This window comes from Microtus oregoni, unplaced genomic scaffold, assembly GCF_018167655.1.
Source record: "Microtus oregoni isolate MIOR12 unplaced genomic scaffold, Mior012 000070F_ref0000104, whole genome shotgun sequence".
Taxonomy (NCBI): Eukaryota; Metazoa; Chordata; class Mammalia; order Rodentia; family Cricetidae; genus Microtus; species Microtus oregoni.
In genome coordinates this window covers 4,830,169-4,902,257 of record NW_024543977.1, presented here as the reverse complement: position 1 = coordinate 4,902,257, position 72,089 = coordinate 4,830,169, and the positions used below count along the sequence as shown (strand labels likewise).

Sequence of the window (72,089 nt, the reverse complement as noted above, 5' to 3'; positions counted from 1 at the left end):
CTGACTTCACTTCCTTTCTCCCAGCATTCTGTTTAGTTGTCCCCACCTACCAAAGTTCTACCCTATCAACTGGCCAAGGCAGTTTCTTTATTCATTAACCAATAAAAGCAACACATAGACAGAAGGACCTCCCACACCACTATTGTGGGATTTTTCCAGCTTCTTTTTGTAGGCATTTAGTGCTATGAACTTTCCTCGTAACACTGCTTTTGTGTCCCATAAATTTGGATATGTTGTGTGGTCATTTGAATTTTAGGAAGTCTTTAATTTTTCCCCTTGACCCATTGATGATTCAGATGAGCAATGTTTAATTTCCATGTGTTTGTGGGTTTTCTGGAATTAGTATTGCTGTTGACTTCTAGTTTTATACCATGGTGATCTGATAAGGTACATTGGGTTACTCCAATTTTTTTTGTATTTGTTGAGGTTTCCTTTGTTACCGAGTTTGTGGTCAGTTTTTGAGAAGCTTCCATGAAGTGCTGAGAAGAAGATATATTCTTTTCTGTTTGGATGGAATATGCTATAGATATCTGTTAAGTCCATTTGAGTCATAACATCTGTTAGTTCTCTTATTTCTCTGTTCCTTTTTTGACTGGCTGACCTGTCCAGTGGTGAGAGTGGAGTGTTGAAATCTCCCACTATTAGTGTGTGGGTTTAATGTATGATTTAAGCTTTAGAAGTGTTTCTTTTACATATGAAGGTGCCCTTGTATTTGGGTCATAGATGTTCAGTACTGAGATTGTTTTCTTGATGGATTTTTCCTGTGACTAATATGAAATGACCTTCTTTGTCTTTTTTGATTGATTTTAGTTTGAAGCCTATTGTGTTAGATATTAGGATAGCTACACCAGCTTGTTTCTTAGGTCCATTTGATTGGAAAAAATTTTCCCAATCTTTTACTCTGAGACGATGTCTGTCTTTGAGGTTAAGATGTGTTTCTTGTATTCAGAAGAAGGATGGATTCTGTTTTTGTATCTAATCTGTTAGCCTATGCCTTTTTATATGTGAGTTGAGTCCATTTATATTAAAGGATATTAATAACCAGTGATAGTTATCTCCTGTTAATTTAGTTTTTGTTATTTGTGATGTTATTTTGTGTTTTTCTCTTCTTTGGGATTTGCTACTGTGAGATCATCTATTGTCTGTGTTTTTGTGGATGCAGCCAAATTCTTTGGGTTGGAGTTTTCCTTCTAGTACTTTGTGTAGGGCTGGGATTGTGGTTAGGTATTGGATAAATCTTGTTCTGTCATGGAATACCTTGTTTTGTCCTTCTATGGTTTTGTTGGTTATAGTAGTCTGAGCTGGTATCCGTGGTCTCTTAATGTCTGCATAATACTTGACCAGGACCTTCTGGCTTTCATTGCTTCCATTGAGAAGTCAATTATAATTTTGATACGTCTGTCTTTATATGTTACTTGGCCTTTTTCCTTTGCAGCTCTTAATATTCTTTCTTTATTCTGAATATTTAGTGTTTTGATTATTATGTGGCAAAGGGACTTGTTTTGATCCAGTCCATTTGGTGTTCCATAAGTTTCTTGTTCTTCATAGGCATATTCTTCTTTAAGTTGGGAAATTTTTCTTTAATAATATTGTTGGATATATTTTCTATGCTTTTGAGTTGGACTTCTTCTATCTCTATTAGTCTTAGATTTGGTCTTTCCATGGTGTCCCATATTTCCTGGATATTTTGTGTTAAGCTTTTGTTAGATTTAATGTTTTCGTTGATCGATGAGTCTATTTCCTCTATTGTATCTTCAGTGCTTGAAAATTTCTCTCCCATCTCTTGCATTCTGCTATTTGTGCTTGCATTTGTTGTTCCTGGTTCCTGATTGCTTTCTCACGATTTCTGTTTCTACAATTCTTTTGGCTTGTATTTTCTTTATTGTCTCTATTTCAGTTTTCAAGTCTTGAATAGTTTTTTTCATATGTTTGATTGCTTTTTCTTGGTTTTATTTAAGGGATTTATTGATTTCTTTCAATTTTTTGTTTGTCTTTTCCTCCATTTCTTTGAGGGAATTTTTCATTTTCTCTTTTAAGGGCCTGAAACATTCTCCTAAAGTTATTTTTTTAGACCATTTTCTTCCGTTTCATCTATAGTTGGTTGTTCAAGTCTTGCTGTTATAGGGCTACTAGTTTTTACTGGTGTCATGTTGCTCTTTGTGGTGTTGCATGTGTTCTTACCTTGTATACTCATCTTTCCTCTGATTGGTGTAATTGGTGCTGTCTGTCTCTGGTGATCAATCTTCCAGGTACCATTGGATCCAAGGCTCAGATGGTTGCTCCTCATTGTGCAGTCAGGGCCACGGTTTCAATCATCCCATTGATCACTCCATGTTTCTGGTGGTTGCTCAGCGCTCCCGGGTGCTCCCTTGGGCCTGCTCTGGCAGAGGTCGCTGGCTCCAACCTGTTCAGGTAGAGGATGCTGGCTCGGACCTGATACCTCAGAGGTTGCTGATTCACATCAGGTCTGGCAGAGGTCTCTGGTTTGGGCCTGCTCCATCAGTGGTGGTTCCCTCATAACTGCTCCTATGGGGGTCATTGCCTCAGGCCTGCTCTGGCAGAGGTAGCTGGCTCAGGCCTGTTTCTGTAGATGTCCCTGGCCTGGACCCACTCCTGTAGAGGTCCCAGGCTTGGGCCTGGTCCTGCAGAGGTCTCTGGTTCCAACCAATCCCTCAGTGGTCCTTCCCTTGTACTTGCTTCTATGGAGTTAGCTGCCTCAGGCCTGCTCCAGCCAATCCCTCAGGGGTCACTCCCTTGTCAGTATGCTTTTTGTAAAAGTCCTGGAAACTGCTGTGGCTGGTTCTTGCTGGAGAAGGTAGGTGCCTGGAAATGTGGTGGCAGCTCTCCTGGCCTCTTCTCTCTCATGCTTCCTGTATGCCATGAGTTAAAGGCATATCAAGACACACAGCCTGACTGAGGACTGGACCCTCTGGGTCCATGAGCCAACCCCTTTAAGTTGTCTCTATGGGATATTTTGTCATAGAGGTGAGAAAAGTAATTAACAAAGACTGAAACCTACCCCCCCTAAGAACGTAACTCCAATCCAGAGCTAACAGTTGTACTGTTTCCATGGTCAATAATAAACCGTCTTACATCCTGAGATTATGGTGATAGCATTATGATACTCCTCCATGGCAAGCAATGAGCTGTCTGTCTGTTTATTTTTATTTTATTGCCACAGACAAGGTGGACCCAGAGGAAAGCTATGCAGGGCTGCTGGTGTTGTGAGCCCCAGACGGCCAGCTCCAGAAAGCCAGCTCCAGATGGCCAGCTCCAGAAGGCCAGCTCCAGAGGGCCTGGTGACTCCTCAGGAGCATTGCAGTCTTGTCTCCAGTCCTGACTGCTCTGTCTGTCGCAGTGGGCAGAGGAAGGCACAGGCAGATGACTGAATCCGGCATCATGAACTCAGGTTCTCAGCAGATGACTGAATCTGGCATCATGAACTCAGGTTCTCAGCAGATGACTGAATCCGGCATCATGAACTCAGGTTCTCAGCAGATGACTGAATCCGGCATCATGAACTCAGGTTCTCAGCAGATGACTGAATCCGGCATCATGAACTCAGGTTCTCAGCCAACGGTTTTTGGCATCAAAGCAGGAGGCTCCCTTCTCAATGGTCTGCATAGGCCAAAGACTCCATTAGGTGGGGATCACACTCCTAATTTAGAGAGTCTGAGCCTGCTGGAGTTTCCTCTTCTGATTTGGAGTTTGCCCCAGAAACATTGTGCTCAGGTTGAATTAATTCCAATTGAATCTTGCTCTCTCTGTGATTGGAAAGACATTTCCATTTAATCTTTCTTTTTTTTTTCTTTCATTGTTTTTGCTGCTGAATTTTGAGATAGGCTGCTGTGTACCCCAGGTTGATTCCTTACTTCAACCTCCCAAGTATTAGGAGCATAAGTGTGTGCTATAATCACGCCACACCCAACTCATCTCAACCATTTTGGCCAAAGTTTATCCATTATTTGGAATGCAATCAGAGCTGAGGTTTCATAGTTCCAGCATGAGCCAGCAAGTTCCTTCATCTGTGTCTAATGGTTGTACTGAAACTCTTCGTTCTCTCACCAAGAGGGAAGTTCAGCCATTGCACCCATTGTGCACACTGGGGCAGATCCTGCTTGGTGTTTCCACTCCCTCACTAGAGGAGTGCTGTATCCACATCTCTTGGCAAATCAGTCTCCTGGGTTCTCTTGACTTCTTCTGAAGGCCACATGTGTCTTCTACAGAACAATCCAGCTTGTCCAGCTCTTTGGAGCACTGGCAAGGGACAGTTGAGACTGGGGTTTCACAGCCCAAGGCTTAGCCATTCTTGATGCAAGAGTGGAGAGGTTACCTCTGGGGAGGAGCTGACTGTGGCAAGGACTGAATGCCAATTAGATTCTCCATGATTCATCAATGAACAGCAACAATCATTTAAAAATAACATTTTAATTTGCTCTTTGATGTTGGTGGAGGAAGTGTTTCTGCTGTTTGAGAGAGGAGCTATGAATGGGCTCTTCTCAGAAATCCAGGAAATTCCTCTGAAATTAGTACTGCCCATTAGGGTAGAGCTAGGAAACACAGTAACTAAAAAAATAGAACCAAATTTCCATACATCGTTTCTTCCTTCCTTCCTTCCCCTCCCTCCCTCCCTTCCTTCTTTCCTTCCTTCCTTCTTCCCTCCTTCCCCTGATTCCCTGAATTCTACATCTTACCCATGTGTGTACTAAAGCTTTAGTACACCATCCTTTCTGCTAGAGGTGAGACCAGAAATGAAGGAAATGTGTTGAGTAATGTACTGGGCATGAGGTTCTGTGTGGCAGGCACTTTAGTTTATTTACTACTGAAAGTAGCACTGGGGCAGGGCCAAGCATTTTACCTTACACTAGAGAGCAAAGATATGGCCAACGCGCAGCAAGATGTGAGTGACCAGAACTTGATCAAAGTGTCTGCTTCCCAATTCCACAAGCCCCTGGCTAGCTGAGAGGAGAAGGTGTGAGCTCTCCAGGATCCCTAAAAATCTAGTAGGCAGGGGCGTAGCGCCAAATTTGATTGCTAATTGGAAAAATGTGGACAGTATAATGACAGGTAGAAAATGAAAAGGGGGAGGAAGAATGTGGAAATGAGAGAGTCAGAGTCACACGCTCGGGCCACGCAGAGGGAGGCCTGGGACACAGGAAAGACACAGACAGGGAAAGCCTGCCCCTGCAGTCTCTAACAACTGCTTGCTATTTTATTTTTAGTGTAAAAGTGTGAGTATGCACTGAGCCTGGGTGCTATACTAACAATGACAAAAAAAATCTGGACCGCCAATGCATTATCCTCTCTAATCCTAAGGTTTCCCTTACAACTAATGAGCAGTAGACCATCTGTTAGAGAAGTCATCTAACTCTTAGTGATCCTTCCCCTGTAGACTTCCATTCACACACACACACACACACATACGTGCACACGAACACACACATACACACAAGCATACATACACAAACACTCACACATACACACACACAAACACATACAAGCATACATACAGAAACACACATACACGCACACAAACACACATATACACACAAATATACAAACACACACATATACAAACACACACACATACACGCACACAAACACATACATACACACATACACAAACACTCACACATACAAACACACACACATATACACAAATATACAACCCTCCCACACACACACACCAGTGATCACCCAGCATGCTCATGCTCAACACTCAATTCGGTTTTCTGTGAAAGGCATCGGGACCAGAACTCATAATCTTAAGGACCAAATATGTGCTTAGACCTAAAAACAGTCATACTGTCTAGGCAGGGTTATGTAAACTCCTTCTCAGAGTATTCTTAAGAAGCATTGTTTGACTTGGGAAGGATTTATGAAGTAGAGTGCTTTTGACATCTATTTCAAATACATGTGAAAGTGTCGTGTGTAAATTAACTTCCTCTTAGGGGGGTTACAAAGTGAGGCAAGATTGGTTCAGAATAGTGGGAACTGAAGGCTTTGCAAAAACTGGGAGGGCTGGGAGACCAAAGCGTAGGAGCTTCTTGCTGTAGTGGGTAGAGTTGCCAGGGAGCGGACCCTGCGGTGGGCACAACTCATGATGATTCAGGAATGTGGGGAGCCTCTCACCCTAGGCATTCCCTGTGCTCCCGCATTCACTACTCACAGCTGCTAAAGATCCCATGAGGTGCAAGCTACCAAGGTCTTTGTCTTCCCTGCTTGATAACTATGTGTTCAGTCCCCATGCCAAGTCTCCTGTCCATACTGATGGTACAAAACAAAAAAGACTTCTCGTCCCAAGGACAAGCCCCACTGTCTCTGCACCTGCTAAACAACTATTAGGAAACGTCCGGGTGAATATTAACATTTTACCAGATCTGCGAGGTGACTGACACTGAGGGAACTGAGCCCCTCAAGCAAAGGGGCGAAGATAAGCACCTTCCTCCACACCTGCAGTCCAGGTACACAGCAGTCTTAGCTGGAGAACAGCGTGGTTGACAGTGATGTGTACAGGCTTCAAGGGCCAAGGGACCAAAGGGTCCAAGCTCTATTCTATCTGTAAGACTTTCCCATGTTCCTCAGGACCTGCAGCCTATGTTTGGGTGAGTCATCCAAGAGTTACAGATGGGAAGATGACTGAAATGTAAGCTCTGAATGGAAGAGTTGCTACCATTATTTAACAAGTACTTGCTCATGAGCCAGTCAGGTGGCTCAGAGGGTAAAGGACTTCCACTCAGCTTGACTGCCCAAGTTTGCTTCTCAGGGCCCCTATGATAGAAGCAGAGAACGGAATTATGCACATTGTCCTCTGACCTTCACAGGTGTGCTACGGCATAAGCTCCTCCCCCCATGAAAATGTGAAGTAGATAGATAGATAGATAGATAGATAGATAGATAGATAGATAGACAGACAGGCAGATACTAGCTCTTGTAGACCAGCCTGACCTCAAACTCACAGAGATCTACCCGCCTCTGCCTCCCAAGTGCTGGGATGAAAGGTGTGCACCACCATCGCCCGGCTGATGACAGATATTTTAACAGTGATTGGTGACCACTGTGTCATTCTCTCATCGGCTTAGGACTTTCAGACTTTCAGGTAGTTTTGTCCTGATTCCCAGATGCAGATATGCTAGCTTATAACATGCTAAGGGATAAATACTTCATTTTCTTGAGGTGCCTCTCCATAAGGGGAGATTCACAGCCAATAATCTATTACAAATGTGAATAAGAAAACTGTTTATGTGGTTGTGCTGGAATGGAGGTCACAAACTGAAATTCAAGAGAGGGAAAGGAAGTGTCCTATGCCGTCAGATGTAGTGTGGTCTGCGTTGTCTCAGCCCACTCTTTCCCAGACAGCCCTGACAGCTTCCCAGGGGAAAATCTGAAGGGCTTCTCCTCGGAAGGACACATTCAAGCTGACTGGGCTAAATCAACAGACTGAGAAATATTGATGTGTAAATCAGAGGGAAGCTATTGCGCTGTGCGGCCCATGTTTGGTTTAGACTGCTTTTGACTTTGAGATGAGAAAGCCGACACTGTATGTGGTACTCCCTGGAAGCGTGGGAAACCACGCATTTAGACAGCCAGCGACCTGCAAATATTTGGGTTAGTTTTTTCCACACACTGATAAGTTCTAGCTTTAATTTCTTCCCAGACTTACTCCACTACATTTTTATTCTGCATTTTGTTCTGAGAGCCCATTAAATCCAACACACACACACACACACACACACACACACACACACCACACAGTCTCACTGTTGCTTATGTAATTAATAGAAACCAAATGCCCCAGTAGCTAGCCCCTCCACACTGCAGTCTTTCCCTTTCCCACTGATTTGAGTCTCTCCCCATGAGCTCATATTCTTCTCTGTCCCTCCACCCCAGGCTGCAAATGTCTCCAGTCTAAAGGTCTTTTGTCAGCCACACTTAAAGACTCCCGTCTTCTTGAAAGTGAACTTGCCTGCCTTGTTTCATTATTGGCAGGGCATTCCTCACAGACGGGGACCTTGACCTTCTGAAATTCTTGTTTAAGATTAGATACCAAACGCAGCAGTCCACAGGAGAGCTAGCAGACAGCTTCGGTACACACAGCGAGACCTCCGGAGGGGTCAGGTTATTAACTCACGGGAAAATGTGGATCTGATGGCCAGACAGGATGTAACTCACATTCTGATCTGCTATTGGCACTGGGGGGCGCTGAGTCCCAAGGAGGGAGTAGCCCAGGATTTGGTTCACAGGAGGCCTTACTTTGGAGATGTTTTTTCAAACACATGAATATCATTGAGCCCCACCGTGGGATTTGAGAAGCTCTGCTCAGGCCTGCTTCTTTTCTCCCCCCTCTACTGCCTTTTCCCAATGCAGCGTTAGGCTGTTCCAGAAGTCTAAAGTGTTCCATGGCTGACAGCAAGACAGAGCTTAGAAGGTGTTCTGGGACTTTTCCTGATAGGCACCAAGAGGCCGTAGAAATGGTCCATTCACAGCCGGTTTGGAGAATCAATGGGCTTACTGGTGTTACATGGTGAACATGAATGAAGAGTCACTTACAGGGACCTGGGTGACTTGAAGTCAATTTGTGGTGGGAAAAAGAAATCTCACTCCAACATGGATTATCACTCACAAAAGGGGCAGTGAAGGATTCCCACTGCCAGGCAACCTTGTATTTCCTGTATGCTCCAGCATGCCCCAGAACCACAACTAAAGGGACTGGAATCTCAGGGGAGGGTCTAGTGACAGCTCTCAGATTAGCCAAAGACCCCAAGCACTAATGTGTTTCCTAGTTTTTCATTGCGTGACTGCAGGGAAAGAAAGGCCTTTTTCTAGGCACTCAGAGCAATTGTTTCATGGTGGTGGATGGGTCAGTCTGGCCAGCAGGAAAGAGTCCCCTCCAGCAGAAGTCAGTTTGGTTTCTTGTGTCCATAGGAGATACGTTAAATTTGCAAGTCTACAAGTGGGAATCCAGTCTAGGAATGCATGTCGTTTATTTGGCATGAACATTGGCTAATAAATGTGATGTTTTGTATTGGACAGAGACTTTGCTTCAAACTTTGCTAAAAAATCTGAATTTTATTGATTAGGCCTTGAGTAGCAGGTTCTTGAGCAGCTCAGATGCCTCCACTGGCCCCTCTGTCTTGTTGATCAGCGTTCTGTGATTCCTGATACTCATTCTCTGTTTGTGTTCAGAACCCTGTGTTTGGTGTGGTAGGGTGTTTCTGAGGATCCGACTGGTGTCTCTCCTTCCCTCTGTCATTTTCTTGTCCACACAGCTAAGAGGCCACTGGGTGGACCCCTGAATGTGAGCACGCCTCTCTATTCTGTGTGACAGGAAGCTGGCAGGATTTCACAGAGAGGATAAGAGTGCTTTTCCATCATATAGACAAACATCATACAGTTCTGACACATTTACATCTGGTGGGCATCTATGTGACCCCAAACTCCTTATTCACTGAAAGCCAGAAATCTGGGGAGGCCATTCTTTTTTCTTCCCAGAATACACTTAACATTCATAGGAAAGACATAAAAGACAAAAATATGTTAAATATTTGCACTTTCTTTTAAACATTTTTAATTTGTGACTAGAACACAAAGAAATAAGTTTCATTTTCAAACATGTATTATACTTGATTCTTATTTGTTCCTTACTGCCTTCCCCTTCTCCTCCCTTCCTTCCCATCTCCCCTTGCGCTGCCATGACTGCACGCTCCATGGTCTTCTCTGTCTCCTTTCTTTTTTCATGTCCCCCGACAGGCGTGCACACATACACACTTAAATCTAGGTCTACATATGAGACAAAACATGTGTACTTGTCTTGTCTTGCTTATTTTGCTTAATGTGATCGATCTCCCTCCAAATGACAGGATTTCATTCTTTGTTACAATTGAATAAAACCCTCTTGTACGTTTCAAAGCATCTTTTAAAGACAGCCCACTCTGTCTTTAACTTTGGAATTGGTTTACTTTTATGCCAGTACACCAGTGTTTCACGATGGCACCTCCATGTACAGCTCGCTTCTGCCGCTCCCCTCCCTACCGCATCCCCATCCTCTGCCCTTTGATGCTCTTCCATCCCAGGCCATTCCCCTTTTGTTTCATGATACAGGCACCACACCAGTGCATGGGTTTGCGGATGTCTACACTGGGGGCACAAGCTTGACTATTTTGAATGGCGCAGCAGCAAGCATGGTGGGAAGGTGTCTTGTGTTCATTTTCTGAGTTAGACATTCCAGAGCCCGTATCTGGGCAGGAACTTCAGGAGCAGTTTGGGTGACATCATGCTTAGCTGACTACTCAGTCCAGTTATTGTGGCCCTCACACACAGGCCTTTCCCCAGCCCCAGAACTTAGTCTCACACAAGAAAGTACCTGTAATTCATCACACTATCTCCCCAGTGCTGACCCCTGACCTCACTGGGTGGATTCCTAGAATTCTCTCAAATTTTTGGTATTAAAAGGAATTTCTGAAAGTGCAGAAGTGTGGTAAGGATTTTAACTTCTCTTCCCCAAGCTCTGGAAGTAGTTGAACTCCAGTTCTGGCTTCAAGCCACTGTGTCAACAGCCACCACCGTAGCAAGCTGACTTTAGGGCAGTGGAAGGTGGCACGGATCCCCGCCACTGTTGTGACGGTGATTGGGAGGCTCTGGGCTGAGTCAGAACAGCAACAGTAAAACCTTAACGAGTATGAGCAATGTGGAGATGCTAAGTGAGACACCGTATGGCACCGATCAATCCCATGAGATAACATTAATATACTGTCTGAAGATTATCAGAGATCTGAGGGGTTAAATTAATGGCCATGCTAGATAAAGTGTGAACTGAAGGCTCCCTGGCCCAGCAGGCTGAGTAGATCACTGATGGAGGAGATAGGCAGGTCCCTGAGAGTGGGAAGAACAGTCAAAGTCATGGAGATTTCTCATTCTCTGCCTGGTCCTAGTCGACCTATGCTGTGCTCAGTGCCCTCAGTATTTTGGATGATTAAACTTTAAAGAGCCTGTAAAGCCAGCTGCTGAGTCTAGCCTGCAGTTGGAAGAGATTTAGAATGTATCCTATACAGTAGGTCACTAAGGTCCTCAGTGCTTCCCAGCTGCCCAACTTGTCAAGGTGGCACTCAGCCCCGGCTGCCAGGACAGGCAGGGATGACTTTAAAAATGCCCACATCCTTTGCGATTAGGTAAATAAGGACCTCTGAGGGTGGACCCCAGATGGCGCATTTGAGGAACCCTAGGAAGTTGCTGGTCAGCTGTATCCTGAACTTGTACCTGAGCCAGCTTCCTAAGAATGGTCCACAGGAAGTGCTCTTGATGCCCTTAGCTCAGGGCTACATGTGAAGAATCTCAATATCTAGGGGATGCTATATCAAATTAGGTTATTTTAAATTTAGAACCAACCAACAGCTTCTCTAGGATGAGGGAGAGGCCTTAGGATCCCTTAGACCAATGGTTCTCAACCTTCCTAATGATGTGATCCCTTCATACAGTTCTTCGTGTTGTGATGACCCCAACTCTAAAATTATTTTCATTGCTACTTCATAACTGTAATTTTGCTACTGTTATGAATCATAACGTGAACATTTGTGTTTCCCTCTGGTCTTAGGAAACCCCTGTGAAGGGGTCACGATTCACAGGTCGAGAACCACTCTCTAGACTAAGTTACAACTACTGAGCATGGAATTTTGCAGGCCAGGGAGCATGGCTGAAGATGGACATTATGAAGTAATACCACACTGGCTCAGAACTGAGTATAATAAGGGGTTTTTTATTCAGGGATAGACTCACAGACCACAGTTCTCTGCATGAATGGGGAACAAGAACTGGATCCAGCAGCGGAGAGAGAGCTTTAGGCTGCATTTATAGTATAAGAGAACGTGCCCAAGTGGGCTGAAGGAGTTCCCACAGCACAAGGCTTTCTTCAAAGGTCTTCAAAGGTTTCTAAGATACAGATCAGGAGTTTCCAAAAGCCAATGTATTTATTACTCCAAGAGCACCTGGGGAGCAGAGTTTAGGATGCGAGACTTGGACAAGAAGAAGGCAAATGACAGGGAGGGGCTATTAGCAGCCTTGTTGTCAGGCCCACAGGCCCACAAGGTAGACCTAAAAACCTATGAGTCAATCTGAGAACTTAGGGTTTGGGTTTTGTCTCTGGCAGTGCTGGAGACTGAACCCAGAACCTTGGGGATGCTTAGGCAAGTACTGCCCCACTAAACTGCAATCTTAGCCCTGAACTGGTAGTTCTTCAGGAGCTTCCTACATAACCGTCATAAGCAGCTGTGACATGTCACGGTCTGACACGTTCTCTGTGTTCAGGTGAGGCTGTAACCACAGCTGCTCCTTCAGCTTGCTCTGCCCTTCCACAGTGATAGCTGTTAGCTGTGAACCATCCACAGCTTGGGACCCAACCTTCTCTACAGCTCTCAAGTGCCCCACCATAGCTGTCTTCTATTCCTTCACCTCCTCTTTATTCCCTCCCTTTCCCCTTTCCCTTCTTGTCCCTCTCCCATGTCTCTTAACTCATTGCTCAAAAGGATCTCCAACATGCTTGCCTTCTGCCTTATATTACTAGGGCTCACAAGAGGGTCAGGGTTCAGCAAACCACTTAAAGTATATTCTAGAAATTGAGAAATTGAGTAATAACATTTAAATCACTACTTTCACACACACACACACACACACACACACACACACACCCCATTTATGATTTAATTCAAGAAAGTCTGTAATGAACAAAATATCAGAATTTCAAAATAGAGCAAAAATCATCCACAGCACCACACAGACCACTCTAAGGCCTCAGGCGTGAGAAATAAATATGAAGGTCATGACTTCATCTTGACATTTTGTCCTCGTGTAACTATTGCTTTAATTTAGTGCATTAAATACTGCAAGAACTGGCTTATCAAAGTGTGCAGATATTGGTGATGCCCAACTCTCATGCAGCTGGGACATATCGTCCTGTGTGCTGAGTCAGGTCTCACAGCCTGCAGCATTCACTGCAGTGTAAAGTTCATGTGAGCGTCTGCTAGGCTGCAGAGTTTAGGAAACAATAAAAGCCCAATAGTCTGAACATGTTCAGGATCGGTGTATTTCTCCCCTGTTATCTTTTCAACTGGCTGGTTGAATGTAAGGATCCTTTGTGTTTATCATAAAAGTGGATAAGAAACTTGCTTTCTTATTAGCTACTTACAAAAATCTTTAAATCAACTTTACTCATTTTTTGAGAGGTTTTGTAGCCCAGACCTTGAACCCTTGTGTAGCCACCAAGACTGTCTTTGCACCCCCAAGCAGACCACAGCACTAGGAAGGGACAATCTGTCACGGACCGAACCCTGCAAATCTGCGAGCCCTGGCTGCAGAGACAAGCAAGGAGGAAATGGGTGTGCTCTATGCTCTGCGCTCCCTTGGTCATTTGGTCCACTGCTTTGTGGTAGGAAGTGCATCCCAGAAGACCACGTTTGCCTCATGATGAGCAAGGATCAGAAGGTGACAGGAAGGTGCCAGTGCCTCAATATCCCTACAGAAGACACGTCCCCAATAATACAACTTCCTTCCATTAGCTTTCTCTCCTGAAAGTTCCGCCATTTCCCCAAAGTCCCACAGGCTGGTAACCAAGCCTTGAATACACTGGCCTTTGTGTGACACTCTAGGACACTAGATATGAACTTTTCTAATGCTGTGACTCTTTTTTTTCCATTCAAAAATTTACAATTCCTCCCCTCCTCCCATTCCCCTCCTGCTCTCCCACTCACCCTCCTCCCTCCTGTTGTGGTGATCCCAAGGCATAGTTATTTTTTTTTGCTACTTCATAACTGTAATTTTTCTACTGTTATGAATTGTATTGTAAGTATCTGATATGCAGGACATCTGATCTATGGCCCCTGTGAAAGGGTCACTCCCATAGGTTGATAGCCACTGCTCTAGATCTAAACTACAGCATCAAGAAAAACTTGGCTCTTTATAACATGAATATCTCAGCTGCTTTGCTAGAGTAGTAGAAAACTGACTTGCCCAAAAGGCTTTTGAGTATTTGCTGCTGAAAGGCCCGGCTCTGTCTCTATCAGATCCGAAGGGCCCAGCGGTCACTGTCGGTGTGACTGTGACTGTCAGCACAGCACCTCTAATTGTGTGACTTACAAGCCGAGGTGTTCTTGTGCGTATTGCTACCTAAGTATTTCTTCTTTGCATTGTGCTCTCATGACACTTTTCTCACTTTTAAGAAAAACGAGCAAAAGCTTGGAAGACAGACAGACAGGCAGTGCTGTATTCTCGAGACAGTTTTCAGGGACAGACAGACAGACAGGCAGTACCATATTCTCTAGACAGTTTTCTGGGACAGACAGACAGGCAGGCAGTACCGTATTCTCTAAACAGTTTTCAGGAACAAAACACATTTTCTTAGGTTCAGTATTTGGTACTTTCTAAAATGCTTAAGTTTAGAAAAATCATAAGCTGGGGGGTTTTATTTACTAGTGATGCAATTTCTGTTTATAGAAACAACAAACAAACAACTCCAAAGCATGAGGTTCATCTTCCCGTATGCATCAGGTTCTACTGATTCTGGGCATCTTAGCGCCAACTAGTCATAAATACACAGCTTCTCCATCTGTCAGAACTGATTTTAATATTTTTAGATTTATTTATTCTGTGTGCTTTGCCTACATGTATTATGTACCATGTGCAAGACTGGTACCTAAGGGAGTTAGAGGAGGATGTCTTATCCCTTGGAAATCGATGTTCCGGATGATTGTGAACCATCGTGTAGGTGCTGGGAACTGACTCTGGGTCCTCTGTAAAGGAAAATGCTCCTAACCGCCAATCACCTCTTCAGTCCTCAGAACTGGTTTTAGTACCTGCTGACTCCCTCATTAGTAAATGAACTCAATATTTCATATTCAAATGAAAACTCCTAATTACCTTTTTTGGTAACTGTATTTGAGCCCACGGACCTCAGAAGCGTGGACGTGTTTGGTGTCCTGGAGTGTCTCTGTGGATGGTACACACACACCAAATCACAGCTTGTTACATATTTGTTCTCTCTATCCTTCTCTGCTTCCTTGATCAGGTTTCTCTCTAGACTTGGGGTTGACACCTGAAGGAATGGTTCACTCATTGCTTGGAACAGAGGCTGGGCCACAGAGGAGGAGTGCACTTCAAGCATTTGTCTGAGTAACAAGATGCAAAGAAAGTCTGAGAGCATAGAATCCTCGGTAGGGTGGGTGGTCCCGGAGATAGAGATGGGGCGCAATGGCCAGCTAGTCTGGATAGTCGGGGAGGTCAACGTTCAGTGAGGAATGCTGTCTCAAAGAATAGAATCAAGAGTGGTTGAAAATACTTAACACCAACACTGTCCTGCACAAACTTGTGCACATGTACACACGCACACTCGTATAGATGCACACTCTTGCACACGCGTGCACAAACGAACACATACACACACTGAATTGACTTGAGGATTGAGAACAATTCACCCTTCAAAGTCTTAGCTTAAGGAAACCTAATTAAGCCAATTAATTAATCAAGGCCAGGCTTCAGCCTCTTTGAGGGAGTGTCCCAGCGACTGCAGGAGTGAAGCCTGGCCAATAGTTCCAACAGAGTTCCAGTAGCCCAAGAGACTTTGTCTCAACTCTCCCCTCTTCTCCCTCAAATGTGGGTAACTCGAGCTCTGTTGAAAGCAAACCCAGGGTATTTTGCTGTAAACTACCCCTGCCCAGAGAAGCTTCGAGTCGACAGAACAATCCAGGGCCTAACTCTCTCATCTTATCAGCCTCTCTCCAGCTCAGCACAGGACTGCATTGTGTGAGGGTTCTTCCCCTCTTTCTACCGCCCCCACCCCCTCCAGACTTTTAAGTTTTAAGCTCCCAGCAGTCACTGAAATGTCTTTGTGGTTGAAAATGGCAACTGTTAACAGTTCTTCAAATCTCCCTTTTCCCAAGTGTTTCTTGGACACCCACTGGCAGACCTTGTTTCAGGGCACTGAGCACACAGGACCCTGTTCCTTGACCTTACCTCAGGCCCCTCCCCTTTTCTGCCTCCCCTGTCCCCCTCCCCCACCAGCTCCTGCAAATGAATGAGCTGTGGCTGGTGGGTGACAGAGGAATGAGGCTGTGCCTCTTCCCAGCTTCTCCGCCACCCCAGCCAGGCAAGTTCAAAGCAGCAAGTTATCTCGATTCCATATGTGCCTGAGCCCCAGCGGCCTGGCTTCCCTAAGAGGTCAAAAGTGCAGCCTAGGAGCTCAGAAGGGAGCCCAGCCCTGTATTGGCCAGAGTGCGGGCAAAGCGCACTGGGACTCCACTGTTTTCTCTCCACATCCTCCTCGCCTGCAAAGATAAGGCTCTCCTCAAGCTCCTGTCCTTCCCTGCCTTCCTTTCCTTTTATTCCAGACTGAGGCAGTTCTTTGTGAAGGGGGGGGGGGGGAGTGCACAAATATTTAATCTTCTCCAATCTGCCCTCTTGCGCAGTCTGTCAGCTCCAAACTGCTCTGTTTGCTTTAGTCGGTAACAGGATACTGTTTTGAAAGGCAATGCAGAAGTCGGATCACTTCTGAATCTGGCCTTTATTTTTGTATGAATGCTTTTCAAAGTAACTATAGATTTAGATTTTTTCTTCCTCACCAAGAATTGTGCTGCCAGTGTGGATGGGGTAGGGAGCAGCCAGGAAAATCTAGCCACAGAGTTGGGTATTTCTTTGTGGGCTTTTTAAATTTATTTTTTCCCTATAGCTTGGAAATCACAGTTGCAGAGAGGCTTTAGAATTAACCCAACCACAGCTCCACATGGCTCTGTAAGTCAGGATCGACTCCTTCGCCTTGGGAGCAAGTCATTCATTAGCGCATGCAGACTAAGGTCGCTCCTGAGAGGTGTCTGCACAGCCTGCGGAAAGTCACCAGCTAGACATACAGGAGAACCGGAAGAGAAAAGGCTGAGCTGCAGCAGAAGCCACTCTTACAGTCTGCATCGTGACATGCATTTCCGCTATTGTGGCAATCCCTTTTCCATACTGCGCATGGCCCTCATCACTCCCATTGCGCAAGAGAGATGCAGCCCCAGGTACCTTGTCTGTGCACATGGGGCTGGCTCCAGTACTTCTTCAGAGCTCTTTGCTTTGTTTAGTATTGGCTTTGATCTGTGTCCAGGGATGGTGAAACTGTGATTTGCCATTACAGTCCCAACCAACAACAGATAACAGACCTGCCCCTGAGCAGCCCTAGTGCTCTCTAAACTCACGGGATGAATGAGACCGTAAATGCGTTGAGGACTTCGGATGAAGTTGGGAGCAGAATAAACAGTGAGAGGAGAAAAGGCATTTTGTAGCATTTGGCTTAGAGTCCGAGGCTAAGGCTGCTGTTGCTTGGCTTGCAGTCACAACTGCAGTGGAAAGAAGTAAACTACGGGCACTGTGAGGACGTGCATGCTCCTTTACGTGAGCATTTGGAAAACAATTCGAGCAAGATACAAAGTAAAATACTTTATATGGAGTAGATAAAGTAGAAATAAAACAAAAAAAAAGTTGTAGCTACTAAATGCTGAGATTTCACCTCTGTAGTTTTGGAAAATACTTTTTTTTGTTCTTCATGAATAATACAGATTTTTGTTGTAATCAGAAATTAACTAGCACCATGAGGAAAAGAAGAGCCGGGACAATGCTGCAGCCTGGTCTACAGTACAGCGGCAGTAAGGAGCCTCAGTGGACTGTAGTGTCCACTGTGGGGCCCTGTGTGTGTAGAGAGAATCATTCCCTCTCTGCCAACCAAAGGAACAGTATGCTTCTGAGTCAGCCAGAATCCTGTCTGTGTGACAAAACACCAGGGACAAGACAGGATGTCTTTTGGTTCAAGGTTTCAGGGATATGAGTCATGATCTCAATGATGAGGCAGTGCCAGGGAGCAGGAGAGGAAGGGCTAAGAGCCTCAGTGTCCCTGCAAAGGCACACCACCAGGGGCGCACTTCTCCATGAAGTCTCTACCTTCTAAAATATTCTTAATTTCTTTTTGCACAGTTGGAATGTATGTGCAGGCAGATGTGACTATGTGCATGTACAGAGATCAGAGGAAGACATTTATTTTCCTTTATTTCCTTGAGACAGAATCTCTCGTTGTACCTGAAGCTAAGCTGTTGGGCAGTAAGTCCCGGAGATCCTTCTGTCTCCTCTCCCATAGGGCTGAATTACAAGCTCAGGCAGCCGAATCTAGCTTTTTGAAAGATGTGTGCTCTAGGGATTTGAACTCAGGTCCTTAAACTTGCATGCAAAGTGCCCTTACCTGATAAGCTAAGCCCCAACTTCTGATGTTTCTAATAGTTTCCAGTAGCACTATGAGCTGGAGACCAAACTTTCAACACAAGAACCTTAAAGGAACATTCCAAATATAAAGCTTCCATAATGCGTTCTCTCCTTCTCTCCACTGATCTTCTAGAAGGATACGCTTGGATGTTACACTGAGGGTGTGGAGACGCTTCCCCAGTTTGCACCCAAGTGACCAGTAGAAAATGAAGCTTGCTTTCCTCAACCCCAAGGCTACTGAGAGCAACATTCTGAAAATAAAAGCATTATAAATGCACCACACCGCTTGCACTCCGTCAGTCATTCCAGGCCTTCAGCAGAACCAAGTGGCACCAGAGTTTGGACAAGGAACTATTACGAGGTCATTATTGCAAAGGGATTTGTGAGAAACCAAGGAAGTGAAAGAGAAAACCCAGGCCTCAAGGAGTTTACAGACCTCTGAGTGTCAGAGAAGAGGGAAGGGTCATGCGGGCCAGCTCCAGCTGCAGCAAAGGAGCCAAGTTTTCCAACCTAGGCAAGAACTAGTGCCAACCATACCTAGACGGGGAATGGCATGCTAGCCCCAGGAGATGCCAAGGAAAATGGCAGACAGGACCAGAAAGTGCTGAGGAGCACACAGAGCAAGCTGGGACGCAAAACACAGAGATGCTGGGGGAGGGGGTTCTCAAGAACCAGTCCCCAAAGGGGAAAAAATGTGCCCATAACACACCCCTAATATTAACCATCTGCTCAGTGCATCTGGGAGTCCTGCTGATATGGTGGCCGTGAGGAAAATTAAGAAGGACGTTTGCTTCCAGGTGTCATGGAAACCACAGGCAGGAAAAGAATGAGGGCTGCAGCCTCACTACTCTGGACAAATAAAAATAACCTAAGAGTAGAAGCAATCATTTCCTCCTGCATTTCTCAGGCATTAATTACGGAAAATTGTATTTTTTTCCTAAATTAGTATTTATAGAAATACTGAATAAATAAAATATTTGGGGAGGAAAATAGTAAGATTGCACGCTTGGAAATTTTATGAGTTTACAAAAAAAAAAAATCATGTAGTTCCAGCAAGCTTCCCATTATCTTGGACTTTGGGAGTTTTTTTCTTTACTTGGCCAGTGAATGACTGGCGCCACGTCTGTGCCAACCTCACTCATTAACTTGGTGCCACTGGTTTTAATGAAGTCAGAGGCTCTGCTAGGCATGAGGGCTGCAGGACAGATGGATGACAGGGCAGTAGCAGCGAAAATACATATTTATGGACTTCCATAGGCATGGGTTATTGATTTAGTGAACCTTAATGGATTTTCCCTTTCGTTCCCAGTGTGTCTCAAGTCATCTTATAGAACTGTTTTTCAATTCTTAAATGTGTTTCGAACGCTTTTTCTCCCCCGGTTTATGATGCTTGTGAAATTGTGACAATAGTGATGGGTATTCTCTGCCAAGCAGCTGTTGTGTTCTTCAAAGATTAAGGATGCACGATGAGTGAGTGGGTATGAAGAGAGCAACAGTCAAAGCTGGGCAGTGTCAACAAGGGACCATTGAAGGGTTTTGTAGGTGTTGGGACAGCACTCGTCAGTCTGTGGGGACTTTGTTCAGATGGAGGCTTACTGCTTTGTAACCATTTCTCCAACAAACCTCAATTTTGTGCAGTCTAGATCATACTGTACTCAACAAGAGACTAGTATGTTCACCTCAATTTTAGAACAAAGCAGGTTGAATCAAAGCTTCAACCAACTGTGTCCCAGAGGAACAGAAAGATGTGTACAGGAAACGGGACATGAGTCTCCCAGGTAGAGCCATGTTGCTTGCATCGGAAGATGGAGCCATGCCCATCTCCTGCAGAGCCATCCTGGAATCAACATCCTGGACATCGCCCCAGATTGCTGTCCTTAGGACACTGCAGCGTGGTTTAGACTCCTTTCATGTGGTCACCAGGTTCCCGGCCAAGCTAATCCAGTCGGCACGGCTTGAGATGAAAACAATTTTGTCATTGTATAGAATGAGGCTATGGCTTGCTGAAATGACAAGATTATATACGAATGAGAGGCTAGGGGAAGGGACGTCCATGAGCTAAAGTTTAGGGTAAGGAGCTGAGAAGAGCCAGGGATTCTGTAACAAGCATTCGCTATGCTGGAAGAACCTGGAAGTCAGCATGCACTTTGGAATGCTAATAGAAACCACAGATTACCATTTGCCTGGAGTTTCTTTTCATCCTAACAGTTATGTGGATGATCTAATGTTGCTTTGGAATTTGGTAGATTTAATTCAAGTGGATATTGTAGTAACTGGGGTCAGTCTCTAGACCAGTGGTTCTCAATCTTCCTAATATTATGGCCCTTTAACACAGTTCCTCAAGTTGTGCTGACCCCCGACCATAAAATTATTTTGTCGCTACTTCATAAATAATTTTGCTACTGTTGTGAGTCGTAATGTAAATATCTGATGTGCAGAATATCTGATATGTGACACCCAAAGGGGTCGCAACCCACAAGTTGAGAATCACTGCTCTAGATATTGGCGCTAAGAACTATGATTTCATCTTTTATTCCACTAGAGCTGCCATCAGGATTCCACCAGGAGGCAGGAGGTGCCATCAGGATTCCACCAGGAGACAGGAGCTGCCATCAGGATTCCACCAGGAGGCAGGAGTGTCCTCTCCAGAAGTGTTGATCTGAGGAAGTGCTGAGAGGACCCTGACTGAAAAGAATGGATGGCCACATGCTCTAGGGGATGTAGAGGTTGGCAAACTGGCTGGCAGCTTCTTAAGGTTCCTTCCAAGTGCATCTTTTGCCCTTCAAAAGCCTCATGCTTGAATGAGCAGACACATCAGGGATTCACACTTAGGAACCTTTACAGCAGAGAATAAAAGCTCCTTTTCTCCAGCCCTTAAACATTCCGGAGACATTTCTGCAAGTCTTCACACCATCAAGGCATTTATGACATCACTGAACTTTACTCCGGGAAGTGAGATATAAACGGAAATATTTATTCCCTTTAAACACCACTTGGATTCTCTCGTCAACTCTGAGAAGGGATACTGTGAGGGAAAGGGATCCATAGGCATTGCAAATCTGGGAAATAGCAGCCAGGCATCCTTGCGCCTGCTCTAGATCAGGAAACCTCGCACCCTTTCTTCCACTCAGACATGTCCTTGCCCTCGCAGTGTTTCTTCCAGCCCTGCCTGAGAAGGAGATGGAGATGGTAAGAGCAGAAGGAAGCATGCCTCCCCCCATGACCTTGGGTGGAACCTCTAACCTGCTTCAGACATCCCAAGCTTCCTTTCCTCTGTCTCACTTTCATTCCTTTCTGTGTCTCTCCTCCCTCACCCCACCTCACTGCCTGCCTTCCCAACAAACAAACTGCATTTTTAAAGGATGGATCACTGACAGCCACAGCTCCGAGCTACCGAATGGGTAGCCCGATTGGGAAGCTTTATTAGAAATATAGCCACACAATCCTACCAGAAGCGATGTACAGATTCAATGCAATGCACATAAAAATCCTAGCAAAATTCTTCAAAAAATCCACGATAGCCAAAACAATCCTGTACAATAAAGGAACTTCTAGAGGCATCACAATCCCTGGCTTCAAATTCTACTACAGAGCTACAGTACTAAAAAACAGCCTGGTATTGGCATAAAAACAGACAAGGGGACCAGTGGAACCATATCAAAGACCCAGATATCAATCCACACACCTACAAACACCTGATTTTTGACAGAGAAGCAAAAAATATAAAATGGGAAAAAAAAGAAAATTCAACAAATGGTGCTGGCATAACTGGATATCAACATGTAGAAAAATGAAAATAGATCCATATCTATGGCCATGCACAAAAAAGTCCAAATGGATCAAAGACCTCAACATAAAGCCAACCACATTGAACCTTATAGAAGTGAAAGTGGGAAATATACTTGAACGCATTGACACAGGGAACCACTTCCTAAATATAACTCCAGCAGCATAGACACTTAGAGTTTCTGTAAAGCAAAGCATACAGTCAACAAGACAAAATGGCAGCCTACAGAATGGGAAAAGATCTTCACCAGCCCCATATTGGACAGAGGGCTGATCTCCAAAATATACAAAGGCTTCAATAAATTGATCATCAAAAATACAAATAATCCAGTTAAAAATGAGGTACAGACGTAAACAGAACTCTCAAGAGAGGAATCTAAAATGGCTGAAAGACACTTAAGGAAATGCTCAACATCCTTAGCCATCAGAGAAATGCAAATCAAAACAACTCTGAGATTTCATCTTATACCTGTCAGAATGGCCAAGATCAAAAATACTGACGACAGTTTATGCTGGAGAGAATGTGGGATAAAGGGAACACTCCTCCATTGCTGGTGGGAGTGCAAGCTTGTATAATTGTTTTGGATATCAGGATTGCGATTTCTCAGAAAATTAGGAAACAACCTACCTCAAGGCCGAGCAATACCACTTTTGGGTATATACCCAAAGGATGCTCAGTCGTACCACAAGGACATGTGCTCAGCTATGTTCATAGCAGCTTTGTTTGTCATAGCCAGAACCTGGAAACAATCTTAATGCCCCACTACTGAAGAATGCATAGGGAAAATGTGGTACATTTACACAATGGAATTTTACACAGCAGAAAAAAAAATAATGACATCTTGGAATTTGCAGGCAAATGGATAGATCTAGAAAACATTATATTAAGTGAAGTAACCCAGACCCAAAAAGACAAATATCATATGCTTTCACTCATAAGTGGCTTTTAGACATAAAGCAAAGAAAACCAACCTACAGTTCACAATCTCCGGGAACCTAGACAACAACCTAGACCCTAAGAGAAACATACATGGATATAATCTACATGGGAAGTAGAAAAAGACAAAATCTCCTGAGTAAATTAGGAACATCGTGACCATGAGAGAGATTTGAAGGGGAGGGGGGAGGCAAGGAGGGGAGCAAGGAAAATGTGGAGCTCAATAAAAAAAAATTTTAAAAAAGAAAATAATCACCCAATTAAAAGAAGAAGAAAGAATGAGAGAGAGAGAGAGAGAGAGAGAGAGAGAGAGAGAAAGCCAGCCACAGAGATGAAAGGGTGCGCTCAGAAGTGGATCCTGCTAGTTGTCATTTACAGACTCGACCATTTCATCCTCGCTGCTGTTTATTGCCTTTGTCCACCAGATATTTTATTGCACTCTCTAAATCTCACACAAATTTAGCGCAAAGTCAGGCTCCCCATCCTCCGCTGTGTTGGTAAACGGACCCTTTTCCTTCACATAACAACAAGACTCTTCCATGCTTGTGCGTTGTTCTGGACCCTCACTCTCATGGGGGTGAGCATAAACCACGCATGTTCCCTTGCTTGGACTATTCTGCAGACACCTGTTTTCCATGTCCACCCCAGCCACTAGGAACAGATACACACTGTAGGTCCCACCCAGGTCGTCCTGAGTCTCCCAGGGAGGCACTCACCAATAGTTCATCCCTTGCGTCTCCTTCACAATTTTCTTAGCACAGAGAATGGCGTCTGTGAGGTCATCAGTAATCAAGGCTGCAAAGAAAGGAGTACGGGTTAGCTGGGCCTTTGCTGTCTGAGGGGTCCCTACGCCTACGCCACAGCTTCTGTGCTCGAGTTGTGACTTTCCCTACAGAGAAATATGAATTTCTTTACCAATAATGGTCTTTGTCTTCAAGACTCTGCTCACCTTGGGCTACCTGGGAGTGATACAGTGCTGAAAATTTGGGGAGCTTCTTTTAGAGGATAGTGAGAAGCATTAAAAAAAAGTTTAGAATTTATATATATATACATATATATATATATACATATATATATATATATTGTGTGTGTGTATGTGTGTGTGTGTGTGTGTGTGTGTGTGTGTGTGTGTGTGTGAGAGAGAGAGAGAGAGAGAGAGAGAGAGAGAGAGAGAGAGATGTCTGTGCTGGTGCCTGCAGAGTCCAGAATGTCGGACCCTCTGGAGCTGGAGTTTTAGATACTTGTGAGCTGCCTGATTTGGATGCCGGGACCTCAGGGTCCTCTGGAAGAGCATCAAGAGCCCTTAACTGTGAAGCCATTTTTTTGTTGTTGTCCTGGAGAATACATGTAAGGCAGGGCAGTGCAATGCTGTCTGCACGCAGATCCCTTTGACATCTATGCCATGTCTATCAGTAATGACCAAACCTTCATCTATTGTAATTTTCCAGTTTGTACATTAAAAGAATTATCCAAGTGAGCACACTTCTTTCATGTGAAGAAAATGTAGAATTTGAAGCCAACTGCTCCATTCTTTATTAATTTGTCAAACAAAATCTTTCAGTTGAAATGTAATCCTTGATTGTTATTTTTTTCCCCTCTTTTCTGGAAGTGATCTCCAAATTTCCTTGACATAAACATTACAGAAATTGTCATACAGAAATGAGAAGTCTAGCATTGCTTCTTGCAAAGTTGGTTCTCTAGGCGCAGATCTGAGGACAGAGTGGTAGTTCCTAGAGTCTAGAAGCTGGGGAGGAGACAAGATATTGGTCACAGCACAAACTTGCAGAAGTAAGACGAAAGGGTGCTGGAGATCCAGGGCACGGCATAATTGAGGTATTTTGTTTGTGCTGTAACGAATAAAGCTTGTCTGAAGCTCAGAGTGAGGAGCTAGCCACACTAGTTAGCCATGGAGGCCAGGTAGCGGTGGCGCACACCTTTAATCCCAGCACTCAGGAGACAGAAGCAAACGGATCTCCGGATCTCCGTGAGTTCAAGGCCACCCTAGGCTATACTGGATTGATCCAGTCTCAAAGAGAAACAGAGCCAAGTTGGGGGGGGGGGGCTCATCACTGGGAAGTGGAGATAGGAAGTGATATGGCTGGGATGAGAGAGGAATAGAAGGTGAGAGAAGGCAGGAGCTCAGCATTCAGTCTAGGACTTGTTGAGATAGGATACCCCATTCGGTTTGAGGATTTTATAGACATAAGAACCAGTGGCTGCTCTGCTTCTCTGATCTTTCAGCTTTCACCCCCAATATTATGTAGTAAATACTGTATTATACACACCATATACCATGGATCACACACACACACACACACACACACACACACCACCTCTCCAAACCCCTACCTCGCACATACACACATGTATCCAACACATACACCACACACATACATACCATACACACCCTATGCACACACATATAACACAGATGCCACACAAGTACCAGATCACATACACCACATACACAGTACACACCTCATACACACACCACACACACAATACATACTCTCTCCACACCATATACCATCCCCATGCCACACCCCCACCGCATACATACCCCCCACACCATATACATACACACCATACCCACACACATATACACACCACACACAAATATCATAAATTTACCACACCCCTTTGTATACATATCACACACATATAAAACACTTACAAATACCTGGTAACTATGGCTGTTTCACTATCTGAGTGTAGACATCACTTCATAATATATATGGATCTGAAACCATCACATTGTATACATACTTTACATAGGGTTTCATGAATTATACTTAAATAAAGTTGGAAAAGATAATACACAGTAATCTTAATTAACATTAAGTCCACCTGAAACAAGCCTTAGCCTCTCAATTGTCTTAGCTAGATCTCAGGTGCGTTGCCACCTGGTGGCTTTCCCATTATGTAGTACAGAAGTCCCATACTCTATTGGACAGCTCTAGAAAGAGACAGAAAGAACTCACTGGTGTCTTACGAGAACTGGCTCTAAGATGTAAATATCAACGCTTTGAAATCAAGGTGCTCATCCTCCAACATTTACAACAGAAATGCATTTACTGTCAGAAGGAAATGGCCAGAAAGAAGAAGCATGACTTGAAATGTCACGTTTCAATAAAACATCAAATAGGGAATTGTTTGTAAATTTGCTAGCAGTGAATTGTTCCTCCACTCTGCTGATTTCCTTCCAGTTGTATTACTTTTCTCAGAGGATCAAGGTAGTCACATTTCCCCTAGGCAAATTTATTCAAAATGTGGCTTATTTTGATTCTGATTTAAAACAAACTACCATTTAGCAAGGAAAAACAGGAACCACAACAAAAAGAAAGCCAGAGACAGGATTGTGCTGAGGCAGGAGCTGCTAAAGCAGTGTGTACAAACCCCAAACAGAAGCTAAAGAATAGAAATTTAGTTTAGACTCTCCAGGAGCAGCAAAACTCCAGCCGCTTGGAGGTCTTGTCTCTCAAGACATGCATCTACAGCAGCTGTCCGTTACCAAGGGTTAACACAGCAGGTATCTTTAGGAAAATCCCCATTCACTTTCAGAACAGTCATTGCAATGGGCACCATCATTGTCCCTGGCAACTGAGGACCCATTCCCAGTGAATGAGCCCGCCTTTGCAAGTGGCTGGGGATAGATTTTACAACAAGTGACATTGGTGATGTCTCAAGAAGTGGGAAGGGAACATCACACACTGTGAAGAGGAACCTGCCATGTTCCATTATTAGAGGACGGGAGTATATCCCATACATATGGGAAAACAGTTTGAACCGTGCCTAGGACTTGCTTCTAGCCACAGCAGGACCAGAAGGTGGGGTTAAGGAAGAGAGCGCTGTGGGGGAAGTCGTTTGTTGGCCTCCTTAGTGTGTTCCTAAGTGCTACTTAGAGCTGAGTGGTGGCAGCGCATGACTGTAATTCTAGCTCTCCGGAGGTAGAAGCCAGGAGGTTATGAATTTAAGATCAGCTTCAGCTATATAGTAAGGTGGAGCCCAGCCTGGATGACAGGAGACCAATAGAATAATAAAGAAAAAGTCTCCTGAAAATGACTGGATTAGCTTAGTGTTAAGGAAGTCTGGAATTGAGAAACAAGGAAAAGATGCAGAGTTGAGACATTGAAACAGTGAAATCACCACAGAGGGGCAGCAGAGGGGCAGAAACTGGGGAGGCAGAAGACTTTTTGGAAGGATTCATGCCTATAATTATTTCTGCCCAATTTACCTTAAATAGACAGAATTGTCTAGTCAAACAAGAATAGGAACACTTCCTCAGGAGCAGTGTATAACGGAATAGTTCACTTTACAACAGAAAATAGCAGGACCTGGTACCCAAAGCAGTTTCTCATTTCCAGTTAACACGTGTCAAAGTCCGCTTGCCTTCTCCTTCCTCCCCTGCCTCCCCCTTCCTCCTTCTGCTTCCCCCTCATTCACCTGCCTCCTCTTCCTCGCCCTTCCTCCCTTGCCTCCCTCTTCCTCCCCTGTCTCCCCCTTCCTCCTTCTGCTTCTCTCTTCATCCTCCTGCCTCCTCTTCCTCCCCCTTCTTCCCTCTGCCTCCTCCTGCCTCCCCCTGCTTCCCCCTGAATAATGACAACCTCCATGGTTTTGGTTTACATATCTTTTTCTTCTCTGAAGTACCAAAGGCCAACTCAGATGTCCCGTTGTTGAATAAGATTAACCTACATGGACTATAATATATGGCGACACCAGCAATAGCCTTTCCTGCAATCATCTCTCATTAGCAAAACCCATGTTTTAGAAGAAAATAAAGACTGCCATTTTATCAGGAAATTCATTAATGGTGTGTGTGTTTATGTATGCATGCATATACATGTGTGTTTAATTTATATATGTGAATATTTACTTTGTCCATCTTCTGGTGCCCTAGCAAAATATCTGGGACTAAAAATTTATAAGTAAGACAATTTTATTTGGTCCATGATGTTGGGACCTACTGGTGAAGGCACGTGACAGAGGACATTATTGGAAGACAACATGCATGCTCACTGCAGCCTCCCTCCCCATTCTATAAAGTCACTAATGTCCAGACAGGGTCCCTATTCTTCTATCCTCATCTAACCTGAACAGCTTTTCCAACACCCCTCTTCAAAATACCAGTCCCATGAATTTGGTATTGTTTCTAACATATAAACTTTTGGGGAACACATTTAAACCACAGCAAATACATCAAAATAAACTCTGAGGAGTTTGAGAAAGGGAAGAATGGGTTTTGGGAAGACAGTTTTTAAATGAAAGAGATTGTATAATTTTTGAAGTAGTATGAAGTCTGCATTCTTCATAGATGTAAGGTCATGTACCTTGTGAAGATATCTAGTGCTAACTCATTTCTAGGGTTTCATAACAAATGTTATAACACATGGGACAAAAGAACATTGTTCCCAATTACAGCCTTTCTGGCCCAAGGCTGAGGTTCAGCAGTCACTGAAGGCTGCTTAGGGTAGAAAGTCAACATCCTGCTTTCTATTTTAAAGCTGTGTCTAAAAATTCCATCCTGGGGATGGAGCACAGGATTCTGTGCATGCCAAGCAAGTACTCCATCACTGGGCCACAGCCTGGCCCTCCATCTCCAGAAGATGCAGAAACAGTTATGACCATTCTTTAGTGCTAACCATCAACCGCCAGTACTTTTGCTCCCTACACAAGGATGAGCTTGCATTTCCCAAGACTTCCTTAACTGGAATTAAATTGGGATAGTATTAACTGAAGGAATTCGGTTCATATCAAGTCAAATATATCTGTGATAGTGAGAAGAATTTTTCTTCCTGCTTTCAACAGCCAGAAAAATAGGACAACATATACAATAAGCTTATTTTCAGATATTGGACACCCAGTGGTACTGTGTTGACCTTCCAGAGAGAAAACAGAGGCATGGAGCCCTGTGGTTGTCATGGGTTTTGCTCAGAGAAGAATAGGTAGTTCAAAACAGAGATAGAACAGAAGCCCCAGGGCAGGGATTTGTGGAGAATATCTGAACAGCAGGCAGAGCACACTTCAAACAATCAGCATGAGCCAAGGACCTAACTCCCTGGGCCAGGCAGGAACAAGTGCTCTGGGACTGCACAATAGCAGGGCTCAGCAGGCTGGGAGACTTACCCTGTTTCTAGCCACTTAGGAGGAAGAGACCTACCTGAACCTATAGGGCAGTGATTCTCAACCGGTGGGTGGGTCATGAGCCCAAGGAGGTGTGTGGGTCCAAACAACCCTTTCGTAGGGGTTGCATATCAGATTTTTTTGTATGTTGGATATTTATATTACAATTTGTAACAGTAGCAAAATTGCAGTTTTAAATAGCAATGATAATGATTTTATGGTTGGGGGGTCACCACAACATGAGGAAGTGTATTAACGGTTGAGAACCACTGCTGTGGGGCATTCCAAACATGCCAGGAGAATCATGCTTTGATAGAGAATGAACTCTTAACTAGTCTAGAACTCTGTCATGGTATTTAAAGATGAATTCAGGGGCTTGTCAAAATCCAACAAGGACTCCCTCCTTACAGGAACAAGTCAGACACACACTAAGTCTACTTAAATACACTAGCTAGTAGCCAAAAAAAAAGCTATTATGTAGAAAAAGAGCTATCAATACATAACACATAATAAGGATAAAACATTCAATGCAAACAAACAAATATGCTATCAGATGGAGTATGAAATAATTTCTTATCACTAGGCAAAAGAAAGATATTGGATTCAAGTTTGATAGATTCGACACTTCAGGGGAAAAGATCAGAGATTTTGGAGACAGAATCAGTGGAAAATACTAAAACCAGAACACCTTAGAGGAACTCAAAGAGGCTGAGAGAACATTGAGCAAAAGGCGTGTCCAAGTTCGAATCTAGGAGAAGCAGGCTGAAGAAGGATGGAAATTTTTCCTTTCCATCTAGAATCTCATGTATATATAGGGATGTATATATGTAAATATATATTAATTATGCAAACATTTTCGCATTTAAGGCATTTTATTACTGTATGTGTACTATGCAGAAATTGTTTCATACATTTATTTTTGCATAAACTCTCTCCAGAGTGAAACCAAAATGAAATCACTTTGAGACAGAGAAAGCTGGGCATGCTTGTTAGGAGATTTCCACCACAAACCGGAAACAGTTGAAGGAATGATTTAGGCTAAATGAGATGAATACTCCTTAGCTGCCTGCCCAAAGGACTCTGTCCCAGGAATGAGGAGTGAACGCTGAAAGCGGAGCATACGTCACATGCAGCGAAAGCTGTCTCTGTTATAAAGTGTTATAAAGCCAGGTAATTACATAAAGTGAAAACAATAGAATTCCTTGAGGTGCGCAACATGCAGAAATAAAATACATGGGTCCAGCCTGAGATAAAATCCCATAAAGCAAGGATCGTATTCAAACCTCAGACAACATACATATATATGTATGCTGCCCAATGGTTGACACCAGGGGGTCTTCTGTCACTTCCTACTTTTTGAGACATAGTTTCTCACTGAAACTGGAGCTCACTGATTGGCTAGAGTAGTGGCCATGCAAGGCCCAGGATCCTCTTCTTTTCCTACTTCTCATTGGGATTATGCCAGTGTTTTTATGTTGGTTATGGGGGGATCCAAACTTCAGTGTTCATATTTGTATAGCAAGCACTTTGCCGACAAATTCTACCTCCCCAGCCCTTGTTTTTAAATATAGCCCTATTGGAAAACATTCAAGTCTGACCATTTACATATTTTTATAGCTGTTTTCACACTACATTATGGTTTAGTAACTGCAACAGAAACCATATGGCATGCAAAACCTAAATAAAATATTTACTGTGTAGCCCTTCAGGAAAGCAATTGCTGACCTAGGTTCAACCACTTAATACAAATATGTAGTTGCCAGATGGACACAAAAGGTAGCTATATTCTGCCTATAAAAACTTACCTATGGTACCCAGGCATAGATGAGGTAAAGCAAAGAATGGAAGGAAATTGACCATGTAGAGCCTTCCCAGAAGAAGCTGCAGTTACAGTCACGCTATTCTACAGTGTTTGTGTAAGAGATGGTGCCCTGGTTAAGGGGAGGAAGGACTCCAGGGAGAGCAGGGCTAACCCACTGAGAAGACCACCATCATTAATATGCACATACCTAAAGACAGAGCTTCAGAAATCCATATGTAGGGATAAGTCCCGCCCCTTAGGGGGCGTGGTCGCCTCGGGCTAATGTCTGCCTATAAATTTGGCTAGCTTGCTCCTAGCTGTCTCTTCTGCTTTCCTGGTGGTTCTGTAAGTCTATTTCTACATTAAAACTATATATATTTTTTTACAATCTGTCTACATTCGTTTACGCCGCTACATTTTGGCATCCAACGTCGGGCTATTTTGCCCCCGACTCAAGCGGGTAGCCCGCTAGCTAACACAGCACCCTCCCGGGTGCTGTTTTTCAGTTCGTGACTCCGGCCCCAATGCCAAGTCCGAGACATACTCGGCGACACAGGCCCATTCTGCCTGCCTTGGCTAAGTTTTGCAGCGGAACCCCACTGCCTGAATTAGCAGAAGCTCAAGTACCTGCGGTTTTGCAACAAAAGCTGCCACAGCGTCAGATTTGGTCTGATACAAAGTGACTTGGCCGGCAGTGGTGGCGCATGCTTTTGATACCAGCACTTGGGAGGCAGAGACAGGCGGATTTCTGTGAGTTCAAGGCCAGCCTGGTCTACAAGAGCTAGTTCTAGGACAGGCTCCAAAAACACAGAAACCACCACTGGCAGGAACCGATCATTGCAGGTAAAAAAATTTTCTTTTATAAATAAAATGTCTGAACACATTACTGTTCAAGAATTTAACAGTTTTTTTAATTGTACCATGTGGGAGATTTTACAAGAGGTGTCTATCACCCCACATCTATGGATCCTTCTGGGATTCGTAGTTTTCATTGGCACCAAATGGTTTGATAATAGAAATATGATAAAGTCTTTACAAGACAAATCCAGGATTCTTAAGGCAGAGATTGAACGCTTAAAAACAATCGAGAATGATAACAATCTTCTCAAGAATCAATTTGAAGTTCTCCAGGCTGATAACAATCTTCTCAAGAATCAGTTTTAAGTTCTCCAGACTGATAACAATCTTCTCGAGAATCAGTTTGAAGTTCTCCAGGCTGATAACAATCGTCTCAAGAATCAGTTTGAAGTTCTCCAGGCTGATGTTAAGGAGAAATTCATTACTATGGAAGAGGGAACAGCTGATCTGGATCGTAAGGTTCAGTCCCTTTCTGTAGGAACTGAAACATTAGTGGCTGATATTAAGGAGAAATTCATTACTATGGAAGAGGGAACAGCTGATCTGGACCATAAGATTCAGTCCCTTTCTGTAGGAAATGAAACATTAACTGAGAGAATCAAAACTGCTGAATGTGACAATCGGATTTTGTCTAAAGCTTATGGCAGATTGATGGAAAGATTGTCAATACAAGAAGGCACGGTTTATGCCATAAAAATTATGTCCAAAAATGAGATGTTATCTCTAACGGACAAACTTCATACTTTAGAATCCTCAATGAAGGCTTTGGAACATAATTCTGGACAGGAGATTCAGACATTGCAGAAGGCAATGGTGAATAGAATTGAAAAGATTGAGGAATTTCTAAATTCTGATGAAGAATAGCAAAGGGTAGAAAGGCAAATTTTAACTACATCTGTGGGTAAATCTCTCCGGGACAATTTCCACAAAGCTCTACCTACAGCTCTACCTGCCTTTCCAGTAATAACAACAGAGAAGGTGATTGGTTCAGGAAACCCTAGGGTCATCAAGGAGGATACATGGGAGCCTGTCTGTATGAATGACCTCAAGGAAATTAAACAGGCTGTCATGACTTTTGGGATGCAAGCCTCTTTTGTTAAAGAGATGCTAAGATCTTGGGCCACGACAAGCAGAGCAACCCCCTCGGACTGGCTCCAGCTGAGCTCTGCAGTACTTGAGAGTGGACCGCAATTGAAATGGAAATGCTTATTCAGGCAAGAGGCTAGACTCTTAGAACAGCAGGAAAAAGCAAAGAGAATTGACATTTCCCTAGATAAAATTCTAGGTGAAGGGCTCTTTTCCGACCCTCAGGAACAAGCTAATTTGGATGAAAACACACTCTCCATGTGTACTACAGCAGCCTTAAGGGCTTGGGACAGGGTACAAGACCCAGGACAGAGAATGGAATCATTTGTCAGAGTTAAACAGGGTCAGAGAGAACCCTTTAGTGACTTTTTACAAAGATTAACTAAGGCTGTACAAATAGGGATATCTGACCCAGAAGCAAGACATATAATGATTGAGTCTTTGGCTTATGAAAATGCAAATGTGGAATGCAAAAGGATTTTGGGGCCTTTAAAGCTCAGATCAGCGCCTTTGGAAGAATGGGTCTTGCATACACTCAATGTTGATACATTTGATTATGGCACTGAAGCATGGGTAGAAGAAGCAATTTCCAATGGTAAAAGGAGACACCAGAATACCAAATGTTTTAATTGTGGCAAAATGGTGACCCATTTATGAAAAGGAATTGTAGACAACGGATTTTCAGAAATAATAATAATAATGCATCTTTCAGAAATAATAATAATAATGCATCTTCTAGAAATAACAGAAATAGGAGGACTCAGCCTTCAGGTTTATGTAGAAGATGTGGAAAAGGCAGACATTGGACGAATGAATACAGGTCTACAAGAGATAGACAAGGCAACCTGATACAGCCGGGAAACGTGAGAGGGGGGGGCCTCACAGGCCCCCATGGCAAACATGGCGCAGTCATATCCAGTTTCTGCAGAGAACGTGCCTCATCAGGACAATTAGGAAGCCCCGTGCCTACTGTTACAAGCAATAATGATCAGAAAGATAAGTTACGTGTGTTTTGGCAAACTTCTATAAATGATCAAAGACCTAAACTGAGAGTGTGTATAAATGGCATTTTTATTACTGGCCTGCTGGACACGGGTGCTGATGTAAGTATCATTACCCCAGAATCTTGGCATCCGTATTGGCCTCTTCAGAATGTAAATGTTCAGCTCCTGGGAATTGGAACCCTATCTCGAGTAAGGCAGAACACGAGATGGGTTGAATGTATAGGGCGAGAGGGACAAATAGGAAAATTAAAGCTATATGTAGCCAATATTGCAATGAATTTATGGGGTCGTGACCTATTACAACAATGGAATACCGAAATTAACATTCCTGCTACTTTTAGAGCCTATATTTCTGAGAATAATATTAAAAGATATTACAAACGGAGAAAACCGGCCATTCGGGCTGTACAAGAACAAGCAATTGATGTCCCTTCAGAGATACCAACAGCCTTGCCTCTAAAATGGTTGACTGAGAAACCAATATGGACAAAGCAATGGCCTTTAGCTGAGGAAAAGTTACAGGCTTTAGAACAGCTGGTACAAGAACAATTAGATGCTGGACATATAGAAGAATCTACCAGCCCTTGGAATTCTCCTGTATTTGTGGTTAAGAAAAAATCAGGTAAATGGAGAATGGTGACAGATCTCAGGGCCATCAACAAGGTTATTCAACCTATGGGCCCTCTGCAATCTGGAATTCTTTTGCCCTCTTTATTACCAAAAGGATGGCCTCTCATAGTTATTGATTTAAAGGATTGTTTTTTCACTATACCTTTGCAAAAGGAAGATAGAGAAAAATTTGCCTTCACAGTGCCTACTTATAACAATTCTCGACCTTCGAGGAGGTACCACTGGACCGTTCTCCCCCAGGGTATGTTAAATAGCCCCTCCCTGTGCCAATATTTTGTGAACCAACCATTGCAAATAATACGCAAGAAATTCCCCAAATCTATAGTATACCATTACATGGACGACATTTTGTTATCTGATTCAAACATGGATAACTTGAACAGACTGTTTGAAGAAATAAAGATACTTTTAGCTAAATGGGGATTGCAAATCGCTCCTGAAAAGATTCAGAAGAGAAATTCTGTTAATTATTTAGGTTATAAAATAGGTTTGTAAAAAATTAAGACACAAAAAGCACAAATTCGGAGAGATCGCCTACGGACTCTTAATGACTTCCAAAGACTGTTAGGAGACATTTCCTGTCTATGACCAGCTATTGGAATAACACCTGATCTAATAATTCATTTGAACAAAACCTTGGATGGTGATAAAGATTTAAACAGTCCCAGAGAATTAACAGCTGAAGCAGAAAAGGAACTGACAATGATTGAGGAAAAATTACAACAGGCACATGTGGACAGGGTGAATCCAGAGCTCGATTGTATTCTCGTCATACTACCATCAAAAATTTCTCCTACAGGAATTTTAATGCAGAGAGATGATATTATTTTGGAATGGATCTTTTTACCACATAAACCAAGTAAGAAACTGAAAACTTATGTGGAGAAAGTCTCTGAGTTAATTATAAAAGGCAAGCTGAGACTTCGTCAACTAGCAGGCATAGACCCAGCAGAAATTATAGTGCCTTTCACTGCTGATGAACTAAAGAAATTATGGGAAGATAATGAACCATGGCAAAGAGCTTGTACTAATTTTTTGGGAGACATTAATAACAACTATCCAAAAAGCAAGCGGCTTAACTTCATAAAGAGAACTTCTTGGATTCTTCCTCGAATCGTCCGTGATGCTCCAATCACTGGAGCCCATACATTCTATACTGATGCCAATAAATCAGGGAAGGCAGGTTACAAATCAGAAGACTTGGATAAAGTGGAACAAAGTCTGTATAATTCTGTCCAGAAGGCGGAATTATATGCCATTCTTATGGTGCTAAGGGATTTTAAAGAACCTATTAATATAGTTACAGATTCACAATACGCAGAAAGAGTTATTTTACATATTGAAACTGCTGAATTTATACCTGATGATACTGAACTAACCTCATTGTTCCTCCAGGTTCAAGATTTGATCAGGAACAGGCTTTGCCCTATGTACATAACACACATCCGATCCCATACGGGTCTGCCAGGTCCTCTAGCACAAGGTAATGCAGAAATTGATCAATTATTGATTGGTAGTGTGCTACAAGCCTCTGAATTTCATAAAAGACATCATGTTAATAGCAAAGGTTTGAAGAAAGATTTTTCAATTACATGGCAACAAGCTAAGGAGATTGTAAAGAAATGCCCTACTTGCTCTTTCTATAACCAAACGCCACTGCCTGCAGGGGCTAATCCAAAGGGCACCCAAAGGAATGAAATCTGGCAGATGGATATGTTCCACTTTGCAGAATTTGGCAAATTAAAGTATGTTCATCACACCATTGACACTTATTCAGGCTTTCAGTGGGCAACTGCTTTAAGTTCAGAAAAATCTGATTCAATAATCACTCGTTTATTAGAAGTTATGGCTATCATGGGTATACCTACACAAATAAAAACGGACAATGGTCCTGCTTATGTTTCTAGGAAAATGAAACGGTTTTTTGATTATTACAATATCAAGCATGTTACAGGTATACCATACAATCCTACAAGTCAAGCAGTCATAGAAAGATCAAATCGAACTATAAAAGATATGTTGAACAAACAGAAAGGGGTGGAAAACACCCCCAGAAATAGGCTACATAATGCTTTGTTAACCTTGAATTTTCTCAAAGCTAATGAGAAGGGAACAACGGCTGCAGAAAGACATTGGATAATGGAAAAGTCTACTGAACTAAATCAACCAGTTTATTTCAAGGATGTGCTGACCTCACAATGGAAGCCAGGATATGTGCTACGTTGGGGAAGGGGTTTTGCTCTTAACTCCACAGGTGAGGAAAAATTGTGGATACCATCAAAATTAATAAAGGTTCGGTTTGAAGAAGAGAAGCCACTTGGAAAAGATAAATAACAATTCTTTCATAAGGATGGCGAACATACTGATGGTAAGAAATACAGATAGGTTGGAGGCAGGGTTCTTTTCTTATCTCCACAGGAAAATACTCATCTTCAAAGAAATTGAGGGACCCTGAATATTTAATTACTGATTGATGGACACATTTTGTAAGTATTAATTTTTATTTATATGTCTTATTAAACATTTCTTTATAAATATATAGAGCCGGTTTTGAAGTTGGACTCTGGCTCAGTCCCTCTCCAATTCCAAGCCTGTTAGTAAGAGAAAAACCCAGAGTTTCTGGAGTTTCTGTCTCATGTCAAGAGCCATGATATGGGACAGAAAGAAATATGAGTTTAGAAAACATCTTTGCTTTTCTTCATATCTATCATACTTTTCATTGAATATATCTATCATGCCTTTCATTGAATATATATATGTATGTCTATATATGTCTATATGATTAATGTTTAAGTTTTTTACAATGAACAATGAGTTTTTCCTGAAGTGACATTTGAAGTTTCCAGGAAGAAGATGGGGCCCCACAACAACAACTCTACCTGGTTGATATGACGTCATGATACTGATAGTGCTACTAAAAGACCTGCTTTTGGTACCAGCTGCACAAGACGATCCCAACTTGGTTAGCTGAAATGGTGCACATCTTGTACAACATTCTGGCCAGACCTCCACAAAATACTCAGAGACTATTTGCAATTTTAAAAGACATTGATCTTGAAATTTAACCATCATTTTACTTTCACAGGATCCCCCAGAAAGAACGTCGCCCCCATGATAGCTGGAAGTAATTCTAGAGGACGACGTCCCCTCTCCCAGTAAAGTTTACCCCTGGGTTTAGGGACATCATTTAGGGGTTGGGAGGTTGGGGAGGAATTTTATAAGCTCAGGGATCATTTTGAAAAAAAAAAGAGGGAATGATGGGATAATAGATTTATAATTGTGAGTTACTGCTTTTAGACAAATATATTGGTATCAATTCTTGTATATTGATACAAAGTTAAATTATATTGACTATTGTATGCATGCATGTTTCTATGTCTGTTTAAAACATTTTTATGTATTGACATATATTGTATTGATATATATTGTATATATTTACCATATTGCAATGTACATTTCTACCTCTGATTAAGATACTTATATAATGTTTGTGTATTGATATATATTTGCCATATTGCAATGTATATTTGTACAGTGTTTATATTTGGAGGTCATTATCCTCATTTGTTACACAGTTGTTTATTGTCTTAGTCTTTAAGTTAGATAGATATTGAGAATTATATAGATAAATAGTCATCTAAGTTTGTCATTTATAATCAGACTAATCAGGTTCTTTAGATATATAGAGATTATACTCAGTATAGATAGATAATCTTCAACCTCTTCAAAGAGCTGTAGAAAATGGCCTTTATTCTAACTCAGAGTTTCGTGATAGTGAGACACAATTGCTCCTGGCAACACCGCTCTATTCCCCGAGAGAATGTTGAGCACCAAAGACACTCCACCTGGAGCCTTTCTATTTGGCAGAACTGGCCTTTGGGCAAAGAAATGCCCATACCTCAACCACTGACACAGATACAGAGCTTGCATCAATGGATAAAACAGGACTGTCATATCCTGCCAAGAGAGGGTAAGATAGTTTTGAAAAGTTCCTTGCCTTTAATAATGGTATGTCAGTTATGTTAGGCCTTAGCCAAAATTGGTTGACTCAACATTGCAAACGAGACTTTGGGTGATTGCCCAGGTAGTCAGTTGTCTCTGTCAATTGTTGCACATTTTGGATATATCTCGTTTGTTGAGTAGTGTTTATTTCCTTCTCAGATCTTTGATTGAGTTGAAGATTATATAATTGTAGTTACTCTTTACATTATTTGGACTCCTTGAGATAGAATGTTTAGCAAAGCTTTTGTTCTCAATATTGTTTGTTATATTTATTATTTGTTGTTATTGTATGTAGTTGTATTTGGTTTAGTTCTGTCTTATTTAGACAAAAAGGGGAGATGTAGGGATAAGTCCCGCCGCTTAGGGGGCGTGTTCGCCTCGGGCTAATGTCTGCCTATAAATTTGGCGAGCATGCTCCGAGCTGTCTCTTCTGCTTTCCTGGTCTCCGCGGGAACGGTGGTTCTGTAAGTCTATTTCTACATTAAAACTATATATATTTTTTTACAATCTGTCTGCATTCGTTTACGCCGCTACATCCACACATTAGAAAGAAATCAAATCTATGCATGGACAGAGACTCCGCTTTCATTCCCAGCTGCCCAGACCCAAATAATCACACAGAAACTGTATTAATTACAACAATGTAGCATGATTAATAAAAACCCAGAGACAGACTTTGAGGTTCAACTTGAAGGTCAGAAAAGAAAAACGGTGAGCCACTGGCTCTTACCTCATTTCTAAATGATGCTCCTGTCTCCAGAAATCCTCAGAATGAGACTGAGCTGACCAGTCTCCTCCATCTTATATTCCTCTCTAGTGTTGGGATTAAAGGTGTGCACAACTATGGCCCAGTTTCTATGGCAAACTAGTGTGGGATTAAAGGTGTTTGTCACCACTGCCTGGTCTGTAAGGCTGATCAGTGCGGCTGTTTTACTCTCTGAACTTCAGGCAAGCTTTATTTATTAAAATACAAATGAAATATCACTACAACTATGCTATGCACTAATTTAAGGATGTCTTTCTCACTCTTAACAGAACTAAGACAAGAGAAGACGTAAGAGGCACTGTTTGAACATTCAGCTGATAACTACAAAGCACCCAAGCTTCCTTCACATGGAGACAAACTAAGTGCTGGAGAGCAAAGATCCATTTTTTTTTCAGTCTGGAAACCACATAGATTAGCCTCCCTGGTCCATGCTAAGCATTCCCTCGGCCATTCTTCTTTGTTGGGTCCTGGTTGCTGGCTCTAAGCCTTGTTATCCTGATTTACATCTTTTTCTTGCCTTGAGTCATCCTCTTGTGAAAAACCTTCTCTGATAGTGTTATGAGAAAATTACATGGCAGCTGTGCTAGAACCTTCCTCCACATCTGTCTTCTCTGTACTATGAGCACTGGCAGGCAAATCCACAGAGAAGTCAGCAATGGACTTCCATGTCCCTTGGCTTCCAGAGGCTTAAGTCGGAGTGAACACCAGTGGAGAAGTGGGGAGAGAGAACAGTGAGTCTGGGATTATTTCCCTCTATATTTTTTTTTTTAGGTCACTTGATAGAATTCTGTTGACCAAAGGGAGGCCGCGTCTCCTCCACAGATTCTTCAGGGAGAAACTGGTCACAGCCCTGTTTTTATTTTGCTTTAGGTTAGGGGATGGCAATGCCTGCTCTTCCCAGTCCCCCACATCACCACCCTCTTTGTTTTCCAAAGAAAGATCATTCACTCTTTAACAGTTGGGTTTAAGTCTTTTCTGGATTGCTGGAAGGTGTTATGGGTGCTGCTGGAGGAGAAGGGCGACCTAAAGATCATCCTTCAAGCTACACTAAAAACCAACCTGGCAAGAGAGGCCAAGAGTGTTGTGGAGAAGCCAAACACTTTTTGATGGGATCTAAGGCCTGCTTCAAAGATGAAACCCATACCTGGCACTCTTGACATGGCTGAGAGACTATGGCCATAGGGCGAACCCAATTCTATCATTGTGCTAAATGGACATAGTATGAAAATATTTCCTAATGACTTGTTACTATGCTCATAGACAGAACATTATTAGGTTCTCACCAGAGAAGCTTCCTTTTTTTTTTCTTCAGCAGATGACATTACTATTGAGACTCTCAACAGGCAAAAATGAAGAGAGGAGGTAGGACAGTGCTCAGCCCTCAGCGGGACATCCATGTCATGCCCTCCTGAAAGTCTTAGGGTCTTTACAGAAGAGGAGTCAGAAAGGTCTGCAAAGTCAGAGGTGACGAATGACTTAAGGGGACAGTTTTCCAGACCCCGCAGGTCGTACACATGTGAACTCCTTGTAGCAGGTGTGACAACATGCATAAGGCAGTGCAAGCTTGAGTTAGAAATAAATCCCAGCGTGGAAAGGGGGGGGGTGAGAACGAACTATCAGCAAGGAAACACTGGCATTCGCTGTCTGCTGGGAGAGTCCGTTTTCCTCGGTGATGTGAGTCCTGGCAGGTCAACCACACTTTACACCCGACTTCTAAGACTGCTTGAGCAACACAGACTAGACTCAGTGGAGGAAAGAAAGAAAGAAAGAGGGGAGTGGGGGGAAGAAAGAAAGGTCAAAGTTGAGTGTGTTTGTAGGGGAGGGGTGGATCTGGGAGGAGTTAGGCTAGAGGAATAGTTTTTAGTTTTTAGCAACTTGCCTACAAATGTGTTCACGATATACTCAAAATGTATCAACAGTTTGACTGATAGAGGAACTTCTATGGGAAGCTATTCTTCTTCGAAGGTTTGGGCACATTGTTCCTCTTCTACTACCAGAGTTGCAGTTGAGAAATTTTAGGTTGCTCATTCTATGCTTAATCTTTGGTATGGACCACAAGCCCTCATTTTCCTAGTGAAAACGCACAGTGGATTTTGTTTCTCTTTACTGTTCTGGAGTTTGGGGAGTACGCCTGAGTGTGAGCCTCCCTTACATAGTAGGTCTCACGTGCTGTGAGTGGACATGGGAACTTCATGAAAGATTCTGCACTCCTCATCTCTCCTGTCAAGGGTCATATCCTTGTATTTTGCAGTATTGTTCATTTTCTTGTCAGTATTTCTCCTGTTTTCTCTCTCTCTCTTTCTCCCATGTTTCTATTAGAGATTTCCTCATGGTGTTTTTCTTCTCTACTTCTGCAAGCGTTCCTTTCTGCCACCGCTTGCTAAATCACAAGAGCTCTTTCTTCATTTTGTTCTCAAGACACTCCTTTTCCCTAGACTGTGCCTTGCCCTAGCTTTCTCAGTGACTCCCAATGAACACAGTGACTGTAAGTAGGGATGAAGTGTACTAGGTTTTTCTTTCTGCCCAAGCAAATGGCCCCCAAGCATCATGGCATCCACAGCACAAGCTCTCCTTGTAGTTTCCTGATGGGGCAACATGGGATCAGCTGTGTTAAAAATCACGCATTGGCTCATGCTTTCCTTTTGGAATGGTCTAGGTGACAGCCCGCTTCCTTGCTTGTTTGTGTTTTGATAATATTTAGTCCCCCTCTGGTTGTAGGACTGAGGTGTCTGCTTTCTTGCTTGATATAATATAGGAGACACCCCTAGCTTCTGCAGGCCACCCACATTGCTTGGTTCATGTCTCACTCAACTATTTTCCAGGACAGCAATGTTGGTTGAGTCTCTAATCTTCGTCTCTGTTACTGCCCCCCTGTGACCTCAAAAGGCAGACGCTCTGCTTCCAAGGGCTCACGTGCTTACATTGGTTCTAATCACTTCATTGGATATTTCTCTCTTGCACAAACTCAGTACACACAGTCACAATTTTGAAGCCTTTTTTGCCAAGTAAGGTCATACACTCATTGGTTTAAGGGATGAAATGGTGTATTAGATGTTTTCTTGTTGTTATGACAAAAAAAATAAAGGGAAAGGAATGAAAGATTTTTGAGGAGAATCAGTCCATCATGGTGGGAAAGGCATGGGTGGCAATAGGAACATGAGGCTGACGGTCACCATTGTGTCCCAGTACAGAAGCAGAGAGATGAATGTGCTCAGCTCCTGTCTCCTTTCACTCAACTTTCCCGGTTTTTTTTTCTTTTCTTCCTTTCTTCCTTTCTTTCTTCCTTCCTTCCTTCCTTCCTTCCGTCTTCCTTTCCTTCTTTCTGTCTTTCTTATTTGTCTGTTTTTGAGACAAACTCACTATATTGCTCTGGCTGTCTTGGAACTCATTTTGTACACTAGGCTGGCCTCAAACTCACCTATCTCCTGGGTGCTGGGGTTAAAGTGTGTATCGGTGAGCCTGGCTCCATTCACTCTTCTTATCCCATCCTTGGATGGGTGCTGCCCACATTTTGGGCATGTCTTCCTTTCTCAGCTAAACTTCTCAGCAAACCCCCTCACAGACACGCTCGGAGGTGTGTCTCATTAGTGCTCTAGCTGCTTCCTAAAGCAATCAAAGAAATCATTGAAATCAACCTAAGCAGAGAACAAGCATTCTGAAGTGCCCTGTTCAGCTCTGGGTGCAGGGAATGCGCTGCTCTGATTACCACACTTAGCAGGTGATGGAGGAAGGTCATTGGTTAATTAATAAAGAAACTGCTTGGCCCTGATAGGTTAGAACATAGGTGGGTGGAGTAAAGAGAACAGAATGCTGGGAGGAAGAGGAAGTGAGCTCAGAGGCCATGCTCCCCTCTCCCGGGCAGATGCGATGAAGCTCTGACCCAGGATGGATGTAGGCTAGAATCTTCCCGGTAAGCGCACCTCCGTGCTACACACATTAATAGAAATTGGCCAGGCAGTGTTTAAATAAATGCAGTTTGTGTGTTGTTATTTCGGGGTATAAGCTAGCCAGGCAGCCAGGAGCCGGACTGTGGGAAGAGGCCCGCAGCTCCTTCAACAAGCAGGAAGCCCCTACTACAAGCTCCTAGAGAATGCAATGGAACTGATCTGCCCCTCAGCAAGCTGAAAAGTCTTATCAAAGATAGAGATAGTTTTAGCACAGAAGATAAAAAATCAAAAAGGCATCTTCTGTGGACCAATAGCTCTCACCTGTAAGATAGTACGAATTTGTTTGAAATGGATCCAGAAGAAAAAGAAATTAGAATCAAGGGGAAAAATCAGATCTTGGGCCTGCCAAAATAATGTTTTCTATGAAGGGCTAGTAAATAGCTGGGTGATTTGCCCCGGAATGTGGTAACCATTCTATATTAATGTTGGGTATGGACACTCGATAAATCGATGCCTGATTCAGCTATCTGCTTACCTTGATGAAACAAAAATTATTTAAAACATAGTTTGTTTTCTGCTCCCAAAGAAGTTGGCCCAGAGTATTTTCTGACTGATTTCAGTCCTGTCCTTCATTCTTTGCATTCATATCTTTAATAAGTGAACATTTATTGAGCCCCAACTATGGCCAGATAATGTTCTAGGTACTGGGGACACATCAGTGAATTAACTAGGAAGAAGAACACAGCAATCTTCCCGGATTCCCCACCTGTGTCATAGCTCTGCTTCCTCGCCTGCAGCCCCTCCCTCTATGAGCACCATTGCTACTGAGCTCTGCTGGGCAACTGTGTGAAACAGCAACATGGGATCGGTTGAGTTAAATTCATGCATAGACTCCTATGTTTTTCTTCTTGAACATCTAAGGAAATGTTTTACCTAGAAAAGAAAAAGTTCAGTGCACAAAGATCCTCGCTTCTGCTATGCACTTGGCAGGAACACTTTCTCATGATGGTTACCACAGCACCGCTGAGGTGGTGTCCTCTTTGGCCTCCTTCATGCTATTCTTGCAAACCAGTCCTCTGCAATCAGTGCTAAATGGGCTGACCACGGCCGTCTGCCCACTGCAGGCAGAAATCAAGGCAAACTTCTTAGACGGGCAGTTCCCAGCTTTTCCTACCATGTTTGCTGTGATTCTTCAGGATTCTCTCCTTCCCTTTAGGAAGAATGTGTCAACCCCCTCCATGCAGGTCTTTGTTTGGCCATTAGCTTTGCCTAGAATGACTTTTCTCTGTCTCTAGATTCTCAAGTCCTGTTTGTCTTCCATGTCCCCATTCAGAGTTTTCCATGAAACTTTGTTTTTTTCTTTTCTTCTCTCTCTCTCTCTCTCTCTCTCTCTCTCTCTCTCTCTCTCTCTCTCTCTTTTTTTTAGTGGAACCAGGCATTGACCTTAGGGTCTCCAGCAAACTCTAAATGCCACTGGGCTAGATTCCCAGCCCTGAAAATTTCTTAAAATATCATTTACCTCTGGAGCCCACATCAATCCATCCATCCCCTCCTGGCCAGCCATCGAGTTAGCTTTTCTGTCAGCACACACTCTCTTGGGTGAGGCTTGGTAAAGCAGAGCTCAGGCACGTTGTGTTTTACTGTTTTCTTCTCTCAGTCCTGGTCACACTTGTCTCCCGTGAGTAACAGGGGCAAAGAGCAGCAAGCAAATCCTAGTTTAATTTCTACTCTTTAAGCAGTGGAAGCTGAGCCCCGTTGTTGTAATCCACACAAAGAAACACAGAGTTCAGTGCACAAAGACCATTGGTTCTGGGGTGAACTTGGCAAGGAATGTTTCCATTCATAGGGAAAACTGAAATGTTTCAATGCAGGGGAAAACCTAGGTCATTTGCTCGGCCCTGTTTTCGTGGAGGGCTTACTAAAAACTGCTCTAGGACGAATAAGACGTTAGCATACATATGCCATCGGAGAAGCTACTGAGTCCTCTGCTGGCCCAGGAACAGACTTACATGTGAATATGAACTTGGAGTTTTAAAGCAGATGCAGACATACCTCTTGTGATCTATGTTCTTATCTTTGCCCCTGAAGATGAAGAATTTGAATAAACAGAAACAGTACCTGAGCAGGCAACATGGCAGTGATTTTTCTGTTGCAGTCTTACATTTCTGCACCACGTGAAGCTGTTTATCTGGAATATGCCATAGTCAGTGCTCCCGTCCTCCAACACTTTCTGAACTGTGGTGTTGTAGCGGCTCTCATAGTAGGCCATGCAGATCCCTGTGTGGAGAGAGAAGGATCTAAGGGGAGCACAGTCCCTTAGTTCAGCCTGCCTTATGGGGTGAATTTTTTTATACATGCTATGCACTGGCCCCCTTCCAGGAGACACGTGGACGGGGTGCACAAGGGAGAAATATCAGCAGGACACGGGAGTGTGTACAGGAGCAGGGGCACCAACCGCAATTTTCACAGCAGCCAGTAGCGGAGGCTTCTCCAGGGAAGCTAGCGGGATGGGTGGAGTGGTTGTTCTTTTCCCTCCCTGTGATCATAACCCCAGGACTCCAACAATAAGAAACCAAGGACGGTGGGGAAACAGAGAGAGGGTGAGCGTGTGCAGCTTAGGAGAACGTGTGAAGAGCTAGCAGCCTCTCCGGTGGGAGTGGAACCTGGCCAGGCTGGGGACATGGTGGAGATCAGCACCTCCAGGCTGACGCTCATAAGCTAAAGTGGAAGGAGCCGGGAGGCGGGGAGGAATCTCACAGTTTCCAAGGCTAAATCCTCCGTAGTTGTCCAGGCCAGCCTTCACAAATATTTTTGCCAGTTTACATCGAGTGTAGACTTTGGATTCTGCAACGACGCTGAGGCTGATAATCAGGGCCAAGACGCCGGCAGCCTTCATCCCCAAGTCCCCTAGGAAGCCAAGTCTGCCAAAAGAACCGGAGAGCAGTCAGACAGCCTCGATTCGTCCTTGGAGCACCGGTCACCAGAATTTCAGAGCATAGCCATCCTGGTTGGCTGTGGGCAACCCCACTTTAGTACTTCTTGCTGTGGGCACCCTCACCTGATTTAGACCTCCATGTATTAAGCCATTCTGAACCTCTACGGGGGTGGGGAGAAAACAACTCAAATATAAAACACAGGGCAGGGGTAAGACTGGAGGCTCTTACTCCTGTGTCCTTAGAATCAGACTAAGAGAAATGTACCGTTCCTCACTGACATCCAAGTAGAAATCCAGATGTTCACCTTAACTCTCCGTATAGGCGAGGAAAGAAGAACACACCGAGGGACCGAGGCATTCTCTACATACGCACTCATAATTTTGGCAGCCAGAGATGGGACAGACGAGTGCCTGTGGGGACATTGGGCTTCTGGTCTGCTGAAGGGTCTATATCCCTGCCATGCTCCTATTTAGATGCTTTTCCAGATGGGGAGGTGCTAAGAGAAAGCCTGTTTCTCGTTCGACATTACAAAAGGATGTGGTGAATTTTTTTGAGAGGTCTTCCTCATTGCCACCCCAGTGGAGGTCCCAACATGTTTGACTTCTAGTGATTTAGAGGGGAGAGAAGACAATGGGTCACATGGGTGGGAAATGTTGGGGCATACAAAGGTACCTGGTAATGAGTTATTTAAATGGGGTGCAAAAGCAAGAGTTGCCTTTCTTGCTGGTGAGTGGCTGCCAACAAGATCTTTCCCATCTAAATAATGCCTTCTTCAAGTGGCACCAAAAACTCTGCTGGAGTGAGGCTGGTCGGGTATTTCTGATAATGACTCAGGACACTAGCTCAAGATTTGGACAGTTTTTGTCTATTAATATTTTCTGCAATTGCCTAGAATCTTCCCAAAGTGCTAGTCATTCCCATGGAGATAGATTCCCCAGTTGAGAAGTTTGAAAGCAGGGCTCGGTGTGCAAGTATGGACTAGCAGAAACCACAGTGCATCTTCCAGTTTCTAAGCAATGGGGTGCCTGGATGCTGGTGAATGACAAGGCTCAGAAAACTAGGCGTATTTTTCCAAGTAAGGTTTTATTAGAACCGGGGTCTGCCTGGATGGTGGTATATTGTGCTTGACTATTTCCACAGTGCAGTTCCAGGCCCCAGAAACCATGTCAGACTGTAGAGATCACTAGAATACCTATAGTACTCTCTGTCTCTTCGTGGGAAAATGTGCTGCCCTGTGACTTTACACTAGGTGCAAGAAGACAGACAGATGATATATGAGATGCAGAGCCTACATATCAAGTCAGTTTTCATCAATTGCATCAGAATCTGCTCTGAAAAAGATCAAGACAATAATCACAGCAGGAGCAGCCCTCAGCATACTGTTCAGCCACTTTGAAGCCAGGGCTTACCCTTGTGGGGCAGGTAAGATGGTTGCGATTCCACTCTTGCTGAGAAGGCAAATTTCCAGTGCCATCTGTAAAGCAGTTTCCTGGGTGATGGGGAGAAGGAACTGATTCTACTTACTCAGTCAGTGAGCCTTAGTTTCCAGGATCTTCCTGAATCCCCTGAAGCCATTTCTGATTCTCACAAGGCACAAGTGATCCTTCTCTAACTCAAGGGCCTTTCTGTAGAGCCTTGGCAAAGGAAGGATTCTTGTCACCTTTGTTTGCAGCTGCCTGGAGGTTCTAGAATTCCGAAGTTCTCAACAGTCTTGTTCGATGTCTCCCTGCCTCTCTTTTTATTCTTCCCAGTCAACAGCCTGATCCACGAGACAGCTCAGCCAGGACCTCCCATGCAACTGAGGTTACCTTTCTAAAATGGTAGTCTTCAAACTTCATTCCAAGTAAGCAAGAACCCAGAATTCCAATTGCAGGTTCCTACATGTCCATGTTTTATCAAGCATCAACATTATATAAGTTAAAAATTTAAAGATAGAGGTAAAATTAACATTAAAAACTTTAAGAGCATAAATTTATTTGCTTTAAGTCAACTGCTGTTAATAAAATAATTTTAGAAAAACAGGAGGCTTCAAGAATTCAAGTAGACCTTAACAGCACCCAGAGGACAGGAATACAATGTTAAAGTGCAAAAAGTCCCCCAGTAAGATGATTAGCATTCTTTCATTATTATTGAAAATGCTGACATGACACAAAAGGTCTGGCCACAAGCCCATTTGTCCTCAGGCTTCAATGAGACAATACATCAAAATTTTAATTGAGATATGCAGGTCTAGTTAGAAGGCTATTGCTGATAGTGCTTAACTAATCACTATATTTTCTTAAATTTCTTCTGCCAATAATACAAATGTTTGGCCAAATTTTTATTTAAGTCTGCATGGTACAATATCATTAAAAGCTAGACTAACATGCGCAGTTAGTCTCTGTGCACACTGGAGCTGTCTCTTTCTTCTAACATGAACATACTATAACTAACAGCCTCATACATAAGTCATTTTTTACTTTTCTAAGAATGTCTGTAGGACCAGTTCCTGGGAAGGGGATTTCAGGCTTTTTTGACCTTGTAATGTCAGATTGTCTTCTGTATAGATTCACGTTAGAAGGTGGGGTTTCTGCCCCACTTCCTGCCTCACATAGTATATCATCAAATGTGGCCGTGTTGCCAGTATGAGATAAAATATGGTTCTCAGTGGAGTTTCAGCTTCTGTTTCTCTAGTTTCAAATAGTTTGAGCATCTTTCGTTATGTAGACTCTGTGGATGCCGTGAAAAGTGTGGAGACTCATTCTTCAAAGGCCTTTCAGCAGCTTCAGCCCAGATTTTACTATTCAGCAAGACCACAGGAACAGCTGAAGAATCTTTTCTATTTTCTTTCTAAAGTACCTGCTTAACATTTTTGCAAGCTACAGAAAAGATGTACAAAAACCACTCGTCTTCATATTTTGTAACGGTCACTTTCTTATTGCTGTTTTAATATACAGTGAGCATATACATTTATATCTAATAAAATGGGTGGGAGATTTATGTGCTAATGACAAACCAAAGAAAATCTAAATGGAGAAAAAAGACACACCAGGCTCACAGGCTTATATTAAGATTTGACTTTTGAGCCAGGTGGTGGTGGTGCATGCCTTCAATCCCAGTACTTGGGAGGCAAAAGCAGACAGATCTCTATGATTTCAAGGCCAGCCTAGTCTACAACGTGAGTTCCAGGACAGCTAGGGCTGTTATATAGAAAACTATCTCAAAAAAGAAAGAAAGAAAGAAAGAAAGAAAGAGAAAGAAGGAAAAAAGAAAGAAGGAAGGAAGGAAGGAAAGAAAGAAAGAAAGAAAGAAGAAAGAAGAAAGAAAGAAAGTTAGTTTGGCTTCCATATTTAGTAGTCTCTAGTTAAAATCCCAGAAAGTCGCTTTGGAAGTACCAGTCAGGTTATTCTAAAATATTTTTGAAAGTGAAGAAGAGTGGGACAGTTAAAGCATCCTGAAAAGATGGTGAATGGGAGGCCCACAGTGACCAACTTTAAAATAACACAAAACTGCCTCAATCAAGGTGGGGTGACTGATGAGATCAACTTGTGGGTCAATGGGACAGGATGAGAGCCCATCAGAAGACAGCCAGCTGAATGGTGGAGATATAGGTATCATTAGATGAGACAATGTTCCTTTTGACAAATGGCTGGAACAGTGATGAACAACAGAAGAAACAGAAGAAGGCACTGAAGGAGATGTGCCTGACACTCTATACAAGGCATAACTTGTGGCTGGTCAATGACCTACTTGTGACAATCAAAATTGTACAGCTTCTGTATGTTAACACCAAGAACCTCTAAACATTGTGCTAAATTTTTATTTTGTGCTAAAATTTCATTACCAGACTCATTTAATGAAACAATTAAAAATTATAAACTGGACTTGACCAAATCAAAACTGGCTGCCCTTCCAGAGGTCCTGAGTTCAATTCCCAGCAACCACATGGTGGCTCACAACCATCTGTACTGAGGTCTGGCGCCCTTCTCTGGCATGCGGGCATACATCAAGGCGTATGTTGTATACATAATAAATAAATCTTTAAAAAAAAAAAGAAAAATGCTGTTAAGAAAATGAAAAATAACTAGCCTAGTTTGTAAAAATATTTACATATCACATATCAGGTAAAAAGCCCTGTGTCCAGATTATATACTTATCTTAAATTTCAACAATGAGCAAACAGCCCAATAAAATATGATCAACAGTGACCAATGGGGCATCTCTATCACACCTCTGCAAGGCTCAGTGGCCATCATGAAAGAGGAGGCAGAGAGGCCTGGAGTGAAACTGGCTTCTGAACATTAGGGTACCTCCACCCTCCTGAACTCACAGCTTTCTTCCCAGAACCTGGGCAAAATCAAGGCACCAGCATTTCATCATGCAGTGGGAAGGTGATGTAGGTGAGTCTTCTTTCTATGTGTTGCTTTCATTGGTTAATTAATAAAGAAACTGCTTGGCCTGATAGGGCAGAACATAGGTGGGTGGAGTAGACAGAACAGAATGCTGGGAAGAAGGGAAATGAGTTAGATACCTTGAAGCTCTGGCCCAAGATGAACATAGGTTAGAATCTTCCCGGTAAGCCACCACCTCGTGGTGCTACACACATTAATAGAAATGGGTTAAAGTAATATATGAGAGTTAGCCGAGAAGAGGCTAGATATAATGGGCCAGGCAGTGTTTAAATGAATACAGTTTCCGTGTTATTATTTCGAGGCATAAGCTAGCCAGGCAGCTGGGAGCCAAGCAGGACAAAAAGCAGGATTGCTCACCTCATCACTGCAGGGAGGAACTCTTGAGACTCCTCCCCTAACTGAGGAGCCACTGACAGTTGGCAGTTGCTGGGGAAGTCAGTTTTCCATAAGGGTTTGGCCCCTGGTAGGTTGACCAGTAGATGACTCCACACCCTTGAGTTCACAGTCTGCACGAATTAGATTTTGTGGGTTGTTATTACTCTTTAAAAAAAAAAAAAAGGACACAATGTTGGGAGGGGATGGCAAGGCAGGGATGGGCCTAGCAGGAGTTAGGGAGGATGAGAGAGTGATGAATATGATCAAAATGTATTTAATATATATGCATGCATGTAAAATTTCTAAAGAATAATTAAAATGTACTTACATTTTCCTTTGAAAGAACTGAGCAAAACCATCTGTAATAGGTGCATCAAAGAAGGATATGCAGGTAGCAAAGCAGTTGAGTAGATGTCTCCCATCATCCATTGCTAAGTTATTTCTAAGACCATAATAATTTATTGCTTCAATGCAAACTGAAATTGATGACAACAAACTTGTTGCACCCAATAAAGCCAAGAAGAAGAAAGAATATTTATTCCTTTCTTGCAGAATGCAGTGTGGCTTACACATTTGGAAAGTGGCTGGATAAAGTTTCTTGCATCATTAACACAGGCTTATGGTAGAAACCAAACTGCTCCAAGAAACTTACTCAAGTGAATAAAAAAATGTGTTTACACAAAATTAAACAATGCTTGTAGGATAGCTTTATCAATAACCATCAAGAACTGGAGGCAGCACAGATGTCCTTCAGCATGGAAATGTAGACGTGAGCTTTTGTACATCTTACAGTCGTGGACAGCAGTACTGCTAGTAGATTTATCTTCACAACCACACAGATGGTGCAGATGCCTTTTGTTAAGTGAAAGCAGTCTAGTCCAAAGACCACATATCAAATGACGTCAGTTACATGGTGTTATGAAAAGGCAAAAGCATGGGTGTAGTAGCCAGGTAGTTGTGGTGAGTGATCAGGGGAGGGTTTGATGACAGAGGGTCTCGTCAAGAAGGCACTGGCAATATTCTCTGTAGTAGTAGCATGATGGATACCTGACTTCATGAGTGAGTCAAAGCTCATAGAACCACACAGCCCTAAGAGTGAACTTCTGTGTGTGAGTAAAGAAAACTCAGTCAGAATGTGGGGCTTCCTGAGATGGGCTTCAAGTGTAGCAAGAAGAAAGACTTGCTTGCCACAAATGCATGATGGACCTCCCCAAGGGACATGAAGGAAAGGCCACTAATAGAACTGGAAAACAATGTTTCTTCCTGACTACTTAAGCCTAAAGACAAAAGATCTGTACAGAAATACTGCACTTTGGTTGTTACCTTGTTTCTTAGATAGAAGAAGGGTTATCAAGTCTATAAAAACTGTTCTAAGGACCATGAAGGGCTCAGTTAGGGTTATCAATTCTATAAAAGTCTATCAAGGGCTATCAAATCTCTACAACTGCTCTAAGGATTATGGAGGGCTCAGTTAGAAAAGTGCTTCTTACAAAGTACAAGGACCTGAGTGTGGATGCCCGGCACCCATGTGGAAAGCTGGGCACTGTGGCATGTACCTGTAATCCTATCCTTAAGGAGATGGTTTCAGAATAATCTGGAGCTCGTTAGGCAGCTCAGTGGGTTCCAGGTTAAGTGAAAGTCTCAAAACATTGGAAAGCAGCTGAGAAGAAGCCTGCTGACCTCTGTCCTCCTCATGCATGCTTACAAACACACACATTCAGTGACACACACATGCACATGCACACTTGCGAAACTATGTGTATACACTAGAGATAAACAAGTTTATCAATAGATTGTAGCTAATCAGATTTCACTCTGTCAGGGGAACTACAAAGAAACAAAAGAATAAATCCTGTGATGGTGGATGAGGATAAATGATATCATAATTTACCTGGGTACCATCTATCCTCTATGTGCACCTCTCTGTGTACCTGTCATCCGCCTGTGCACCACGGATCCTTTATCCATCATATATCATCTGCCTGTATGCTATCTATCCCTTATCCATCACCTATCCTCATCTACCTGTGCACCATCTATCCTCTATCCCTCATCTGTCCTCTGTCACCTATCCTCTCTTCTCAGGAGCAAACATAGGTATGTTAGTCCACATACACTTATTTCTTATCTCTGTTTCTTAGAGAACCTAGACAGTGGCACTCCAGTGGCAATGCATGCACACATTGCCCAGAACCAGCATCTAGTCTTATTCCCACCCCAAGAAGCCACAACTCTTTGGAAAATTGGCTGGTTTTAGACCAAGGGCAAGAAAAATAAGCAAGATGAGCCTGAATCATCTTGTTAGTGTAAGAAAATAAGGAAATATTTAAAAAGAGAAAAACAGAGGGTGTGGAGTGGTTGAACATATCAAAGGGACAGTAAAGCCAAGCTAAATGAAGTCCTCATGGCCAGAACTGACACAATTGAGCAGCAAAATAAACAGTAATGCCATGACATTATAATAACCAAGAAAAAAATCCGTACTGCGGAGTGCGTATGAGTGAAGGACACAGAACATGTTCTAGGGAGAAGGCATACATGCTACTTTATAGAAAATTCCAAATGATCTTCAAGGATTATTGTTAAGCTCCAGGAAATAGAGTTTAATTCTCCTCCCTTCCGGTAGGGTCTGGGCTTAATCCCTGTTCCCAACAGACCTGGGAAAGCAGCAATGCTAATATCATGGAAGAAGCCCAGCAGACTGCTTCAGCCATGTGACCTCACCAGAAATGGGTCACTGTGGTTTTATTTCTCCAAATCTGTAGCCCCAACGTGATCCAAAGTCATTGGTGAGAATGCCAGATAGAGAACAGCGTGGACCACACCTGGCCAGTACTTCTTGAACTTGTCAAGTCGTGACAAGTGACCCAGGGAAGCGCTCACAGACAGGGAGAGGCAGAATGGTAATGACTAAATGCAGCTAACAGGATCCCGGAAAGCCAGGATCTGAGAACTGGTGCACTGAGGTTGAGGGCTGCGGTTAGGCCTCTGCATGCTGGTTTCTCAGCTCTGACAAACATGCTGTGGGTAACCTGAGATCCTCTGTGAGCTAAGCCTGGGGAAGCCACAGGGGGCCTCTGTGCCTCTGGGCATTTTTCTGTAGATCTAAACTGAATTGAAAACAAGTTAGAGTCTTCTGATTAGTGTGCTGCCATGATTCACCAATCACAGAAAAACTCAGCGAACACAAAATGTTTGACTATTATTAAAATGAGTAAACCATCCTCATATGTGACAATCTTTTTGTTATTTGTCAATGGGAAATCCAACAAACAGATTACCTAAAAATTTAAAGTTCATTCCTCCTGATAAGTTATTGCAAAGATTCTATTATTTAAAGGCCATGTTTATATAAAATTAAGCAAGCTCAAGAGGTGGGATGTGGTGGGATGCTCCAGACAACTGGGGATGTACCTTGAGGACTTTGGGCCTCTGGCCCCTGCTTCTCCCTTTGGTTTCTTGGCCAAGATGAGTACTTTCATTCTTCCATGTCTTCCCAGAATACTGTGTTGCTTCACTACAGGCCCAATGCTAAAAGGACAACTGATTGTGAATTGGCACCTCCAAAACTGAGTTGAAACCAACCTTTTCTCTTCATAAGCTGATTGACTCAAAGATTTTGTTATAGTGACAGAAGCTTCCTAACTTTTACAGTTAATTTTGGCTATATAGTCTGAGTTTGTAATTTTTATATCATGTTGGGGATAGCCTATCCCTTCTATACTGAGATATATTGTCATATATTGTTACAAACTAAAAGAAAGGAATAGATGCGTTATTCTTATCTGGAGCCATAGATAGGAAGACAAGGACGCACAGCCTAGTGCAGGAGAACAAACACCGACACAGCTGAACTGACTTATGTGTTGATCCGCAGGGGCAACTAAGTAAGAGACACTAATCCAACCCAGCACAGACCCAGCCATCACAGCCGTGCGAAGGCAGGGTGGCCTCTAGCGTGTGTAGTGTGTGCAACATGTGCGCATCGATCGTGCAAATCTATGGAGCAGGAAATGCAGTCTTTCGCCGTTTTTCAAGAGTTCCATCCTGAGGCATTTTGCACACTCAGTGCCGTGATCCACCACTCAAACCTAATTCCAGATCTCCTGTGAAGCCAGCACTTCCTGTCCTCTTCTCAGCCCTGGTCACCATCTGTGCTTTCTTTGGAACCTTAGATTTGCCTCTTCTAGACGCTTTCTTTTAAAAAAAAAAATTATTTATTTATTTATTTATTTATTATGTATACAATATTCTGTCTGTGTGTATGCCTGAAGGCCAGAAGAGAGCACCAGACATCATTAAAGATGGTTGTGAGCCACGATGTGGTTGCTGGGAATTGAACTCAGGCAATGCTCTTAACCGCTGAGCCATCTCTCCAGCCCTCCAGACTCTGTCTTAAGTGGGCTCACAATGCCTTTTTTTAGTGGTGTGTTCTCCAAGAATGATCTGGGAAGCACCTATAAAGGGAGTTTGTCTACTGAGTAGAGTCTATGTAAGAATCTGGACTTTGACTAGCTACCTATGCACCCATAGTACCGCCAGGGAAGGAAACAGTATGCCTAAGCCTTCTGCCTTCTAGTAGCATAGATGATGTGTCTGACCACCCCTTTGGGTTCAGTTTGGCAACATGACAAGTGAATTCACAATAGTGTGTTAATCACTGAGGCTGTCTCAGTAAGCAAAGTCTTCCAGTAGACTTGTATTATGTCTGTCTCATATCCACAGAGACTCGATCATGTCTTGGCACTTACATTGTTTATATAAAATAGTATCGTAATTGCATGTAACCTGTGGGTATGCTTCTAACTGCTATAGATTGTCTCTGGGTCACCTGCAGTAACTGGTGGGATAAATGCGTGGCAATAGTTGCCCCACGTCATGGACAAGATGATGACGAGCAAGGAGCAAATGTGGGCTCAGATGTGATTCTTTCATAGTTTAACGTTTCCATTCTGAGGCTGAACTCGTGGGTGTGGAATCTGAATTCAAAATGCTGGGCCCAAGACACCTTCAGTTTTCTAGCCATTTTACTTCAAGACTGTGGTAGTTTGAATGTATTTTGTCCCGATAAGGTCATAGGGAGTGGCACTATAAGGAGGTGTGGCCTTGTTGGAGGGGGCTAGATGACACACACCTCTAGACCTTGAGGCTGGAGGGCACACCTTTAACATGGGCCACATCTTCTGTTGGAAGTGTGTCGCGGTGGGGGACTTTGAGGTCTTGTTCTCCAGCTTCACTCAGTGTGACAGTCAGTCCACCTTCTGTTGCCTGCAAGATGTAGCGCTCTCAGCCCCAGCAGCGCAGCTGCCTGCGTGCCGCCATGCTGAGAACGGACTGAACCCCTGAAACTGTAAGTGAGGCACCTCAATTAAATGTTTTCTTTATAAGAGTTGCCAGGGTTGTAGTGTCTCCTCACAGCAAAGAAACATAAACGAGACAGAGACTAAAAGCCGCAGGGAGGTGCCTCAGTACTGCATACCCTCCACTATAATAGAGATCTGAACCATTATGTGGGGTGAGCAAACCCGTTCCTATCCCCGGGTCCATGTGAGAGCTGGTGGGAGTGCAAACTGTACAGCTCCTTTGGATATCAGTATGGCAATTTCTCAGAAAATTAAGACACAACTTATATAGCCAAAGGATGCTCAATCATACCACAAAGACATGTGTTCAACTATGTTCATAGCAGCATTGTTTGTCGTAGCCAGAACTTGAAAACAACCTAAATGCCCCTCTACCGAAGAATGGATAAGGAAAATATGGTACATATACACAATGGAGTACTACACAGTGGAAAAAAATAATGACATCTTGAAATTTGTGGACAAATGGATGATTCTAGAAAACATCATTTTGAGTGACCTAGACCCAGAAAACAAATATCACATGTACTCACTCATAAGTGGCTTTTAGACATAAAGCAAAGGAAACCAGCCTACAATTCACAATCCCAGAGAACTTATTCAACATAGAGGATTGTATGAGAGACATCCAGGGATCTAATCTATATGGAAAGCAGAAAAAGACAAGATCTTCTGAATAAATTGGGAGCATGGGGACCATGGAAGAGGGTAGAAGGGGAGGGGAGAGGAAAGGAAGGGAAGGGGGAAAATGTAGAGCTTAATAAAGACAATTAAAAAGAAAAGTTGTCACTCTCAGAGTAGTGGTATTGGATTCCCAATACCTACATGGCATCTTACAACCACCTATAACTTCACTTGCAGGGTATCCAGTACTTTATTCTGACCCCTATGGGCATATAAATGCACGTGGCACTCACACACACACTCACACAAGGGCAAAATACAGAAAATAAGTCTAGAAAATAATTCAAGCTCTGGAATCAGATTGAAAAATGTGGTTGTTTGGTTCTGTTACTGTGGCCACAGTACACTGTGGTGGACACACACGGCAGAGGCCTGCTCGCTCCATGGTGACCAGGAAGCGAAGTCAGAAAGGGTCCTGATGTCCCTTTGAAGACTATGGACAATTCCTAACTTCCTCCAGGCTCCAACTTTAAAGGTGCTGCCACCTCCCAGTAGTGCCACAAGCTAGAGACGAAGCCAGCAGTATATGGTTAGTTGACATTCAATGTCCAAATTTGCCTGCATTTCTTTTGTTTGATCTGGAAAATGTAACAATGGCAGAGCCTTCTTTAATGGGAAAACGCATGTGAGAAAATGCCTGGCATGCAAGACATGCTGATCATCATCATTAGTAGAGATCCCCTTCTCTGACTGTCGCTGTTACCACGGTGAAAACCAAAGCCTGCTGCTATTACCAAGGCTTAGGGATGAACAACTTGCAGCCCTTGTCAGTTATTGTGATGAAGAACTATGAAGCCGTTCAAGATGGAGACTCACTCCTCAGTGGTCTCCAGGATATTGCCGTCTTAGGTTGACAGAGTGAACCAAGGCTGTCTGGATGCACTCGGCCAGTGACAGACTAAATTCCACCTAACTCTTGAACAAACCAGGGCTCTCAAAACCTACTGTAAGTTAGCAGGAGTCCAGCCGGCTTAGCTCTGCCTGGAGGTGGCTGGTGTGACTCCAAACCCACCTGTTCTTTGTGTCATGCCCCCGGCTCTGGGCCTTTTCATTATTCTGACATTTGTGGCACTTGGCACATTCAAAATGTGATGTGGGCATGTCATATATCAATCTGTTGATTTCATTGGTTAAGTAATAAACAAACTGCTTGGCTGGCCCTCATAGGTTAAAACATAGGTGGGAGGAGTGAACAGAACGGAATGCTGGGAGGAAGAGGAAGTGAGCTCAGACTCCACACCTCTCCTCTCGGGAGCAGACTCCTCAGAAGAGACGCCATGCCCCGCTCCCGGGCAGACGCACACAATGAAGCAAACCGCCAGGTCAGACATGCTGAATCTTTCCCGGTAAGACCGGAGCTACACAGATTATTAGAGATGGGCTGATCGGGATATCAGAATTAGGGCTAAAGCTAATGGGCCAAGCGGTGTTTAAATGAATACAGTTTGTGTGTTGTTATTTCCGGGCATAAGCTAGCAGGCGGCCGGGGTGCTGGGGACGCAGCCCGGCCGCTCTTATTACTACAAAAATGAGTTTACTTAAAGGTCCCAAACACTTCAGACTATTTTGTTTTCAATGTTTAGGACAATGCGATAACATCCATTACTCCATGAAAGAAATATTAATTTGCTAATATTTATGCTATATCACATACTTCTTCAGTTATGCATGCCCTATCCCTGGAGCCTGTGTGTGTGTGTGTGCGTGTGTGTATGCATGTTTGTGCTCGCGTTGTGTGTACATGTATGTGCATGCATGTGCGTGTATATATGTACGTGTGTACTCATGTATGTACTCATGTGTGCATGTGCATGCACGGGCATGTATAAATGTATGTGTTGCTCACTTGTGTGTACACATGTGTGCATGCATTCATGTGTATGTGTGTGTTCAGAGCCATTGCACTACATTCCTCCCTGCCCCCAAATGCCTGGCCATTGGTAAGCCTCTTTTCTTTGCCAATGTCTCTGTAATCCTTCCCCATTTTTATTCTCCTATGTCAGCATGTCACATTACAACCATTCCCATTTTTTCCTTACTCCAAGATAAATGCAAAAAGAGCTTGCCCTGTGGCTGAACCCTGCACAGCTTCTCGAAAGGAAAATGTCGGTGTGGCATGACTTTTTCCATCATTCAATCCAACTGTGCACTCCCAGAATAGGAAAAGTCAGAAACTTAGCAGGCACACAAGGGCTGGCTCCTAATGGTCGTGGAAAGGTTGTTTCTTTGAGCCAGATAATAAGTAGGAACTGCCAATCAACCACTTCTAGCTCTGGGCTTGTGCCTGAAAAGAATTGTGGCATCTCTGGGGAGAATCCCTGATAAAGCTCCCTTAGGGAGTGGGGCTGAGTTCTGTGGGAATAAACCAAGGGACCCTGCTTCTCTTTCTGTCATTTATTTATTAGTCTGAGGTTTGTAATAACTTGTAAGCATGTGTTTAAAATTCCAGCCAGCGTTTATCTCTAGCCTCTGTGTCGGCAGACTCCCAGGGTGAGAACCGTGGGTAAGACTGTCTGGTGACCTTTAGAATGTATAGTTTCGATTCATGAGGAAAAATAATCACAATAACAAATCTGGATTCTTAAAGTTTATAAATTAAAGAAAAACCAGTTATAAACAAATAATAAAATTATGAAAATGAGATTTCATTTTTTTAAGCAGGAAAAAAATCCCCAAAATGTCATTTAATACTTTGGTATTCAGAATGCAAATTCGGAACCCAGACAGTTACCTTGCTATCTTTGAATATATAGCCCAAAGTTCAGCTCTAAATGACACTCAGCTGTTTCTGAATAAATGTTTGTGTTCAAATAGCTTGTTCTAAGAAGGGGGCCCCTAACTGTGCTTGTTAACACCCCTATTTCACTTCAGTGCTTAGGAGGCTGATGCTAGAGGACCATAAGTTTCATGCTAACTTAAACTACATAGAAAGTTTAGAGCTAGCCTGGGCGACATAGCTAGATTCTGTGTAAAAAAAAAAAAAAGGGTGTGTGTGTAGGGGGTGTAGCTTGCCTAGCAAGCATGAAGCCTGTATAAAACTAGAGCTGTATAAAACTAAGCACTGTGTTACATGCCTATAATCCTAGTGTTCAGAGTGGGAGTGGGGTGGGGGTGGGGAGGGGAGGGCTCAGGGGCTCCAGGTCATTCTCAGTTTGTGGTCAGTGTGAATTCTAAGGGACTGTATCAGAAAGGAAGTGGAGAGGAAAGGAAGGTGGGGAGGAGGGGGAAAGCGGGGAAGAGAAAGAAAGGGGTTCCCAGTAGCTGGCACTTCCTCCTGATGGAAAATGTCAGCATTACATTGAGTTAATAGGACACATCTATGAAAGTTGAGTTAGCAAATGAACAGCAGTTAGTACGGAGAAGCAGCCTTCCACAGAGCAGACCCTGTGGAAGCTCAGTGACAAGCGCAGTCACAGCGTCTCTTCCTGGACAGAGCAGCCTCCTAGGGCAGTCCACAGGAACGCGAGTTCTGCTCTGTCCAGCACCCTTCTGACGAGTTAACTGGGATGTCTACTCTCACTCTAGCGGGCCCACCTTGACAAAGAGTCTCCTGCCTCAGAAGTTGCTATTTCTTTCACAGTCTCTAGGGAGTAAAGTTTCTCCAGGAAGTCAAAGTCCCCTTGCTGCTTGCAAAGCCTTGCGCTCCAGGACCTGGACTTAACTGCTACTCTGTTTAAACAGCTATTGGTCTGGTTCACCAGTCCTCACTCCAGAACTCTGACTCCACTGTGCGTGGTGTGGGATTTTACACATTCTAACATTTTGACAAATGAGAATACTGGCTGAAAATCTGAGTTTTCATGGCAGAGTTCATGCCACTAACAAGGCTGCATGGGAAAAACCCAGGTTCCAAGACTGCACGGAAATTTCATTCGCCAACCCAGATGTGGTAATAATATTTGATATTAACTCAAGCAAGCATTCCACGGATGTTAAAAGTCATGGGCACTTCCAGGGGGTGATTATTTCTAATTTCATTTGGGTGTTTGGGAAAACCCTTGTCTCTTTAGATTTTTCCTTTGGCTGGGAGCAAGGTTTGGGAGCATTTGAATCTCCTGTCTCCGATTTGTGCAAGATCCACTTATTTTCCTAACCATTCCCAACTCCACTAACCAGAGGGAGAAGACAGGCGAAAAGGGAGCCTAGAACAGCATCTTCTGATTTTTTAAGGCTGCTGTTGTGGAAGAATTCCAGGGAGATGTTAAATGATTTGCAAAATGGAGGTTTGAGGTTTCACTGGGTTTAAACTGGTTAGCCTTCCCCGAGCCCTGTGAGAAAACAGTCAGATGGAGCTTGGTTTTCATTTAAGAAACGAGCAGCTAGCTGCCTTTGGGATTCCTCCAGGGTCCTTTGGATGTCCTTGGACTGAAGGAAAATCCTGCCCTGTGGTATTGTTTGCTCTTGGGCACTGGGAGTGAACGCAGAATTCCGTGCATGCTAGACAAGTGCCACACTGCTGAGCTCTGTCTCAGCTTTTAAAGTGTTTCCTTGTGGTTATATGTGTGTGTACACATGTGCACATGTGTGTACGTGCATATATGTGTGCATGTGTGTGGGGCAGGCTTGTTGTGTGTTGTATTGTGAGTGGTGCACACATTCAAGGACATGGTTTTGTGCATCTTTGTGGATGTGTAGGAGCGGGGGAAAGGCTGTTGGGTGTCTTTCCCCATCACTCTTCACCGTATTGTCTCAAGAAGGGGTCTCTCTCTGCCTCTGTCCCTCTCTGTATCCCTCTCTTCCCTCTCCCTGACCTAGACATTCCTTATTTTGGCTAGACTGGATGGCCAGCAAGCTCCCAAGTCCCACCTTCCCAGTCCTGGGGGTTATAGGTCCCCTCAGCCAGGCCTGGCTTCACCCTCTTTTAACTTTTTGTGTTGAGACAGTGTTTCTCGGTTGTGCAGCTGGTTTTGAGCTCAGCCTGTACCCTTGACTTTTATCACCAGGCCTGCTCTGCCAGACCTGACTTGTCCTTTCATTTTACAACTACAATCCTTCATAATGGGAAACTGTGCCTTTATCTACTGAAAACAATGCGCATCATTTGATTTTTCCCTCTGGAAGATGTCCCCATGCTATTTCCTGGAAGCAGTTGCAATCCTCACTTGTTATGGGTCTGGTTGTCTTGGCTTTTTCTTCCCCTCTGTGTTTGGAAACACACCACACAGCCCGTGACCCGGCAAGTAGATAGCATGTATGGAAAACGAAGAAAAAGCTAAAAGAGCTGAAGACCAGAGTTTCACTCTATTTAGACAGCTCAGGCCTTTAGGAACACAAGGACGTTTTGAAATGCTGGATTTATTTGGTTTAGAAAATCCAAGGACAATGTTGGGGAAGGCATCGCCATTCTGCTCACCACAGCTCTGCCCAGAGGCGACCCTGCTGGTGCCTGCACTCAGAGCCAGGCCAGCACCAGCTTGCTTTCCATAACCTCGGGCAAGGCGAGGAAGAGCACAGAGCCTCGGAATCTGCCCCAGAGATCTAAACGGAAAATCTGATGCCACTCTGCCCCTTTGGAAAATATGAATGGTGCTCAGTCATTGGCCCCAGGGAATATTCCTAATGTTGAAGACAAAGCACAGGTGATGACTTTGTTTTTAAAAATGTCTGAAATAAAATTTGAAGTTCCTACATGAGAAAACCCGTCCCAGAATGTGTTCTTTACCCCTGCCCTTGACACAGCTAAGGCATTTCATATATGTTTATAATGAGTCTTTTAGTGATAAACATTATAAACATGAAGCGGTTACATTATTATAAAACCCTTTCCCTATAGATAAAATTAATTTACATTCAAAAGGCACCGGTTCAAAGTGAATCTGCAACATCAGGTTTCTAGCTCGGAAAAACACGATATTAAAGCTTTCTATTGCAGCGTGGGCGGTGTAGACGACACTCCATTTACCACCTGGTTCCCTGCCTTGTGTTTGGAGCTGGCCTGAGGAATCTTATAGAGTGGGTTTTTATTTCAGCTTGTGCCAGCTCTTGTATCTGTGGGGAGCGAAGTTCTAGTAACTTTCTTCTATGCCTGCCAGGGTATTTTAGAGAGAGCATATCTTAGGAGTTAGAAGGGCTGGGGCTGGAGACTTTAAATACCAGCCAGGAGCTTCGCCAGGGCCTCCACTGCCTGCTTTCCCTCATAAAACTGCTATCTCCATCAATCTGTGTTTATTTTTCTCCTGTGTTTTAATTTGCTTAATGGACTTCGACTGAAGATTTCCCTCAAGGACTCAGGAAAGTCAAGCCTAGTAAACCCTAAAGACCGAGCTGTCCTAGGCAAGCACTTTGGGGGATTACTTTGCCTTTTGTCATGTTTGTTTCAGAAACAGTGACTACAGAGTAGACTGGCCCTCACTTGACACTTGGAAACTTGGGAAGCTGTCATCAGACTGGACAGACCCCTGCCTCTCCTCTCTCTCTTCTTCCCTGCCTCCCTAATCTAACACGGATGCCTTCCTTTCCGTGTCCTGGTCTCTTCTTCCCCTCTCCTGACGTTCTCCCCGTACCTTCTCTTACTCACTAGAAAAGGCGTCCTCCCCACCCCGCCCAGCTGCTGCTGTTGCTGAGGAATTTATTCAAGACTGAATGATTTGGTAAGATCGGGATCTGGGACTCTAAAGTGCTAAGGAGGTCATTAGCATAACTAAGGAGGCAAAGGAGATTGGGGTGTGTGCATGTAAAAGGAGGAAGACTATAGCAGTTGTTTTGAAACAGTTATCCTAGGCTCCAAGGATTCATAGCCAGGGTGGCAGCGGACCTAGCAGAGATGGGAAGGCTGTACATCTTTGTTTGTGGCTGTGGGTTTGTCAGTTTTCCATGAGAGCTTCTGTTTTCAGGTAAACTTCACCTGAGAGTCACATCTCTTTGACCTTCAGACTGTGTTTTCCAGGTCTGACACGAGCTGCTCTGTTTGGGCCCAGGGAACTTTCTTTGGCTGTAGGAGTTAGTGCAATGCAGTTTGGTTGTACACGGCATGGAATTGTCATCTAATGGAAACTGGCTAACACCCACAACTCTCCACTACTGCAGGGCTTCACCCCAAAGCCCACTGACAGCTGTGATGGCTTCCAGCTTGGTGAGTCCTGCTTTGTTTCATGCCTTAGGAAACAGGAGTTTCTTTGCTTTTTCTTCTCAACTGTCCTGAGGGTTACATACAGGTCCTGAAGTGTTTGTACCAATGTGTGGACTGTAGTTTCATTGCCAATCACATACCAGTAAGAAAGTCAGAAGCAGGTTCTCGGTAACCAAAATTGTGTTCCATCTCATTTCTCGTGGGACTGCTCACCATTCGCGAGGTAAATAAGCTGCCCCCGCCCATCTTCACCACCAGTTTATCCTTCCAAAGAGAAACCCAGACTGTTCCAGACTGTGGACCATCTCTCCACAGACACGCAAATGCCTCACTTCCTTGTTTCCCTCCAACAGGCATAAGTTGTTTTTCTTTCTGGTAAATATTTGATGTCCTTATATCAATATTGTCTTTGAAATGGGTACATTTTGACCCAGTGCCAGGAATATTGTTTTGTGAGAAGAATAATGTCATTTTTTTTAAATCTCAGATGTTTTCTTTCAAATGTTTTATGGCAATAAACATCTCTGGAGTAGCTCGTTATTTTGAAACATAATTTGAAGAGGTGAATAGAGGGCACATCGCTCCTTCACGCAGTCTAGAGAGGAATCCTCACAAACTGCCCACCATATGTATGATCCAAGCTGGAACAGAAAGGGTGTGGGTGGCATTCATCCTTCAAGACCAAATATCCTGGAGCCTGGAGATGATTTATAATAATCTCAGAGGTGATGTTTTCTAGACAACGGAGACTTGTCCCCAGGTTGAAGCTTCTGATGGGTAGTTTTCTGGTTGTCTCAACAATTTCCTCTTGTATCCTTATCTTTATTCCTTGGTACCTACCTTAGTACTGCCCTCCAGGGTTGTTCTCTGCTCTGCATGAAAAAGTTTAGCATCAGTTAATAAAGTCTTGCATCTGAATGTATTGTCTGTGGCTTAAGCTTATGAGAAAGTTGTACAGTGGATGACTGGTTAGATCAGGGAGCACCATGGGGGAGGACGTGATGTGAAAGGAGCACATTCTTCAGTGTAGGAAGGAAAGAGAGCTGCTGCTGGCTCCGTTGCAGACACACTCATTTCCAGTGCCTGGGACTGAATTTAGCGCCACCCACAGGCTATAGAGAATCTCCAGCCCGCACACTTGTCAAAGAGCCTCCTTCCAGATCAATTTTGTTCCTCAATATCAGTTAGACTCTAACCATTTGTGGTGGCTGTTCTTGGTTGGCTGCTTGACTACATCTGGAATTAACTAAAACCCAAGTGACAGGGTACACCTGTGAGAGATTTTTTTCCTAATTAAATCATTTGAAGTGGGAAGACCCAACTTTAATCCCAAACTTTGGAGGTGGGAAGATCCAGTTTTAATCTGGGCCACACCTTCTGCTGTCAGCCTACATAAAAGACATGGAAGAAGCTTTTGCTCTTTGCCTGCTTATTCTTGCTCTTGCTAGCAAGTCCATTCCTTCACTAGCACTAGAGCTACTTCTTCAAGATTCTGAAGACAATCTGAGACATCCAGCCGCTTAACTGAACAGATACTAGAGTTTAGGGTTGTTGACAGCCATTGTTGGGTTAGCTGGACTATAGCACGTAAGTCATTCTCTCTGTCTGTCTGTCTGTCTGTCTCTCTCTCTTTCTCTCTCTATACACACACACACACACACACACACACACATACATATATTTCTACGTAAGATATATATCGTACGTAGAACTTACGGAACCATCAGACAGAGAGAGGAAGAGAGAGATTGAACTTCATTCATTCTATCAGTTCTGTTCCCCTAAAGAACCCTTACTAATATACCATTCTTTCCAGATCTCTAAGGAGCCGGATGAGTAGGGTAGCATCTGGTACCAGCGGTGACAGCAGATGTGATGAGCCTGGTATATGTGGGTGAAGAGTCTCTTAGACACAGAGGATTTGTCCTAGGCTGACAGACTGTTCCAACCCTCGGTGCCACTGTGTAAGATCTGTCTATAGAGAATGAAACTAGACTCATGTCCATGTGACTACTTAAACTAGCAAGAGATTTGCCAAGGATGTACAGAAAGAAGCACCAATATAGTTTTAATTCATATTCTCTCCTAGTACAATTTTTATACCAGGTTTTTATGAAGGCTAATTAGAAAAAAAAGAATTTATCTTTGACCTCCTTGAGGACGTAGAACTTACAGAACTATCAGTATCAGTGTAATCAAAGATAACGTGAGAGTCTTGGTCAGAGAGAAAGCTCTAAACATTTCGAAATGCCCATTGAATTTCAAGAAGTTTGGTAAAACTCAGTAAGGCGCCTACTCAGTCCTGTTCTTCCCATTCTTAGGTGCATCTGAGTCTTCTACTTCATCTGGAAAAGGCTTTCTGGAACCTGTTATAAATATCATATTTATGAGAGTTGCTTCTGTGGGCAATCTGTGAGTCTCTTGGCCTGCAGTGCTTATGAGGAAGGACTTGGTGGTATTGGCAGGCAGAAAAATCACAATTTGCATTTGGAAATATAACAAAACAATAGTGAGTCCCAGGACTAAGGACCAAAACAACACACCACACACATACACACACACTCATACACACACATTCACACACCACACAGTCACACATACACTCACACACCACACAGACACACATACGCTCACACTAATACACACACATTCACACACCACACAGATACACATACACTCACACTAATACACACACATTCACACACCACACAGACACACATACACTCACACTAATACACACACATTCACACACCACACAGACACACATACACTCACACTAATACACACACATTCACACACCACACAGACACACATACACTCACACACCACACAGACACACATACACTCACACACCGCACAGACACACATACACTCACACACCACACAGACACACATACACTCACCTTAATACACACACATTCACACACCACACAGACACACATACACTCACACACCACACAGACACACATACACTCACACACCACACAGACACACATACACTCAACTTAAAACACACACATTCACACACCACACCGCTCACACACGCATACTCACACATACAGATGAGCAAGTTAGGATAAACAGTGGACTTGGCTGCCTGCAGCAACTTGAGACTGCTCGTGGCTGCTGCATGCCGTGGTGAAAAACGGACACTCCCCGACTACCTTTTCACCACGCACAGAGCATGTGCCTTGCTTTTGGCTGCTTTAAACAGAGTGGGCAGCAGCCTTTCTCCTGCTGCTCTGGAGATATTTGCATGTGGGTTTGCTCAACAAAGCTGTAGTGTGAAGTGAGTGGCCACATGTCCAAGTGTTTTGAGGTGCAGGCCCATCCAGGAGGCTGCCTGGGGCCTGACCTCCCTTCTTTTGTTCAAGCCATTGCCCTCTAGTGATGGTCGGTGTTTTCTCTCTCACAGCTTTGCACATGTATCCAAATGCCATGCACATAGATTCAAAGACATGGAAAGAGAATCCAACAACCCAACCTTCCCCATCTCAGGGAAGCAGAGCTGTGGGTTCTTTCTGCAATGTGGTGAAAACAGAGCCCATTTTCTTCTAGTCAGCCTGTGGTTGAGCACAGAAGCTTTTTTTTCTCTGAGGCCATCAGAGAAATGACTCAGACTCAAGTCAGCTTGCTTTGGCTCCTGCAGAGCCCTGCACAACTCGGCGTCTCTTGGCCTAGACTGCCAAGCTTTTGTTTCTGTTTTGAATCTGGGTAATAGATAGAGGAACTCATAACGATAACTCATTTGCCTGTATTTTAATGTCGGTGTAAGAGTTCGACTACACTTCTGAGCAAGCTGAGTAAGCAGTTGGCCAGTCAAGGCCCTTTGGCTCCTCCCTGCACACCAGTGTGTTTTCAGCACTGCGGTGCCGTCTGCCACTGTTGAAATAGGAGCGGCGGGGCTGCGTCCCTGGCACCCGGCCGCCCGCACGGCTAGCTTTACCCAAAATAATTACACGGAAACTGTATTCTTTTAAACACCACTTGGCCCATTTCTATCTTGCCTCTTCTAGGCTAACTCTCGCACCTGGACTAGCCCATTTCTTATAATCTGTTTAGCCCACGAGCTGGCTTACCAGGAATGATCTTAACCTGCGTCTGCCTGGAGTGGGAGAATAATGGCAACTCCTCTGACTCAGCTTCTTTCTCCCAGCATTCTGTTCTGTTTACTCCTCCCACCTATGTTTTAACCTATGAGGGCCAAGCAGTTTCTTTATTGCTTAACCAATGAAATCAACAGATTGATATATGACACTCCCACATCATGCCACCATCTTTTCTAGGTGATGGGTGATTGCTGAGGGACCTACAAGGGGTTAGTTTTCTGGGGCTGCTTCTATGAAGTCCCAGTGAGGTTCCATACTATCTGGTCCACACTGTTGCTCGTGGCATTCTTTCCATCATGACCTTTACCTTACTTTGTGGAAGTTACTCTCATTTCCATCTTGCAATATTTTCACAAGGGGGTCACAGGGTTATGGAGTCTTTCTTAAAATAAAATGGGGGGGACACATTGGGGTGTAGGGCTTAAAATATGCTGATGGTGAAAGTAGAGTCACCCTCTACAGTTAACCCCATGATGACCCGGAAGTGACAAGTAGGAGAAGTGCAGCCAAGGAGATGACACGTCATTATCCTGTGGACTTGGGATTCCCTCAGTGACAAAGATGAACTGCTCTCAGATCCAATAGGACTTCCTGAAAATGAGCTAGAGTGAAGGGCAGAAAGCAGGGATCCCTGGTCCCCAGTTCTGCTCTGGCTGTCCTTTACCTCTGAGACCAACCAGAACCTCAGAACTGGAGCCAGCCGGAGCCCAATGGATCCCCCTCTCATTTCCACGAGTTTCCTAGAGATGGAGCCTTGGGCTGTATTTCCTATACAACTACAACCTGCAAAGGCTGCATGCGCTCAGTTTTGGAGACCATTACCTCACTACTCTGTAGCAACTTCTGAACTGAAACATTCCATCATGGAGAGAAACTCTCTGAGACTCAGGAAATAAACAATGCGGGAGTCTCAGGAAGTCCCTGAAGCCAGAATTAACAGGCTGATGTGTCCCTAAGGCTGTGCATTTATTAGATATTCCTGAGCAGTATTGATGTTTGTAAATTATTCAGAGAACTCCAGAGATTCAGCTTCATGAGTCATCACCCAGACTGGGGCGGGTTTCCAGTGATTCCCTTGAGTCATACATATTAGTCTAAGTAACTCTCATCCATACTCCTGTAGCCACCCCAATGAGTCCATTGATTCACGATGCTGTCATTAATTGGGTCTGTCTTTGGTTCTCTATATGGTTGAAGAGATATTTGTTTACTTCTTCCCAGGAAAGGTACCACGACATTATCAAGTTCAACCTGCTCATGATGGCTTATAGTCAGTCACACACTATGGCACAAAGTCAAAGGGAAGGTATCCGTTCAGCATCCTCAAGGCCAAGTTCTCAGTACCTTGGAGATTTATTTGCCCCAGAGGGACAGAGAGTTGGGAATAAGAGACAAAGAGAATAGATGATGACAGAGAAAATGAAGGGAACAAGGGAGAGGGAAAGGGGTATTTGTCCTGGAGGACAAATGTAACTCCTGATCTCGCTGATGGTTCTCCAACTGTAACATCTGCATTACCCCCTTGGTACAGTTCGCGTACCACTGTACCATATGCGAGCCAGGCGAGGGCCTGGAGATTGAAAGAACACACAAGAGATCTGGGTCATTCGAAAGGAGATCAGCTGAATGCTGTTTATTCAAACTTAGGAAAAACCTTAAATACCTAGCTGCTGCACAGGCAGGTGGGAAATTACCACACCCAAGGTGGAGTCAACAATGCCCTACAGCTAATCACCAGGCGAGGCAGAGGAAGCGCAGGAACAAACAGAAAATGCTGCCTGGCCAGAAACTGTCCTCAAAATGAACCCAGGGAGCAGGGTAGACCCATGGGCCCTACAAAGGACTGCCTCTGGCTAGAGAGGAGACAGGTGGCACACGGGAAATAGCAGTTTATAAAGTTCAAAATGAGGTGTTTAATTTTGATTGGTCATGTTAATGAGGTGAGCCAAAGGCGACTTTTGCTTGTTGGACTTCAATACCTTGATAGCTGGACCTTGGTAGTCAATCTCAGGAGGAAGTGGCCAAATTAGGGAAGAGACCTTGGAGATGTATTCTACCAGGTGTTTGCAAGGCAGAGGGGAGGAGTGGGGAGGGCGAGGCCTGCCAGAGCCATGTGTTTAGGTGGGCCAGTGTCCCTTCACAAAGAAGGTTCAGAGAGAACAGGGACTTTCAGCATAGTATAAATCCATCTGGAGTACTAACAGAGGGGTGGAGGGATGCAGATTTCAATAGAAGGCTGGGATGAAGCCTCACTGGGAGCAGGCAGTAGAGTGTGAACAGCATTGGAACTGGGGGAAGTGAGGGGGTGCACAACTCCAGCAGTAGGAAATTTGCTTATGTTCTGAGGTTTGGCTCAACCTGGCCCTCCTAGGCCCTCTGGCACTATACCTGAAAGTGGCAGGCAGGGAGGTCAGTGTGCTCTTCATAGTTTAATATTTAAAACATTATTTGGGGTATGGAACCCAAAACCCACACTTGCCAGATCAGTGGTCTGCCCAAAGCCCCACCATGCTCTTTAAAGACAATGGTGAGGAAGGACACCAAAAAAAGGAGTGGTTTATTTTCCTTAGCTGACAAGCATTTCCTACTTTATGGAAACTGCTGAAATGTATTTTTAAATGGATATATATATATATATATATATATATATATATATATATGTTCAAAGCAAAAACTGAGAAGGAAAAACAATCTCACTTGAACTAGTTGAGTGGACTTCTTTGACATAATAATTAATTTAACGTGACTTGTCAAAAATATTGACATGAGTGAGGTAGGCCCAGCACCTTATAAGCCCTGACAGACAAAAGAAATGTGCTCCCAACCTTCAGGAACAACAGCGAAAACCACTGGCTGGACATCCACGCCCCTATCAAACACTTTATTTACCATGGTTTTATCAATAACTACTCTTTCACAGATGATTCCCCCCATCCTAGTCCTCTTGCTCCTCATTTTTTCTCCTTTGAACAGGGATCAGGCTAGTCTTCTCAAGCCTGCCTTTCCCTGGCCTCCGGAGCAGCAATGTTGCAAGGATGCAGCGCTGTGAAGGTGAATGGCCCAATGAGTGGAGGCTGTGTTTCCCTTTGCTAGGATAGAATTCGGTGCTTTACATAGGCTAGGCTGTGAACTACTGCCAAGCACCATTCCGCTCTCCACAGCAGGTTTGATAAAGGCTTCGGGCCACCCCATTTTATAAATGTATCCTTACTTAATCAATACCTTACCATTAAAGACTTCATTTTTAATCTACTCTTGTTATTTTGACTGTAAAATGTCATGATCGTATGTTTTTATTTTTGTTGGTTTAACAGCAGGGTTGGTCATTTTAGAGCTTTGGGTGTCTAGTAAGCAACTTGGCTCCTAGCTGCTCAGAAGTTACTGACACTGTTAGAATCCAGCAGTTTATTCCAGACAGAGCTTTATAGAGATGAAAATGCTGTTCTGCCCACTACGTACAGTCATTCCTAGCTTACCTTGTACAGCAGGGCACTTGACATACAAGCTGATGTTACTATCTCAATCAAACGCAAATGCTTTTACAGTCAATAACACAAAAACCAACTAAAGCTACTTTAGACAAACAAGGTACTTTCTATTACACAGCATGAATATAGGGTTAAAGACTCCAGAGCCCTAGACCAGAGGTTCTCAACCTGTGCCTCACAACCCCCTATGGGTTTGCCTATCAATTATCATGCCTATCAGATATTCACATTACGATTCAGAACATTAACAAATTGCAATCATGAAGTAGTGACAAAATGATTTTATGGTTGGAGGTGCCCATGATGAGGAACTGTATTAAAAGGTCGCAGCATTAGGAAGGTTGGGAACCTCTGCTCTAGATTTTGTCTGATAATCACAGTATAGCTTCTGCTCTGGGTTTCACATTCTCATTCAGGAGAGTAAGAAACAAAATAAAAGCCCCTGATTCTGCAGGTGACATGAGCACAGGCTGTCCTGGTGATCTAGGATATATCCCGCAGGTGATGTGACACAGGTTGTCTTGGTGATC

At 43.6% G+C, this 72,089-nt stretch overlaps 1 protein-coding gene across 1 annotated transcript; it reads right to left on the bottom strand.

Moving 5' to 3' along the window:
* Positions 1–21,366: 21,366 nt before the first annotated feature.
* LOC121440695 (lysozyme-like protein 1) lies at positions 21,367–46,040 on the bottom strand. Its single transcript, XM_041641489.1, has 4 exons — positions 45,902–46,040; positions 45,263–45,421; positions 23,707–23,785; positions 21,367–21,436 (listed from the first exon to the last, which is right to left on the bottom strand). The coding sequence occupies exons 1-4, from the start codon at positions 46,038–46,040 to the stop codon at positions 21,367–21,369; spliced, it is 447 nt and encodes a 148-aa protein (XP_041497423.1).
* Between the last annotated feature and the right edge of the window lie 26,049 nt (positions 46,041–72,089).

What these genes read in the sequence shown, in the direction of transcription:
- LOC121440695 (XM_041641489.1), bottom strand. Translation starts at nt 46,040, where the DNA reads ATGAAGGCTGCCGGCGTCTTGGCCCTGATTATCAGCCTCAGCGTCGTT. An exon ending in AGGATTTAGCCTTGGAAACT is followed by an intron (nt 45,422 to 45,901) that starts GTGAGATTCCTC and finishes CTCTCCACACAG; the next exon opens with GGATCTGCATGGCCTACTAT. An exon ending in CTGCCATGTTGCCTGCTCAG is followed by an intron (nt 23,786 to 45,262) that starts GTACTGTTTCTG and finishes CTTTCTTTGCAG; the next exon opens with CCTTGATTACTGATGACCTC.